The 60,948-nt window shown below is 32.5% G+C and overlaps 5 protein-coding genes across 6 annotated transcripts in view; 3 read left to right on the forward strand and 2 right to left on the reverse strand.

The window, feature by feature from the left end:
• The window catches only part of LOC134240411 (uncharacterized), a 5,735-nt gene extending 1,752 nt beyond the window's left edge, over positions 1-3,983 (reverse strand). The window contains exons 1-5 of the mRNA XM_062722503.1: positions 3,535-3,983; positions 2,144-3,227; positions 1,772-2,052; positions 357-554; positions 175-263 (exon numbers count right to left, since the gene is read on the reverse strand). Of these exons, the coding sequence (XP_062578487.1) occupies positions 175-263; positions 357-554; positions 1,772-2,052; positions 2,144-3,227; positions 3,535-3,706 (1,824 nt within the window). The 5' untranslated portion in view covers positions 3,707-3,983. The remainder of the gene's footprint in view (positions 1-174; positions 264-356; positions 555-1,771; positions 2,053-2,143; positions 3,228-3,534) is intronic.
• A 115-nt stretch (positions 3,984-4,098) lies between these two features.
• Positions 4,099-8,015, forward strand: LOC134240413 (uncharacterized). The gene is made up of 6 exons (XM_062722504.1): positions 4,099-4,268; positions 4,592-6,265; positions 6,406-6,494; positions 6,786-6,945; positions 7,149-7,354; positions 7,726-8,015. Exons 1-6 carry the CDS (start codon positions 4,109-4,111, stop codon positions 7,954-7,956), a joined length of 2,520 nt encoding a protein of 839 aa, XP_062578488.1. The 5' UTR covers positions 4,099-4,108; the 3' UTR covers positions 7,957-8,015.
• Positions 8,016-32,230: 24,215 nt separating this feature from the next.
• LOC134240414 (cis-aconitate decarboxylase-like) lies at positions 32,231-35,478 on the reverse strand. 2 transcript variants are annotated; one of them, XM_062722505.1, is made up of 4 exons: positions 35,363-35,478; positions 35,083-35,173; positions 33,453-33,945; positions 32,231-33,327 (listed from the first exon to the last, which is right to left on the reverse strand). In XM_062722505.1, the coding sequence occupies exons 1-4, from the start codon at positions 35,393-35,395 to the stop codon at positions 32,406-32,408; spliced, it is 1,539 nt and encodes a 512-aa protein (XP_062578489.1). In that variant the 5' UTR covers positions 35,396-35,478; the 3' UTR covers positions 32,231-32,405. The 2 variants fall into 2 exon arrangements, with proteins under 2 accessions (XP_062578489.1, XP_062578490.1); XM_062722506.1 differs by having other exon boundaries at positions 35,264-35,394.
• A 2,055-nt stretch (positions 35,479-37,533) lies between these two features.
• LOC134240415 (phytanoyl-CoA dioxygenase, peroxisomal-like) lies at positions 37,534-49,975 on the forward strand. The gene is made up of 5 exons (XM_062722507.1): positions 37,534-37,877; positions 38,168-38,384; positions 39,084-39,172; positions 39,265-39,639; positions 49,963-49,975. Exons 1-4 carry the CDS (start codon positions 37,757-37,759, stop codon positions 39,615-39,617), a joined length of 780 nt encoding a protein of 259 aa, XP_062578491.1. The 5' UTR covers positions 37,534-37,756; the 3' UTR covers positions 39,618-39,639; positions 49,963-49,975.
• A 174-nt stretch (positions 49,976-50,149) lies between these two features.
• LOC134240437 (neurensin-1-like) lies at positions 50,150-57,231 on the forward strand. The gene is made up of 2 exons (XM_062722528.1): positions 50,150-50,390; positions 56,280-57,231. Exon 2 carries the CDS (start codon positions 56,344-56,346, stop codon positions 57,067-57,069), a length of 726 nt encoding a protein of 241 aa, XP_062578512.1. The 5' UTR covers positions 50,150-50,390; positions 56,280-56,343; the 3' UTR covers positions 57,070-57,231.
• The last annotated feature ends 3,717 nt before the right edge of the window (positions 57,232-60,948 follow it).

Here is a 60,948-nt window from a genome sequence, read left to right on the forward strand (position 1 = left end):
ACAAAATTTTTTTCAAAAAAATATATATATTTCAGATCCAGCTTTCAATTTATATATATACTTTACAAAAAAGAAAAGAAAAAGAAATGGTGGTATGCGGACATTGGCAAGAAATCGTTATGTTAAATCACATATGACTTTATTTCTATGCAAACTGTTACCTTATTTATTTACCTTTAGCAATGGTTTGCCCTCAGGAAACAATCTTTTATTTGAAATCCCTTTTCCGAGGTACAAAATGAATCCATAAAGACCAGCCAAGCCTATGTAATGAAAAATAAGCAAATTAAATAAAACGTTTAGCGTTTCCCGTCATTTGAATAACATTCCTTGATGCCCGGAGACTGTCTACATACCAACTAAAACTGACGATACCAGTGGATAATATCGAGCTTCCGCATTGTAAACCTTTGTGATGATGGAAATAGAGTGAATCAGAAGGCAGACGACCAGCACTGTCCACGTCCTTGGCATGCTGAAGGTCACTACCAGGGAGAGGACACACAGGCCCACACTGGTGATCGCTACTGCACTTTCTCCACCAATCCCTGTAACTACAATTATTAATATCCGATGATATAAATAAGTTCATATGTAAGCATTAACTTCACAACATCTTGTTTGTCTTTTTGTGATAAAGGACAAGAGGCTCATGAACTACAAAGCTCACCTGTGTTCCGAAGACCTATTGTGTCCCTTACTCTTCCCTCCTGAGGTGTGTATGGAAGAAACATGAATCTTCACTACCTGACTATAATTGACAATGCTTCCATAAAAATAGCTTTGGTGTTCTTGAAGAGATTTTTCCAATACACACACCTTAGTATATATATATAATCTTTGTGACCCGTTACACCAATAGGATCTTGATTTGAACAAATTTAAATTTACACTATCTAAGAATTTTTCCATATCAATAAAAATGAGCATGGATTTGTTGTTGCAGGAAAAAAAAATTAAGGACAGATGATACAAACTTCTGTCAAAAATTTTGACAATTACAACTTGGTCATGTTTTAATGAATAAAATGATTAAGTTGCACAAAGTTGCGCAAAAATGGAGTTTGAAGTGAAAAATATTTGTATAGAATAATTAGGATGGTTTCAGAAGGGTAGAATTTTGAACATCACAGGAGGTTTACAATTTCTTTATATTCTAGATATTTATTATTTGCATCATTTGCAATGAAATTAGGTAAAAAAAATATATGCCAATCCAGGCATCCATTTTTTGTTTGTATCAGCTGTCCTTAAAGAGCTGCGGTGAGATTGTGCAGCCTGAGGAAACATAAAAAAGAATTTTCATAAATATTCCTTTGCAAAAGTTTAACTTCCTATTGTGGCACCCCAGGCTCATGATCTGAATAAATTTGAATCTGCACTACATGAGGAAGATGCTATATTACTATGACTAATCACATAAAAACACAAAAACAAAGACATGAAGAGACAAATTTCAATCAGAAAAGATTGTGTGAGTTAAGAAAGTTCACAAAAAATGAGACAACTGATTGTACAGAAAGAAGACTTCGGGATGGGGTATGCTAGGATAAATTGGGGTTGAATTCGGAGAATATGTTTAAAATGCTTTTAAAATACCACCAGTCGGCACTAGAAGTAAAGAGTCAGTTTGACATAATTTGTGGGGTATGTATGATAAGATGACATTTTGAAAATATGTTGAAGATGGTATTTTTTTTTAAATGTTACTTAAATATTCAATGTCAATTTGATGATTAAAAATGCAGAATTCAACAGTCTGTTTGCATACCTTGAAATATGTAAACTGACCAGGCCGACCAAATCACACTTCCAGTCAAACACACAAAGGTTCGCGAAAAACTTGCACTTGCATAGGAGTAACGAGCATTTACAGCATTTCCAACAACACCAGCACTCAGCAGAAACGACAATGATGCTCTCTGATTGGCTATTTCTAAAGGCGACAAGGCAATTGCTGCTACCATATTGCTGAGGAAAAATAGAGTGTCGATTATCTGAACTCTTTTTTCTTCATCCTCATCTTCTGTAGTATCATTCTCTTCTTCATCCCTGCAGATAATGCAGAGTTTATCAGGGCATATAAATAAATGAGTTGCATGGAAATCGTCATAAATACGATAAGTGACGTAAAGAATCTTACCTTTTTATTATCTTCTTGCAACAGAAGAATAAACGTTCTTCGGACACTAACTCTGATCCAACGAATAAAACAGGCTTCTCAGCGCAAGAATTAAGAAGAAACGCAGTGGAAATGTATACTGTGAATATCCATAACAAAAGGGCAGAAATCCCAAACGTGTAATACTGAATGGACTGAGGAATGTGTTCTACAGATAACACAGATGTTAAGGTTAGAAGACAATTATATATAAAAACAACAATTGGCTGGGTGGAAGAACACACTGTTATGAATACCAAAGCCAACACTGCTCCCCAAGAACCGTAATAATCTACAGTCGATGTCATCTGATTCGATGACAAAAGATAAAAGAAGCAAGACTTTGACGTCCAAAATATGAAGTGAAACATGAACTGAACACTGTTAAAGAAATCACCTCGAAGAAAAGAATAATAACTTGCCAGAAGCTGCAAGAGAGAGCCACAAACAATACCAATGATTGGGACCTCCATATTCTCGAAGTACCCAAGACCAAGAAAACATACCACAGTGGCTGGTAAGATACTTCCCATGTAGCCCATCCCCATTGGTTCAGCATATTTAGTGTTCTTTCGTTTTTCCTTGTTATTAGACCCTTTTACATTTCTTTTTATAAGCAATGGGTCTATAGGCGCATTTCCAAAGCCTGGTAAGATATATCTCTGACTTATACCCTTTGTTGTTATAACAAGCACTGCATAGATAGCCGTGAGAACGATTATAAGTTCAAATGCAACAGCAGTTTTCTTACCCCAATCGTAGAAAAGACCTACAGACTCAAATATAAGAGTTAACGTCATGGCAACTAAAACAGGGGGTATGATAAAATTAATAAACAAGGAACACACGAATAGTGACGAAGCGATAGTGCCATAAGCAACAAGAACAGGTAGTGCAGTTTTTGTAACATCACTACTGTTTTTCATAACAATATTTGCAAAGCCTTGGAATGTCCATAGTGTAGCGAAAACAGTGAGGGCTGTTCCTGTCAGGTGATCATTTCTACGGAAACTCAATATTCCGGATGTTAACTGAAGGAATCCACCAATCAGAATCAAATGGGCGCCTGAAACAGTTTTGAATTAGATGCATTTAACGGGAAATTTAACAATTACCGTAACTATACATGTATGAATCGTTAATATAAAAAATTAAATGAATTACTTGTTTTCTTATAATAATATTTAACGAGAAATTTGACAAATACTGTTTGTAAATGAATTCTTGATAAATGTTTGTAATAAATACATATCGATTTTAAAGAACAAATCTTCAGCTTTCCAAACATGGGATAAATAAACTCATCTTCAATATTTAAAAATAAATACTATGAGATAAGTTCAATACTGAGTATTTAAAAAAAGAAACTTCACCTGCAACGATCACAGCCAGCTCTGAAATATCTTCATTCCCTTGAATTATGTTTCCGACAGCAACAACATATGCTGAAACAATATTACATATTAATCCTAGAGCAACGGGCTCCGAGTAAAGCACGGCCGCAAAAGGCTCCGAACGACCGCTGCTCGCTGTCTTCAAATTCATGGAGATTATTTGGTGGACAAATTTAAAGCGAGTTAAGTCTACAGCCTGCCTTATACATTTGTTCTTTTTTCCGTCTTTTCTTCTTTGATACAGAGGGCCAAATCAAATGATAACACTAATAAACTTTAACATGTGGAAATACCTTCCCGTTTACCTTTTAAAGGGAAATGTGAAGTCGTTTCTAAATTAAGAATTCCATGGATCTTACTAACTAAGCGCTATGTTTAGTTGTCCAATGAATTAACTTTCTTGGACAAGGAAGAGCAAACCCGAATCCGATAGCAAGTGGGTTAAAATAAAATGTAAATCTCCGCCCCTAATAAAGATGAATAATACAATCTGCAATTATATAGAGCTCATGCACATTATTCTATAAACCCAACCTAATATAGAGATAGAATAATGTCTTCTGCTATTTCGAGTTCATTAATATCGCTCAGTATTCTTTTCGTTTTACAAACGGTTAATTTTCTAACATTTGAAACAGAAGGCTTATTCCTATTGACTCCACTTATTATAGGGACTGCCGAGTTGATACTTTCTGCTCTTGCGGCTTTGTGCGGTAAGTCTTTGCATTGTTTTCCATTATGTATAAATTGAAATTCAATATTACAATTTTTGAAATTTTGATAAAGTATTTGATTATGAATTTGGTCTCTTAACTTTTGGTCATATGACTAGGAATGCTATTTTTCCACACTAAATTAAAAAAGTGCTTTTTCAGTGGTTTTTGTTTGTTTGCTTGCTTATTTTTTCTTCCTGGAAGGATATGGACATTCTTTATTTTTGTTTCCATTTCTTTTTGGCAATAAAAATGATTTTAGAAAAAAAAATTATAGGATTTCTGAGTTGAAAACTGTTGCAAATAAAATGTTTTCTCTACAGTTTTCACAAGACCTTCAAGGAACACAGCAATCACAGCCACTGTTCTACTTATCGTGTGTACCACCTGGACTGCAGTTGGTCTCTCAAATATTTCAGAAGAGGTCACCCCAAAGTTATACGAAAGAAATGTTTCAGTCGAACCGTATTCACAGAGCGACGCATTACTTCCGGGTCATGGGGTTCATATACTTCTGTTTGCTATTTTCTCTGTTTGTTTGATTATACATAACCACAAGAAGGATCTAGTTGTTTTCATGTTTGCGTCGTCTTTGATATCAGTGTCTGTTATCATTAACACGTGGACAAACTTTAAAGGTCAAAGTTTATTGTTCCTCTGGTTAGCCTTCCTGACTGCCTACGTCAGTGTTAGGACTGCATTAGAACATTTTGCTGGGGATATACAAACGAACCCCTCAGATAATAAAACTGACTTTGACGATAAAAAAGTTATCAGATATGCTTTAAATGTTCTTTCACTTTCCCCATGGGTCTTTTATAGTACTACAATAATAGATGATACTGCCATTAGTTTTATTTGGCCATTAGCATCCGGGTTCTTTCTCCTTCTTCATGGAATAAATGGGGTAAGAAGAGGTAGCATTATCGTATCCATGTATTCTATTGTTGATGGTCTGTTCTGGGTTTCTCTAGGTGGGTCTATGTATATGGCAGTTATAAAAGGTTATTCGGAAATTCTTTTTCTGGCCATTTCTATCCCACTGACTATAATTCTTCTTACGATAGGTGCTGTATCCTTACACTTAGAAATTTTGCTATCGTTAGAATATGTGTTTCTTTCGGGTTTTGTGTTAAGTTTAACCTTTAATCACGATGTTTCGTTAACAGTTTTTACTTGGATTTGTTTTGTTCTTTATATGTACGGGTATATCGCGGTTTTGATGAAGTCCTTCTCGTTTAAAATTCAGTTTCCTGTTGGACAAAACCGATTTTCTAAACTATGGCAAAATTTTTGTAAGCAAAAAATTTTCGCTGAAAATAAAGTGGATGTAGTGAATTCCAAAAACGTGTTTGAGTCTGACTCAATGCTTGGTTTTTCTAAATATGCTTCTTTGGAAAATGTAGGCTATTTCTCCAATATTATCAGCATACTTTCTTTTGTCTGGGCTCCACGTGACACACTATTGCTTTCTCTGCCTTGGCAATTAATTTTTGGAGGTTTCATTCAATTCGTTGTAGGCTTTGTTGGTTTTTCTAGAGGAAAGACTTTCGAAAGTTCAGTTTTTCTCACTTTTGCCTCGTTTTGGTCCGTCTGGGGAAGTTTAATGTCATTGGACCTTATAGGAACCGAGTCAGGGATATCTTTTGGGGTTGGAGTAAGCGGTTTTCTATTGGTAGGTGTATTGTTTATGGGCATGTCAATAACTGTCAGTAAAACTTGGATTGGTATATCTTCATGTTTTGCTCTCTTTATGTTAACAACTCTTCTGCAAGTGCTTGGGGTATCTGATGGATTCATTTACCAGAGGACGGCTGCAGTTTTGTTTTCTCTGTTCCTTTTTTACGCTTTCTTATCATCGACCTTTAATTTGTCCTTTGGGAGAGAAGTATTACCTCTTGGAAAACCTCTTCTACAAATCAGTAAAGTAACAAAGTATAATGACCAGATTCTGTGGGCATCATCAAGAAGAGCGAGAGGTGTAAAAGAAATAGCAGGTAATCTCTCTCTCTCTCTCTCTCTCTCTCTCTCTCTCTCTCTCTCTCAATAATTTGACTACTGAGTATTTATCCAATAAGAAAAAGATATTCTTGTATAGTGCTCACGTTAACCCTTGGATATTGTTCCCTCTCTATAGACAAACTGAAGGCTGGTGGTATATGTGGAATTCCTACAGATACAGTGTACATTCTAGTTGCTTGCTGTCATCAACCTAAAGCTGTTGAGGTACTACTTTTGTTCACATACAGAAATAATGAAGTTTTATTTTGCTTTAAAGTATTAAAAAATGGTGCATGCTATGAAACTTGAGCTGAAGATGATGAAATTGGGAATATTTGACATCAAAATTACGTAAGAGAAACTCGTCACAGACATATTTGAAATTCATTGAGTTAGTACAATGGTGATTGTCACTATTATCTATTTTACAGTCACTCTTAATGTAAAATGGGTTAGATATTTCAGATGTCTGAAGTAGATTTAAAACTTGCAGCAAAATCATGACCTTTTTTGCAGAGAGCATACAAGACGAAAAAACAGGCGGAAGATAGACCGATGTCAGTATGGATATCCAACTTCAAACAAATAGAGGCTGCTCGCCACGAATTCAGCTCACTTCTATGGGACTTCCTACATGAAATATGGCCATCAAATGTGTCCGTCGTTGTTAAGAGAGGTTAACTCATTTCTTCCATGTTTTCTAAATAATTTGGGGAAAATTATTTTAATCTTTTTAAAAGAAATGTGGTAAAATATTTTGACACAAATAATTCTGAAGAGAATTATTAAGCTTGCAAAAAAAAAAGGCATAGCTAAGATCAATTGTATATATGTTATTTATCATTATATCACGGCATGAAAACGGTTCTTTTTCCCCAGGAGAATGGGTAAAATCTTTGGGTCTTGGAGAATCGGAAAAGTACGTTGGTCGTCCAGATAGCATCGCTCTCCGAATTCCAGATAGTACTATAACCTGTCATCTTATTGACCAGTGTGGACCGGTAACTGTGACGTCAGCAAACCCGACAGGGGAGGGAGATACCACGCACCACCTCCAGGTTTTGGCAAAACTTGGAGTTAAAATGGTAATAAATAAATCATACAGGAATCAACTGTGGGATAAATATGTTAATCTTTATTTAATTAAGACATGACTCTTCATTTTATTGAAATATATAGATATATATAAAAAGATATTTTTACATTTCATACATTGTATTGTATTCCTAATTTTCATTGTAGATTTTATTTTACCCCAAATCTTACATGAGATTTTAAAACGGCAACTGTAAATATTCATTATGATAATAAACCATTTTTATTTGAGGGTGGTTGATTGAAAATGCCAATCAACGGTTCCTGTCAGAGAGGCTTCAGTATCAAAATATTATTTCTATCTCTGGAACTACAAAGCGTAATTAAAGCTACTTTATAATTAAACCATGTACTGTTGCAGTGTGACGGCATCTTGTGTGACGGTCCTTCTAGAGAAAACGCAATTTCAACGGTGGTGGACTGCCGTGACATAGATAATTGGAAACTCGGCTTCTTTAGAATTGGCCTCACGCCAAAATCTACAGTTTTAGGAATCCTAGACAAACTTACGGAAAAACATGCTACGAAGAATGGAGAAAATCATATGAACGGCACTGTAAACACTGCTTTCGAAATAGAATCAAACAATTAAAATAATGTTGAATGTACTTATATGTTTTTAAAAACTGAGTAATAAAAAATGGAAGATTATGATGGATTGTTTTTATTTGAATGATAATCTGTATCTAAAGATGAAATTCATCATGTATATATGTACAAGTGGGATGGAAGCTCTTCTTTAGAACATTGATTATCTTTAGAATAATACAAATTTATTTCATACTACGTATAGTATAGTTTAATTTTTTTTTTGCATTTTGACTTCACTTACAAAAATGTATCTAAAGAGAAGTTACCAAAAAAAAAAATTACAAAAATAAACAAGATGTGTTTGTGAAACACTATGCGCCCGGCAGCAACAAAGTTCGAAAAAAGCTATTTTTAGCATATAGGTCACAGTCAAGGTCCCAAGGTCATTGACCTTGGTGTCATTTGAAAGAGCTTAATTAGTGGAGTATGCATACTAAATATGACGTCTCTATCTTTCATGGTTCAAAAGTTATGGCGAAGGTTAAAGTTTGGGGACAAACAAACAGACAGACAGACAGGACAAAAACAATATACGCCTCGGACCTATCGATCCTGGCGCATAAATATAACAATCAAACAACAATTAGAACCAATTGCTCCATGATGTTGCATTTTATTTCAATAAAAGTACACGCACACATTTATATAGGAGACATCAAATGTTTCTACTTTTGTGAATTTGGATTCGTTCTAATTTAAGATTTATGAGCACACCTTTACCCAAAAAACCCCAGGATTTGTTTCTATTACCTTGTAAATTTCACTGATTCAATCTATATAATCATGTTATGTTTAATAAATATTTAAGAATAAATATAAAATTATTGTGAAACCTGTTGACAATTTATTGAGAACTTTTTTTTGGTGTGTATTCATTATATATTCAAATAAATTTCACAACTAAAGTAAATATCCAATTTAATTGAAACGAACTGCTCTGAAGAAATCATTTCAGTGCAGCCTTTATTCTTTCTGAAGAAATGGTGTGTCATTTTGTAACAACGATAGAGGAAAAGAAAGCTCAAAAAGTTTCATTCAAACATAAAATTCTACCACTTTAGTGAAAATCCTTGCACCAAAGAGTAAAGTTTAAAAGTTCTCTCTAATTATATGTATTTGGTTCTAAATTCAGGATTATACACTCAGGATAATAATATATTCAGGATTATTATTTCCTTGAACAGAAATTTAATTGATTCATTTTAAAAATAAACATAGGTAATCGAAGATATAAAAGCTCACCTCCGCGAATGATATCTGTACGTTTGGTTTAGGTAAATTTATTATATTATTACTTGGAAACTTGGATCTGCTCAAAAACTGTAAACTGTTCAATAATCTATATAATTGCCCGAGGCAAGTATGGAATTGTCATTCTCAGATGCATCATACCCGAAAATTACTAGCAATCGTAACAAGTCACATGATAAGTGCCATCGGATTTCCAACAGATAGTTAAAAAAATTATTTCCAAAGACTATAGAGATTTTGTGAATAAAGAACCCCATCATCTATTTAATGTCAACTATTTAATGTCAATTATTTTAAGCAAATTATTTATGTATACGACCAAGATTTAAACTGTCATTTGTGTAAATTTTGCTACGGTCCTTTTTTAATTTTCATTCAAAAAGAATATCCTTGGATCTGCTCAATTATCAATAATATTATATAAAATTTGTGACATGACCCGGCGAGTTTTCCTTTGAAGTCAAGCATACTGTAACTGCGATACAGAACACTTATTGTGGGCGTTTCTTATGCAAATGAGCAGAAAACTGTATCTGCAAAAATCAACGATGTACGGTTTATTTTTAGCGATGACGGAAAGCTGTATCCGTATACAGACATGCCAATCGTTCAATTCGCCATAGAACTGTTCGTAATTACTCAAAAATTGAGGTGAATTAAAAATAAAATTCTACAACGTAAAGGTATTAATGTCGGATTCAAAAATTTTAGGAAGGAGGGAGTGGGGCAGTTCACAAATTATTACTTTGAACCCCCCCCCTAAAAAAAAAACTAAAAAAAAAAACGGAAAATCGTATTCCGTGGGGGTAGATTTATAATCAGCCAACACCTATGTGCGTCATTTCGTTACTTGTTGATGAATTAAAAACCGTATGTATACAAGTTTACAAAAAAAAACGAAAAAGAAAAAAAAACTCAAAGGTGGGATGGGGCATCAGTGAGTGTTGTATCCCCGTTTGGTTACTCTACATTTTAATGAAAACGTGAAATAAAATACCCCCCCCCCCCCCTTTCCTTTATCTGCTTATTTCAATTTTGTGTATGACGACCGGTGGAGGACATTGTCGGACATTTCTCTGAATCTACTATCTCGAAGCATTTGTCCCACATAATATATCAAAATGTTTTGCATTAAATCGTAGCTTAAACTGAAAAAAAATGTCATCAAAAAATCAGCAAGAGCTGCATAGAGAAAAAAAAAACCCTGCGCAATCAAATCTAAATAAAAATTTTTGGAAAACAAATTAATTTATGCATCTCTACCTGCACGTCTATCTCGCTAGGCATTTCAGTTGAGAATGCTTAAAATGGGATACTAAATCAACTTTCTGCAAAATCATCTGATTGGTTGGGAGGTATACACCCAAATACGCATGTAAATTATTGAGGTCCTTAGAAAGGTCATGTCACAAGTCATTTAGAATACTCGTTTCTTACGAGATACAGGGCGGGGCCCGGCTCGAGCTATCGCTCTCGCCTCAAAAAAAACTCGTACTCTAAATAATACATAAGAAAAAAAATAGTGATTTATTTGGTCTACCTTGTACCCGAGACAAGAAATTAAACTGCCCCGACCAAAAAACAAGATTTAAATTGTCATTTGTCTAAATTTTGCTACGGTCCTTTTTTAATTTTTATTCAAAAAGAATATCCTTGGATCTGCTCAATTATCAATAATATTACATAAAATATTTTTTTTAAAAAGATAGTGATTTATTCGGTCTACCTTGTACCTGAGACGTAAATCTCAAGGAAGTCCGATTTTAAAGGGACATTTAAACCACAGAACGGTGAACTTTTACAATCAGTGTACACGACTAATTAAAATACAATAAACTTTTAATTTAGACATTCTTTTATTGAAAACATTAAATATGCTTGATGAAAATCAAAAGCATTTAGAAACATGACCAGAAATTTGAAAAACGATTAAAGAAAAATGCTGTTACACCTGAACGACTTTCAAACCTCTATACGAACAGATGTCTCACATGTTCAAGTTTATCTTGATTGTATCTTCTAAAAAGGAGCAAGAAAAGACGAATTTTTTTTTAAATCTCAAAATTCTATTTATAATGTTACATAATAATTAAATTGAGTTTTTAGCAATACTTCAAAACTGCTTCATTTTAAACATGAGCACTTAATTCTTATTTTTCAGGATAAGCACGCTTAATCACAACCTGGCTGGTTGTTTATTCCCAAACAAACGTTTAATATAAACAGTATTATCAGGAGTTCCGTGAATCCTGTGATGTGATACACGTACACTCCTGCTGGAATTTTGACAATGAGGAAGAACTATATTGTATTGGAATTATCTATTGCAAGTATGCCGACTAGCTAGTGGCGTGGTATGATGTTTGTCTATCAATTCATTATTTTACAATTATAAGGTTCCCAATTTAAAATGATTTAGACTTGAGAGAGGATAACAGTTTTTCTTTTTCCGCCCCTAATTTATCGTTTTTATTACTTCAAATTCACTTCAAAATTTATTTCAATCAGTGATTCCAAGATGTTCTATTCTGTTTAAATAAATTCCCCTCCCTCTCTCTCTCTCTCTCTCTCTCTCTCTCTCTCTCTCTCTCTCTCTCTCTCTCTCTCTCTCTCATATTTTTAACAAATACGATAAAATAATTTTTTTCTGTTGTGCTTTTGTAATTAAGCAGTGAATCATTATTTTTTTTAAATATATGGTCTTACAACTGCGTGTTTTAAAAATTTGTTTGCACACACTGTTGTGTGGAACGCCATGGCTGCCTTATGTTAGCTGACTTTATTATATGCTGTGGGTTTGTAATTATATGCTGTGGGTTCGTAATTATATGCTGTGGGTCTTTAATTATATGCTGTGGTTCTATAATTATATGCTGTGGGTTTATAATTATATGCTGTGGCTCTATTATTATATGCTGTGGGTCTATTATTATATGCTGTGGGTCTATTATTATATGCGGTGGGTTTATAATTATATGCTGTGGTTCTATAATTATATGCTGTGGGTCTATTATTATATGCTGTGGGTTTGTAATTATATGCTGTGGGTCTTTTATTATTTGCTGTGGTTCTATAATTATATGCTGTGGATCCATTATTATATGCTGTGGGTTTATAATTATATGCTGTGGGTCTATTATTATATGCTGTGGATCTATTATTATATGCTGTGGTTTCGTTATTATATGCTGTGGGTTCATTATTATATGCTGTGGATTCATAATTATATGCTTTGGATCTATTATTATATGCTGTGGGTTCATTATTATATTCTGTGGTTTCATTATTATATGCTGTGGTTTCATAATTATATGCTGTGAGTTCATAATTATATGCTGTGGTTCTTTTATTATATGCTGTGGTTTCATTATTATATGCTGTAGGTTCATAATTATGTGCTGTGGGTGTATTATCATATAATCTCTCGGTTTATTAGAAACTAGCTTTTCGAATCAGGACTTCTCGTTTTTGGAGGTTATACTTGCTCAAAATTGGCGGTAACTGCAACAGGCCTAACCGTAATAGGAACAAGTTTATTTTTTTTAAAAAAGATAGGCGAGCTAGCGCCGAAAGGAAGGTTCATGGTTAACTAATTTATTTTGCCGAAGTCTTTAATGTTTAATGAGTATGGAGTCTGATTGTTAGAGGTATAATCTTAAAATTCTATTAGTGTGGAAGTATCAATCGCTTATTGTGTCTTGCCAATTCAATAAATTTTGAAAAGAAAAAAAAAAGATTTTTTATGAGGTTGACGGCATTATCCAGGAAGGTGGTAGAACTCGCAAGCTAGATGTCTAGAATCTTTGCATTACGTACATAACCTAAGTTTTTTCTTGTGTAGTTTACATTAAAGTGTAAGTTACACTGTAAATAAACCAACTTCAGAATCAACCAGAAAAGACCCGTTCTACTTAATGACACAATGAAATTGTTATCGGACAGTCTATCTATGGTCGTTTTCACAGACAGCTAGACCGTGTGAAGTTTTCCCAGAATGCCCGACCGTGAAGCCGATCGCTAGCAAAAAACCTCCCTTGTCTTTGTTTAGAGCAATGAGCTAGTGACTCGGACTTTTCCGTCAGAAAAAAGGGAAAATTTGAAGTATTACAATTATGCAGTTATCTTTAGAGTGTAAACTACACAATAAATAAACAAACTTATTTAATGATACAACGAAATTGTTATCGTACGGTCTACCTATGGTAGTTTTCACAATTTTCCCAGAATGCACGACGAGCATGCGTATTCAAGGAATTTGGACTAACGTAGTTGCTAGCGCTCGAGAGCGCTAGCAATGAGAGTACCAAATCCTCGGATGAGCAGATGGCTTTATTTGTGGCACCACAAATAAAGCAATGTGCTCATTCGAGGATTTGGTACTCTCATTCCTATTACGGTAAGCTCTGTTGCAGTTGCCGCCATTTTGAGCAAGTAAACTCCAAAAACGAGAAGTCCGGATTCGAAAAGCTAGTTTCTAATAAACCGACAGAATATATAATAATACACCCATAGCATATAATTATGAACCCACAGCATATAATAATGAAACCACAGCATATAATAACGAAACCACAGCATATAATAATAGACCCACAGCATATAATTATAAACCCACAGCATATAATAATACATCCACAGCATATAATAATACATCCACAGCATATAATAATAGAGCCACAGCATATAATTATAAACCCACAGCATATAATTATAAACCCACAGCATATAATTAAAGACCCACAGCATATAATTACGAACTCACAGCATATAATTACAAACCCACAGCATATAATAAAGTCAGCTAACATAAGGCAGCCATGGCGTTCCATACTGTTGCAGTTTTGAGACTATATCTTTCAAAAAATAATGATTCATTACTTATATTTACATTTTTAATTCATATTGCCTTTCATAGCAAACGTGATTTATGTTTCAAAATTCCTGTATTATCGATCGGGTAAATTCAAGTTTATTGAGGAGACAATGCAACAGCCTCTGTTCGAAAGGGAACCTGATATTTGAATCGTGCTTCTGGTGGGCGTTGCACTTTCACGGCGTCCAAAGTTCGTTACGTCAAATTAAAACGTAATCTTTATCCTTTTGACCCCATGTTCATGTTATGGTCTTTTGAATGCTGTAAATGTCCATACTTTACATGCAAAAAAAAAAAAAACATTTAATGTTAATATATATGTTAATACAGTGTAAATGAACCTTCAAACGAAACAAATTGACATACTATAGGATGGTTAAAATTTGCAAAAAAAATATAGATATATAAGAATTACAAACTATAGATATATAGAATAGCATAAACTTTGAAATTTGTTAATTTGTAATTCGAAAATTCATTGCGTCTAATAAACAAAATTTAAAAAAAATCGTAATTTTGAACAATTTACGATTTTTTTAATAGTGCATTCTGTTCTCATAAGACTAATATGAATATTTATTTGTATAGCGAGCAAAACAGAAAAAATACTTGTTTCTTTTAAAATATTACAGTTAAGGGTGCTTTACAGAAAGAGTTACATATTTGGAATGTTTGAACTTTGGCTCAGTCCAACAATTAAGCTTCGTGAGAGAATCGAATATACTCTACATAAATGTTGTTCTTATGTTTTAAATTGGAAATCCCCATTTCTGAGTCCGTTTCACGTGATGATAAGATTCCAAATATAAAACTAAGTACCTTTGTTTGAGTGCAAAAGTAAATATCATGTACATGTACGAAACTAAACATTTCTCTAACTTCCTAGTCGGTTGCCAGTACAGAAAATATTCTCTATCTTGACTGGAATTTGTGGTTAGTTACAGTACCTGATAAATATTTTCATCAGTATATTAAAATGTGTTTGCTCTTCCTAATTCAGGATGTGAAAATTGTTTTCTGTACCTTTTATAGTATCAGTCGAAAATGACATTTCAGGTCTTCTTTCAGTGTCTTGTACTTAATTGTATAATCATAATTATATCTTATTGATTCTAAATATATTTAAAGTAGTGTTCTCAGATTTTGGGTTAGAAACAATCCCCCATGTCATTAAGTAAGCTACATTATTGGAAGAACTAAGTACCGGTAATAACTGACTTTTCGCATATCTAACTTAAAATAACTTCCATTAAAAAATCTAAAAGATTGAAAAGATTAAAAGTTGAAACTTTCATATTTTATAAATATATTTGTATATCGTTGATTAACAGATAAAAAGTACCATTTGATAACAAAAATTAAATTAAAGAAAATTATCGAGAAAAAAAAATCTATATCACAACTATTCAACCCGTCATCAATTCTTAAACCATCAGTTGCATGGAATATTAATTGATGAAAAGGTTTATATCACTAAAACATGAGATTATTTTTAAATACGTTGTTTCATAAAGCTTGCAATAGCGTCATTGCCTATATACTAATAAATATAGCACTTCAACACTGGTTTATTGATATTTGTGAACATTCATGTCTTAGTTTGTATTAAAAAAACTAAATATACCAAAATAAAGCTTGCAGTATCGTCATTACCTAAATAAATAAAGACATAAATCTCTTCAGAACTGATTTTTAAATATTTGCGATTATTCATGTCTCAGTTTACATAAAAAAATAAACTAAATATTGCAAAAGAAAGTGAAAGAGAAAGGTTATTCCCCCATAAGACATTTGAACTTTATAAATAATGAACTTAAATAAATAAAATATAGTAGTTTTGTTTAATTCATTTGTTTAAGCATTACATTTCTATATCTAAAAATAGATACTGATTGCTGAAAAATATTAACCATCATTTTCAAGAATTTATTGTTTATTCGAAAAAAAAAAACTTATATAATCCTGAGTTTTCTCAACCAAATTATAATCTGTCTCTGCATGCAAGAGAAACCGTCTTTACAATTAAGCTCTTTAAATTAGAGAGTTTGCTGGACTTTTTTTCGACATTTGACTAATAAGTTTAATATTTTTCCTGCTACCAGACGTTTTAATAAAACTCTTCACGTCTACATCTTTTATACTTAGGGTTAGTACCAGTGCCCACAAGGTCTCTGCATCGAGCCCTGAATTTCTCTCCATTTTTCAGTGTAACCAAAAAGACTGCATTCATAGTGTCAAAGCACGCCATATTATCACTTGGATTAGTAACGGTCTTTTTCAGCAGCAGTAAAGTTTACAATTTTTTTATGTTCAATATTAAAAGATTTAAGAGGCAGTTCACCGAAAAACCAGGCAATGGATGGCGCATCGCATATCATGGATTTTAATTATTTTTTGCATGTAGAGTTATTAAAGCAAGTGATTACACATGACAACATCAAAATCTTTTTAGTGCTCCTCTAGTCCCATTTTTGGTAAATGCTTAATTTTAAGTGCAAAATGGTCAACATGAGGGTTAAATACTACGTTTTTATTTTGTTTTATATGTCACAGTTACTCAAAAGCTGGATGTGTCGATAATTATTTTTTATAGCATAGACTCTTATCTTTTATTTTATTAATGAATAAGACTCCAATTTATATTTCTTTAGAAAAAATTATATGGTCCAAAGTTGAGTTGAGCAAGTGTTTTTGAATTCAGTATTCATTACGTTATAAAACCAAATACATTACCAGGACAGATTTTTTTCTTATGTTACTATGAATACAAAGTACAAACTTTTGAGTCACTCAATAAAATCAGCGGGAACAGGTATATTGAAAGAAATAAAAGGAATCAAATTTACCTATTAATTTATTTTTTTTACCAAATGAAACCGATCCCGACCGGAGTTATATAAAGAAGAAAATGCTATAATTGTAATGTTAAATTTGGATCTTTTGTTGTAATATGATTAAAAAATTACTTGATTTATTTTTTTACATGTTATATAGGTGGCACGTGCCTTTAGTTTGATAAATTTATTGCATTATTTTCGATCGGGATCGGTTTTATTTCAATCGGGGTCGGTTTTTACGTTAAATTTAAAACTATTTTCTAAATTTGGCCCTTCATTTTAATTTATCTGAAAAATATGCTTGTCCTCTATTTCTTTTCAGTCAGTTTACTGTTTTTAAATGAGTGTAACCATAGATTTAAATGTATAAGATTACATGTAAAACATCTGTTTGATTTCTTGATACCCAGTATTTAAAAATAAGTATTCAATTGTACATGCATGCATGCAACAGCTGAGAGCAAACAGCGTTCTAGCTTCCTTTTTTTTTATTTCCAAGTAAAATTTCTTTTTTATTTTCTCTGGAATTAAAGAGTTAAATTCTATCAGTGGCGACATTAAACTTGCCTAAATACAGAAAATATTTTTCTTGCAGATGTACTGTCTCGACTTTATCGAAGTTTTTTTTTACCTGTCATCTGTAAAGCCTTTTCCCCTATATTTTCCTCTTTTACAAAATTCATTTATATCTAAATAAGAAAATAAGTTCTTTCATCTATAGTATCATTATTTAAGAGCCGATAAATGGCAAGCAAAAAAGCGGGGGGGGGGGGGGGGGGGGCTCGTCATGACATCATTATTTTTAAAAATTGATTTCATGAACGTGAAAGCATTTTAGAATTGGCAACATGGTCAAATGTTTAAACTCCATATTAAATGTGAGTTTGTGATTGTTTCAATCGCCAAATAAAAAATAAATAAATAAAATTAAAAAATGAAATGTTTCACTAAACCATCTTCTGTTTTTAGTGCCAAATTATAGTGGGGAGTTCAGCAGTAATTTAACTAGATAAATATATTTTTACAACTTATTTTTCGTTTTTATGCGCCCGAATTGATAGATCCGGGGCGTATATTGTTTTTGTCCTGTCTGTCTGTTTGTTTGTTTGTCTGATTGTCTGCAAACTTTAACCTTCGCCATATTTTTTGAACCATAGAAGATAGAGACTGCATATTTAGTATGCATATTTCACTAATTAACCTCTTTCAAACGACACCAAGGTCAATGACCTTGTGACCTTGACTGTGACCTTCATGCTAAAAATAGCTTTTTATCTGCAAACTTTTAACCTTCGCCATAACTTTTAAACCATGAAAGATAGAAACTTCATATTTGGTATGCATACTCGACAAATTAAGTTCTTTCAAATGACACCAAGGTCAATGACCTTGTGACCTAGACTGTGACCTGTATGCTAAAAATAGTTTTTTGTACGTTAGCCATAACTTTCGAACCATAGAAGGTAGAGACTGCATATTTAGTATGCATACTCCAATAATCAATCTTCAAATGACACCAAGATCAATTATCTTGTGACCTTGACTGTAACCTTTATGCTAAAAATTGTTTTTTCGTACCTTTGCCATAACTTTTGAACCACATGAGATAGAGACTTCATATTTGGTATCCATACTTTGCTAATCAATTTCTTTCAAATGACACCAAGGTCAATGACCCTGACTGTGACATATATGCTAAAAATAGCTTCTTCTTTTTTAGAATTTTGCTGCCGCTGGGCGCATAGTGTTTCACAAACACATCTTGTTTTTTTCTCATTTTTAATCGAACCGAGGATTGTTTATTTTGATTTGACTGCATGGATAAATATAATTAAGTTTTTACAAATATCATGAAGTGAACATTTCAACTTCGTTGAATTAAATGTTACGTAAATCTAAAACATTCATCATTGATTCTCAACTTTATAAGAAATGCTCATTATAAACTCTTTTTTACGCATATCCTAGTAAATTCCTTTTTAAAAAATTAGTTTTCAGACATGTATAAAATTACTCATCAAAACGGACTTGTTTTAATACATCTAGATGAGACGCCGCCCATGTATATCTTAATACATTTTGATATTAAAAAAGTATTATTAAACATTTAGACTAATGCACTCTGAAGAGTAATTAATTAAACAGAAAAAGAGAAATCTTTTTTTTCAATCTTTTTCTTTACACTTTTACGAAAAGAATTTACAAACTTCTCTGGAAAACTTGTAACTACCGGTATTTCATTGTGAGGCAATATTTTCCAGGTATATGACGTCACTGATACATCAATGGAAACATGAGTTCAACCTGAATAATAGAGCCGTTTTTTATCTAAATATTACGTTTGGAAGCGAAAATGAATTATATTTTGGAAATTAATGAGTTATTTTTTGTTTAATAATTTTCTTTAGTGTATCGATTCTAAATATTTCACTAGGATTCCGATAAAAAGATGTTTAGCAGGTGTTTACCGATGCCACGGGAGATAACTCTTGCATCGCAAAATTTCATAAAAACGTCTATATATTTTGCCAGAAAACTACTATCAAAAGTGTTTTTCCCACCGATTTTATTTTTTAAACAAAAAGATAAAATATTTCTAGATTTAGTTAAGTGTGAATTATAGTCCTGCTAAAATGTATTAGAAATTACAGTTCTTTGTTTCTGACCTACATTCAATGGTTTATATAGGGGAATTCAAAAACACAAAACACAATGATATTTTACTGAATAAACAATTTTCAAACAAATCTTCAATAACATTATTCCTTTTGGACTACATTGACATTGTTTTTAATAAAATATCAAATATTCCTCACATTTGATGTGCCGCCTATTAATACAATACTGCCTGGTTTTTCGATGGACTGCCTCTTAAATACTGTCATCAATTAGAGGCGAGCAGGCAGTGAATTGAAATGAATGTCTAGCTTCGTGTTCTGTGATTGGAATAGGTCTGTTAATGTATTTTGATGGGGGAGGGGGGTCTTTATATTTAAAATAATATAACCGGTAGAAATGCACAAGTCGGTACTTCGTTTAATAATTTATTAACGATCCAAACTTGGTGTTTCTATTCGATCTGTGTGTCGGCGTGGACAATGCAGGGTCCAGTTTCCAACTGACGATCGTGTATGAAACAGCCAATTTATAACAATGATGAAATAAACAATTAAAATGAAGAGTTACTCTAAACAGATGGACATAATTGACATAATTAAATTAATTAAATAATAATTAACAAGTTCACTCAGGCACAGGTGGCATCAAATGTCTTGCGGTCACGGTCTTTAATTATGGTTTACTTAGCACTATCTGCTCATTTCACACGGTCACAGTACCCCGTCGCCCCCCGAAACACGTCCTCGTGTTTCGAAGTTTGTCTACTGTTGGTGGGAGCTCTTCTGGCAATATTTGAATTTCTTGAATGCTGGTTTCGACCTCCACGGGGCGGACCACTGTAAATTGCTCTTCTATAGGCAAGAAATGGTTCAGCATACTTGTTTTGCTTGAGCAGGGAAAAAATCTGTGATTTTTGGATTTGGCTTGAAAACTCAAAGTCAGATATAGCTTTTATAGCTTTCTTCGACTCCTCAAGCTCAGTTGACGCAGCTACAAGTTTTTCCTGAAGTTCTCTGATAGTCTTTTCTTTCTCCGATAGTCGAACTTGAGACGTTTTCCGCTCGCACATCCATTTGTTTTTATAAAGACGAACATTCGATTTGTAGAGAGCCGCCTGTTCCCGGAACTTTTTAGCTTGTGTTTCCAAAGTTTCAGCATGAATTTCAACGACACTTACTGAAGAGAAAGGCATTTCACTTAAAGATTCTTTTTCTTTGTGGGTTGTCCGAAATTTTATTATTCTTTCTCTGTCTCTGGTTTGCTTCCTTTTTGATTTCCTTCGCACTGTACATGTTTTGTCAGTCTGTGTTTCGACTGAGCGCGTCGGTAATGAAGAGACGGCACAGATGGTACGGGAAGTCCGTGTTTTACACATCCTAGCATAGTGTCCTCTTCTTCCACACTTAAAACATGATGACGTCAGTGCGTTGCAGACGGTCCAGCCGTGTCTTAATCCGCAGCGTCCACATTGTTGCAAGGTGAAGCGCGGTTGGACTGGTCGCATCCAAGCAGGAACAAATGGAAATAAGTCCATGATTAGGGGAATTCTGGTATGAAGTCGCTTAGCTTTGAGAGAGTACTTGGATCTAACTACTACAAAGTATATGCAGTAGACCTGGGTAAATTACCCTTAGGATTCTCCACCAAATATAACCGGTAGAAATGCACAAGTCGGTACTTCGTTTAATAATTTATTAACGATCCAAACTTGGTGTTTCTATTCGATCTGTGTGTCGGCGTGGACAATGCAGGGTCCAGTTTCCAACTGACGATCGTGTATGAAACAGCCAATTTATAACAATGATGAAATAAACAATTAAAATGAAGAGTTACTCTAAACAGATGGACATAATTGACATAATTAAATTAATTAAATAATAATTAACAAGTTCACTCAGGCACAGGTGGCATCAAATGTCTTGCGGTCACGGTCTTTAATTATGGTTTACTTAGCACTATCTGCTCATTTCACACGGTCACAATACCCTGCATCTAATTTTCCATAATTCTCTCTTATTTGCTCTCGGGCTTGAAGTGAGGCATCAATCGCCAAATGTATCTCAAGATGACAAGTGCAAATTTTGATGGCTGTATCTTGATCGTGAAGAATAAGATTTTCAAACATATGTACTTCTTGTAAAAAGGAACATGGATCGTAGTCTGGGAAAAAAGATCCAAATCACGATTCCATGTCAAGAATTCAAGAATATTTTTGTTTCTTTTAAGTCTTTATCTGATAGAAGGGTTGCCTCCAACCCACTAAGGATTTACTCTCCAGTGTTAAACGTTTAGTGAGCTTTCTAGCATTAGCCATAAGTGCTCCAGCAAATTGCAGGAGAATGGAGACATTTCTTTGAACCTAATCTAGATGTCTGGATGAGGCAGCAGAGAGTTTGCACTTAGGAGAAGGTCGGCAAAATAGAACTACTGGGGTAGTTGTAGGATTCTAGGTGTCTACAATTGAATCCGCTGATGTAGGCCGCCATTGAAGGCGAAGCTCCTCTGTTTTTGTTTCTGTTCATCCTGTAACCTCTACAAAGAAAAGCTCACTTGAGCCTTCGGCTCAGGTGAGCTAAAAATGCTGCGGATCTGTGGTGAGCACAGTCGTGTAGCTGATCAGGCCGACTCCGAGAATGTCCAATATCATTCTTTTACTTTTTTTATGGAAAAATTAAAGACATCTTGGGCAACGTGATTAAAGAACACTAAAAGCATTTTGAAAAACATGACTCGTCGTTCGTAGTTCCAGAAGTTCGAAAAAAAGTAGATCATAATTTGCTGTTAAACATGAAAGAGTCTCAATTTTTACTCAGATAGAAGATGTAGCTTGCAAGACTGTATTTTTCGAGCATTTTTGGAGCGTGGTTGTACACGTGTAATTTTCAAAGTTAGCAAGAAAAGAAGGTTGGAAAGATTTATCCTATTTATTTTAGCTATGTTGCTTTAAAAATACTTCAAATTAATTTATTTCTTATTTGAACACTTTATTTTAGAATAGGCACACTTAATAACAATGCGGTTATTTACTAGTATTTCACGACGAACTTTTAATTTATACAATATTATCAGGAGTTCAGTGAATCACATAATGCGACATACTTCAGGTCTCAGAATTTTGACAATGAGGAAAATCTTTGTTCTGGAATTATTGCAAGTATCTCGGTTAGCTTGAGGCGTGATATTTGTTGTCTATCAATTCATAACCTAGTTTTGGGATGTTCCTTTAAATTGCTAAAAATAGTGATAAATTTAAAATGTTTAAATTAAATAGATTAAATAAGGAGTAACAGTTTATTTGTAATTTATTATTTTTATTGCCTTAATGTAACTAGGAAGGAATTAATATAATACAGTTATTTTTTATTATCATTCTATTTGGTTTAAATAAAAGATCCCGTACACACACCCTCACACACACTCACAAATATTTTATACCAATCTAATAGAAAGCATATGTTTCGTTTTTCATTTTTGTGAATGTAGTCATCATCAAGATTAACGTTTGCCTGTATAGATTATTAGTATAAAAATATAAATATTTAGTTTAGCTCCATCTTTTTCCCTATTCTGTTGACATGTAATTTGACGATTCATTGTAGTATTCATCTAAGTAAGGAATGTCAAATAAACAATAAAGAATTCGAAAGAAAACTTCAACAATTAACGATTGAAAAAAGTTGCATTCTGTTCTCATGAAACTGGTATGAATATCTATCAATATTTATAGTTGCAAATGTTTTCCATTATGTAACAGGAACCAAAGCAAACAATACTTATTTCTTTTAAAACATTTTACAATAGGAGTTACATAATTGGAATGTCTAATATTAGGCTCAGTTATATCATTCAGGTATGTAGGCGAATCGTCTGTTTTCTCGGTGATTTTAATCGGAAATCCCCTTTTCTGAGTCAGTTTTGCCTGTAGAAAGATTCCAAGAAAGAAACTAGGTACCTTTGTATGAGTGCAAAAGTAAATATTATGAACGAAACTTCAGTATTCCTATCACTTCCTAGTCGGTGCCATTATAGAAAATGTCCCCTATTTTGACTAGAATTTGTGGTTAGTTACAGTCCTGATAAATTTTCATATCAGAACATTCAAATGTGTATGTGTGCCCTTCCCAATTAAGGATGTGACATTGTTTTTCATATCTATCTATAAGAAATAAGATCCCAGTCTTGTTTCAGTAATTTTGCGCTGAATGGTGAAGTAACAGATTTTGTTAATTTTACATAGATTTTAAGTAAAAGTCTGTTCTCAGGTCATAAAAGGGAAAGCATTTTTTAGAGATAAATAACTGTCCACATGATGTACTTGTCTGGCCTAACCAACAGACAGAAGAGTTTAAATTAATATTATTGGCTGGAATATAGGATTTGATTTCCTTATGTGAAATGAGAGCCAACGACTCTCAATTCTGAAAAGGAAAATTTATTGCATATCGAAATTTTGAGATGAAGGCCAAAGCTTTAGTTTTTGCATAGATCTAGATTCTGCTTCATAGGACTATAAAAGTAAGGCCGACGTATAAGAGACTGCATAGTTTTGTCCATCGGGTCCAAGAAATTGCTGAAAGATCTGGTTTCCAAAGACAGCATATAGATATTGTCGATGAGCATCTTTTTAATATCAACTTGTACATAAATTCAAAACAATATTAGTTCAGTAACTTTAATTTGTAGATGACCTAAAATTTACGACTTCAATTTTTATTGAGGAAGAAGTTGTCTATGATGTAAATATAAAGCGCTCTTTGATCTATCGTAAGACGTTAGAAATCGTTATATGAAAAAAGATCACTATCAATATCAAACCTTTACCAAAACCAATTCTTTGACATTCGGTTTTATGAAATAATCTCTATTTACTAGTAATTTAAAAATTATGAAGTAGTGAAAATAGTGAAACATGAAAATATGTGTGAATAATTCGTTTTACAAAGGTTGTAATACCTTTATTCCTTATATGAATAAAGACACCATTCCCTGAATTATGAATATCCACGTTCGTTCATGTCTTATTTCATAAAGAAAAAATAATAATCCAAAATACCAGTAATAAGAACAGAAAGGTTACTGTAAGCTTACTTGGCACCATGTCAGATGCTAATCAGTTTACATTGTTTCCATCCCGTTTAAATCCTGTTAATTAAGTTTTATCAGGACTACTCATGACATCCATCCTGTACATATAAAAGGGGGGGGGGGGCATCCTCCGCCCGTCGCATGTGTTTAAACACTTTTGATATTGTACTTCAGATCTTTGTAAATCATAACCTAGTTCCATTTCTCTTTTCAAATATTTCATTTAATGAAGACTTCAATGAAATGTGACAAAACACCCAGTACATCTATGAGTATAAGTCCTAGTTGTAGTGTAGACAACGCCCAATTCGTAGGTATAATAAGTTATAATGAATTTTACATCACTGGCCTAATAAAATATAGTGTATTGCGGTGCCCGTGCAGTGGCGAAATTATACGCTACTTTGTACTAAAGTTTACATTATTTTCTCATACCTAAGTCGTTTCTAACAGTTCTATAGTAATACAGTAAAATTTGGTTATAAAAGTCACCGGGACCTATGAAATTACTTCGTTATATCCGTAATTCGATGTATCCATATAAGGAATTAGTTTTTATAAAGCTGGGGATCCAAAATAACTTCGCTATAAACGTGAATTCGCAAACCGTGTTCGTGACACTAAACGTTTTCAAAAGTTTTTGCAATATACCGCATATAGTTCTTTATAAAGCTGGGGATCCAAAATAATTTCGCTATAAACGTGAATTCGCAAACCGTGTTCGTACTAAACGAGTTTTGCTGTAAAGCCTATACAGTCAGCGATGTTGATGACGTGTTATGATGATTGTTATGAAACTGACGTTCGCTAATCATATATATAATCTTCTATAATGGTCACCTGATCAAAATAAACCAATGAATAATTGTCCTTTCTGGAGCCCCTCAGAACTACTTTACATACATTTTGTGTAATACAAAGAAAATAATGTCGCTAAAAATGTAATTTCTACATGTACGGTAGGAGATATAAATTCTATTTGATATACATAATAAAATAAGTTCAACAAAGAATCTGTAATAAAACGGACACACACCTTCCACGGCGTAGTAATACCAGACAATAATGCGCACACATAAGTCTTACGCTACACATTCAAGTTCCAAAACATTTCCTCAAATAAAACATAATTAAATAACAATTCTGCAATAAAATAAGATTTAAGTATCAATTATAAGCATTCAAGGACACTGACAGTGTTATATCGATCTTATCAATTGTAAAACGACATGTTATTGTCACATGACTATTTTCTTCGTAAGAAAGATGGCAGGCGCCCATTTTCATCACATGTGATAATGCTGGAAAAAGTAATTGAATTACAGTCGTAATATGGTAGATAATAATAAAAAAACTAACATATAACATCTTAGTATCACCGTCCCTTACTGTCTGTTCAACAACATCTTACTAGATCGTCTAGTAATACAATAACAACATTTATGTTTCCTCATGCTGCACAATCTCACCGCAGCTCTGTTTTTGCTGAGATATAATCAAATAAAATCAACACCATTTTTGAGATGAAATATGTCATTTATTAAAATGACGAAATAAGAAAAAATATATACAACACATGATAGGGGATCAGATCAAAAGGTAATCGCACAAATACATATTAATATACTGATCCCCTAAATTTACAGATAAACAATATTTGCAAAAAATATAAAAACAGTAGGTATACAGCAAAAAGATGGCACTACAAAAATAAATATGCCACCAAATGTGATTGACGAACATAGTTTGGCAAGCTCATTGTGCCATCCATAATAAAAAAAAACTAACATATAACATCTTAGTATCACCGTCCCTTACTGTCTGTTCAACAACATCTTACTAGATCGTCTAGTAATACAATAACAACATTTAGACCCATTCTTACGATGTTAGCTCCGCCTCTAATGCATACATAATGTTCAATCAAGGGCAGGTAAGTGTAATTTCTCTGAATTTGGAAAAAGGTAAGGGTAAAAAACTTAGAATTAGTTAATTTTATCGTAGTCTGAAATTAGTTTTAACATTTTATACTGGTGCCAAAATGACAGTCCTCAGTAGTAAATATACAAAAGTGAAATTAGATAAGGATTTAAAAGCTACAGAAGCGACCAAAAAAGACCCAAAACACAGCGTTAAGTGCAGTCATCCTTTCACTCCATCTTTCAGTGTAACCAAAACGTCTATATACATGGTATCAAAGCACGGCATATTGTCACTTGGATTAATAATGGTCGTTTAGATTTTTTCTTTCCTGTCCAATAATTGGAAATTTAAATGTGGCGGGGAAAACATGGCCATCAATTAAAGCCGAACAGACAGTGAATTGAAATGAATGTTTCGCTTCGTGTTCAGTTATCGGAACATGTTTAATATATATTTGATTTGGGAGCAAAGGTTTCTATAAATTTAACAAAACCTGCATCTAATTCTCAATAATACTCATTCTGTTCTTTGCTTTTGGACTTGAAGTGAGGCATCAATCGTGAAGAATTAGCTTTTCAGATATCTGCACTTCTTGCAAAAGAGAACATGTTCTGTGAAGAAAGCTCCAAATCCCGATTCCATGTCAAAAATATTTATGTTTTCCAGTCTTTATCAGATAGAATGGCTGCCTTCAACCCGGTTCAAGCTGACTCTCAAGCATTAAGTGATTTAGTAAGCATTCCAGCATTAGCCACAAGTGCTCCAGCAAATGAAGCGGCAATTGCAAGAGAATGGAGACAAATCTTTGGACCTAGTCCAAGAGGTTTGCATGAGGCAGCAGAGAGTTTCTAATTTGGAGAAGGTCGGCAAAATAGAACTTCTGGGGTTGTTGTAGAGTTCTATGTCCGCTGATGTGGGCCGCCATTGAAGGTGAAGCTCCTCTGTTCTTGTTTCTGTTGATCCTGTTACTTCTACAAAAATGCTGCAGATCTGTGGAGAACACAGTCGTGGAGTCGATCAGACCGACCCTAAGAATGTCAAATATTATTCTTTTACATCGAGAATTTTTGTGGAAAAATTAGAGACATATTGGGCTGTCAAAGATGATAAAGAAATCCCTCGAAGACTTTGAACTCGAACTTATATTATCAGATACAAAATAATTTTAGTTTTAAAAAATTACAAAGAGTTAATTCACGATTAAGGTTTCATCAAAGGTCAACATGTCCAAAAATATATTTTACAATAGCTTCCAAACTATGTGGTTTGTTAAGGTAAAACTTTTACAGTTTATAAATATAGCATTCCTTAACAGGCAGAAAGTATCACTAAAACAAATATTTAAAAATATATATTTTTTGAGAAAAAATTTATTTAAAAATTTGCATATTTTCAAAGAAATACACATGCTTAATTCTGTACTTTTTGTGAAAACTATCATTGCAGAAATAATATATGTTGATCAATGAAAGGCAAGTTGGACATGAATGGTCTCTGAAAGGCTGTTATTGAAAGCATGGCGTGTGTAAAGACAAGATTCCTATTCCATCATTTGCAATGTACTTTCGGTTTCACATCTTAACATTTGGACAGAAAAAAGAGGGAAAACAACTCTCCAGAGGCTATCAAAGTCCAACTCGCCCTTCATTTATAAACATATATTGTTTCTGTAATTGCCTTTTGCTAAAAGTACGGATTTAAAAAAATGCAATAATATTAATGAAAGCTGTCTATTTCTAAATAAACTGAAAACTGTGTAATTTTGCTAAGAGTCTCTTATAAATTTATGCGAAAAGAATATCCATGGCTTTGCACAATTATCAGTATAAAACTGACAGCGATCAGGTCCACCTTGTTTCAGAGACTTAAATTTCGAGCATTCCAACACAAGGAAGTTTCCCTATATTTGCGGGGTATCAGTTTCAAATTGAATAAAAACGTTCAAAAGCTAAAGGAACATTTAAACCGCAGAAGAATGAAGAAACGAGAAACATGTTTTTACTGTCAGATAGAGCACGTGACTTTAAAGTTTTTTTTAAACCAACCTTTAATTTTAGAAATTCTTGCATATAAACCATTCAAATGATTAAAGAACACTTAAAGTATTTTTGGGAAAAAAATTACTCGTCATTGGTATTTCCAGAAGTTTGAAAAAAGTAAATCATTAAAAGAAATTGTTCTTAAACATGAAGGGTTCAATTTTTTACCCAGATAGAAGATGTAGCTTGTTAAACTAATTGTCTTTTGCAAGCTTTTTTAGAGCGTGGTTGATTGTAATTTTCAAAGTTAGCAACAAATGAAGCATGAGAAAAATGATCCTATTTATATCAGCTATGTTGAGTTTTAACAATATTTCAAAATTATTTTTTATATGAACACATTTTTAAGAATAAGCACACTTAATAAAATTTGGCTGTTTGTTCCACGACGAACATTTAATTCATATTATCAGGAGTTTCATAAATGACATATTTTATATTATCAGGACCTTTATGAATCACATAATGTGATACACTCCCGGTCTCAGAATTTAGACAATGAGGAAGATCATTGCAAATGTCTCGGTTAGCTAGTGGCGTGATGTTTGTCTATCAGTTGATAATTTTGTCTTTTGGAGTTCCTTCATTTTGTAAATGATAATTTTAATATGTTTAAATAAAAGAAACTAAAGAGGGGTTAAAAGTTTTTTTTGTAATTTATTATTTTTATCGCTTCAACGTACTAGGAAGCAATTGATACAGATACTTTATGACAAATTATTCCATTTCGTTTAAACAAAAGATCCTGTACACACGCCCATCTCTCTAACACACACTCACATATATTTTAAACCAGTATGAAAGTGTATGTATAGTTTTTCCTTTTTGTGAACGAAGTTATAATTAAGATTACTGTTTATGTGTATATATGTACAGTGTTCATTCAACCAAACAACCAAGCCTTTTTCCGTAAGCTTTGATAAATTTTGCTAAAACAAACTATTAAGACATGTCATGTACTATTAATGTACTATAGATTATTAGTATAAAAATATAAATATTTAGTTAAGCTGAATTTTATTAATTTTGTTGACATGTAACTTGACAATTCATTATATAATTCATCGAAATAAGGAATATGACAAATAAACAAAATAAAGAATTCGAAATAAAAACTTCAACAATTAATTTTTTTAAAGGTTGCATTCTGTTCTCATTAATCTGGTATGAATATTTATTTATATTTACAGCTACAAATATTTTCCATTATAAAACAGGACTCAAAGCAAAAATACATCTCTCTTTTAAAATATAACATTTAAGGATAATTCACAAAGAAGAGTTACATAATTGATATGTTTAAACTTAGTTTCAGTTTCATAATTCGGCTTTGTGGGCGAATCGACGATATTCTTCTGTTGCCTCAGTGTTTTTAATCGGAAACCCCCTTCTCTGAGTCAGTTTTGAAAGATTCCATGAAAGGAACTAGGTACCTTTGTGTGAGTGCAAAAGTAAATGTCATGAATGAAACATAAACATTTCTCCAACTTCCTAGTCGGGTGGCAGTACAAAAAATGTCCGTTATCTTGACTGGAATTTGTGTTTAGTTACAGTCCTGATAAAAGTTCATATCAGTACATACAAATGTGTGTGCCCTTCCCAATTTAGGATGTGATTTTTTTTTCTGAATCTATCTATAAAAAAATGGGATCCCATGTCTTCTTTCATTAATTTTTCACTTTGTGGTGAATTAACATATTTTGTTGATTCTACAAATATTTTAAGTAAATTTCAGTATTTTGTAGACTTAAGTAAGTGTCCATAAGGTGTACCCGTATGCCCTAGCCAACAATGTAGGATTTGATTTCCTAATGATTAATTGAAGCCAAAAACTCTCAATTATGAAAAGCATTTGCAAAATATATTGGTTGTATATCGTTATTTTGAGATGATGGCCAAAGCAAGAGTGTTCGCATAGATCTACAATCTGCTTCATATGAATATAAAATCAGGTCGGCGTATAAGGGAGCATAATTTTTTCCATCGGATCCAACAAATTGCTGAAAGATCTGGTTTTCAAAGACTGCATAGATACTGTCAACGGGGATTCGGATTGATCTTAAAATTACAGAGAGATCTCTCATTTTAGAGATATATCTCTTATAAAATAGAGATATCTCCCAACTTAAAGAGATATCTCTTATTTTTAAAAGATATCTCTCTGAGAAAGAGATATCTCTTAAACTTAGAGAGATGTCTCTTATTCTTATAGAGGTATTTCTTTTTATAAGAGAGATATGTCTTCCACTTGAAGAGATATCTCTTTCTCCTTGAGAGATATCTCTTTCGTGAAAAGAGATATTTATGAACGTTAAAAAGAAATCTCTTTCCCCTCTTTTACCTAGAGAGATATCCCTTTTACTTTTGGAGATATCTTTCCAATTTAAAGAGATATCGCTTAAAGTAAAAGAGATATCTCTCTTGGTTTATCTTAAGAGATATCTCTCAAAGTGAAAGAGATATCTCTAGAGCAAAAAGTGATATCTCTTTATTTCAAAGAGATATCTCTCTTCATTATTTTTTTATTTAAATTCCATTTGAAATGACTTCTCCCTTTACCGGAAGTAAGCTTTTAATTAACGGAAGTACATTAAAGTATTTTTAAATTTCGACGTATTCGTGATATTCTACATTATTATAGCTTTACTAAACATGAAAAGTAATTCAGTGTTGTTTACCGTAGATTTCAAATGAGTAATAGTTGATTATTTCATAAGGTGAGAAAATTCGGTCCATTGCATTTGAGATTTTATGCTTACTTTCGTTTTCCTGAATATTAAACTTTTATCAACGAAGTTGCCATTATTATTCATTGTTTCAAACAAAGGATTTATAGCATTTTTGTCCACATAGTACATATATTATTCTGGATATTGCATGCTCAGTCTTTTTACTTCTTACAGCGAAATTTTTCCAGAGACTTTACTTCCTGTTTCGCTTTCGTTTTGAAAGGAAGAATTAAATTTTTTTTTTATGGATGACTGGAAAAGAGATATCTCTTTCATGAAAAAAAGATATCTCTTTTTTGAAAATCTAAAGAGATATCTATCTAACTAAGAAAGATATGTATTTTAACCTTGTTAAAGAGATATCTCTGTAACTTTAACAGAGATCTCTTTCGCTTAAAGAGATATCTCTCCAGCTTATAAAGATATCTCTCTATGTAAAAGAGATATCTCTCTAAGTTATAAAGATATCTCTATTGGTCAAAGAGATATCTCTATAAGCTAAAGAGATATCTCTCTATGCTGGAGAAATATTTCTTTTATTGAAAGAAAATTTTTATTTCACGAATAAATAGAAAAAGGGCTTGCCATAGGGATATCTAACATCTTTTTTATATCATCTTGTAAATAAAATCAAAGTTTCTCAATTCGGTGTAATGGATTAATGTAAAAGATTATGATAATGATATGATAATATGTAACGTAAAAGATTATGATAATGAAAGATATCTGTAAATAATTCGTTTTACAACGCTTGCAATACCTCCATTCCTTACATGAAGAAAGACACCACTCCAAGAATTATGAATATCTGCGTTCGTTCATGTCTTAATTCATAAAAAAAATTTACTATTCCAAAATAGTATGAACAGAAAGGTTACTTCCATAGGACATGCATACCTTATAAATAACAAAAGTAAAATAGTTTTGTTTAATTTATTGCTTTAAATATCATACAAATCAAAATTCAAAGAATTAATAGTGATTGCTGAAAAAGTAGTAATAATCTTTCTATTACATATGTGAAACCATCTTAAATTTTTCAGTAAAAGTTTTCACAACCAAATTATAATTTGTTTCTGCAAGAGAAACCGTTTTTACAAGCTCAGTAAATGGGAGAGTTCGTTGGACTTCTTCTTTGCCGACATTTGACTAACAAGTTTTATAATTTTTTCCTGTTGAGACATAGGAAGCAGACTAGAATTTTCCATAAACTTTTTGTTCACGTCAACGTCTTTCATGGGATTTCTCCAGTGTCCATAAGGTTCGCTGCACCGGGCACTAAATTTCTCGCCATTTTTTAGTGTAACCAAAACGTCTACATACATGGTGTCAAAGCACGGCATATTGTCACTTGGATTAATAATGGTCGTTTTCCGCAGTAAAGTATACAGATTTTTTCTTTCCTGTTCGATATTTTGAAATTTGAATGTGGCGGAGGAAACATGGCCATCAATTAGAGCCGAGCAGGCAGTGAATTGAAATGAATGTCTCGCTTCGTGTTCTGTTATGGGAACAGGTCTGTTAATGTATTTTGATTTGGGAGCAAAGATTTCCACAGATTTAACAAAACCTGCATCTAATTCTCCATAATATTCTGTTATTTGCTTTCGGACTTGAAGTGAGGCATCAATCGCCCAATGCATCCCGAGATGACAAGGGTAACTTTTGATGGCTATATCTTGATCGTGAAGAATAAGCTTCTCAGACATCTGCACTTCTTGTAAAAGGGAAACTGGGTCGTAGTCTGGGAAGAAAGCTCCAAATCCCGATTCCATGTCAAGAATATTTTTGTTTCCCTCAAAGTCCTTATCGGCTAGAAGGGCGGCCTCCAACCCACTCCGGGCTGATTTTCCAGCGTGGAGTGGTTTAGTAAGCGTTCCAGCATTTGCCATAGGTGCTCCAGCGAATGAAGCGGCGATTGCAAGAGAATGGAGACATTTCTTTGGACCCAATCCAAGAAGATTGGCTGAGGCAGCAGCGCTTCCCATAACGCCAACAATGGCTGGTGGATGTAGCCTGAAATAATTACGAAGACTAAATAAAACCTTCATTAGTGAATGGTGCTTTATCGGGATACGGTTCTGCTAGTGAACGGAAAAATTTGATATCAAAACAAAAAGAAAAGAACTTAATATATTTACCTATTTGGAATATTTTTGGATTGTGAAGAACATCTTAGTAAAACGCCTTGGATTTGAACCCCGCAGTTGAAAGCAACTAAAATATCTTCCAATGACGGTTTGTATTTTTCAGGAAGAAAGTCGGCCAAGGCAAGCAAGGTCGGCAAAATAGGACTACTTGGGTGGGTAGCGGGGTGCCAAGTATCGTCGAAATCCATCGAATGACAGTTCGATCCGTTGATGTAGGCTGCCATCGCTGGTGAAGCTCTTCTGTTGTTTGTGCCCCATATCAGCGCTGGTTCACTTGTGCTGATCCTGTCTGTAACTTCTACAAAATGCTGCAGATCTGCGGAGAACACAGTCGTGGATCCGATCAGGCCGACCCCAAGAATGTCCAGTATCATTCTTTTACTTCGAGATTTAACACGGTCAGAAAGATATTTTGTTGAAAAATTAGAGACATGTTGGGCTGTCCAAGATGACAGAGAAGTTTCTGGAGCACTTTGAACTTGTACTGTCAGAAATAAAATAACTTTAATTAAAAAAGTTAAAAGGGTGAATTCACAATTAAGTTACGTTTGCTTACCTTACATTTATTGTCAGCTCCAAACAAGAACATAATACTAACGACAGTCGACTATTTCCAGGTGTAAACTGACATTTGTCTTAATTTTGCCATGGGTCTTTTTAAAAAAAAAAAATTCGAAGGAATATTAATGGAGCTGCTAAATTATTTTTGAAATAAAAAAAACTATATAGATTCAGTCTATCTTGTACAAGAGACTTAATTTCGTGCCTTAGACACAAGACAGTTTTACGACATATTTGCGGGGTATCAGTATTAAGAAAAATCAAGAAGTTTAAAGGGACATATAAAGTGTGGAATGGGTAAACAAGTAAAACTTTCACAGTCAGAGTACATGACAGAAGTAACACCTAAATATATGGCAAATAAACTTTTAAAATTGAGAAATGATTACAAAGAAACCACTAAGCATGCTTTAAGAAAACTAATATATATTGACATATAATTAGTACCTCCAGAAATTTGGGAGACAATACATCATGATAGGAAAAGGATGTTACATGGACAAAAGTCAAACTTTACCTCGCCAGTGTAAGGAGGAGATTTACATGGTATGTTTGACAGACGATAATTAGATTGAAAGACAATATGATTATACACTGTATATGCATAATTTCCGTGTATATTTAAATTGTGTCCGTGTATATCAGATTCTTTATTTTCATGTGACAGAAATTATGTACTTTAGTATCAAGTGCTATTTCTTGGCGCTGTTCCTTGATAAAGGAAAAGACAAAAATCAGCACAATCACGGATGCTACGAAGTAAAACAAAATTCTCTGTAAGTTATTTTTTATTTAAAAATGTTAACTTCTTATTGTGAAATGTAGACCAAAACTTAAGAATTAATACGAGTATGACTGGTTTATTTTTGTTTATCTGCATTTAGTTGTGATTTTTAACGAAGGATCCCCTTTGCAAATAAATATTTAAAAGAAGCTTTTTTCAACTTTTTTTAATTAAACAAATTATCGATTTTGACTTAAAGTAGTTAAAGTTTTTTTTATCAAAATTTTGTATAGAAATCCATTTGAATTTGAGAAGACAAGATGGAAACAATCTTACTTTGTGCTTCGGCTCCTTGATGCACAGCTCTTCTGAGTACCTTGAAACCAAAGCACGGTTGTCGTACCAATTTTCCAATATGCGTTGAGCTCTATTTTAAAATCAATTCAATATCAACATTTCAATTAAGGTACGATACTGGAGATTTAGCAATAAGTATGAATGAAACCGTTTTACATACCGTCATCTTGGATGTGGTTCACACGATTAATCGAAAGTTAGTTTGTCGGTGGTTTTTATATAAAAACTGACATGTGACAGATTTCCGAAATCGACTTACCTCCAGGATATTTATAGCAAACAAGGAAGACATTTGCTCACTTCCATACTCTTACCCCCGACCACTTACCAAGCATGTGATCGTTTGGCTTCACTTAATCGTAAATTTTTATTTACAATGAAGTCAAAACATAACTCATCAATTCCTTTCCGTAAATACTTATATCAAAATTTTTGCGAGAAAGGACATTCAATAAAAAATCTGCTCACTTTAATTGAATTTTATTAGAGACGCCCCCCAATCTGAAACTGTTATAACCTTTTTCATACAAAATTCTTAATTCTTCTTATGACGACAAAATGTTTTACTTTAAAAATTTCTATCCTTCGCTTGTCATACAAAATAAATAGAAATTTAAATCTGCAGATTGGTTTGAATAACATTATAAACTAATAGCTCTTTATCTCTTTCATTAGTTGCAGAAAAAAAAAATTCGTAACTTTGAAATACACTCTAGTAGATAGGTTTATTGGGAGATAATGCCTGAATAAAGTCAAATTGTTTTACACATTTTTCAAAAGATATTTCTCAAATATTGTCTTAAAACCTCTTTCAAAAAGATTGATTTCCTAATTTGATATATGTGAGACATGACAAGACTTTTTTAAAGCTATTTATAGAAGAGTTGTATCGGTCTTAATGACTGATCCCCTGTTATGGAGGCAAACTGGAAACCCCAGCCCGCCATCCAGGAAATCCCCTTTCCAAATTAATGTTTAAAAAATTTTAACCTTGTGACTTGGATGACCTAAGGATGGGATAACCTGAAACCCCCAGTACTATTTGAATGCATTTTGCTACTTCTTTTACCCAATGAGCTCCATTACCTTTTTGAAGTTAGTTAAATTATGATATAATTCTGAGAATGTACATTTTTAAATGGTAAGAATCTATTGGATGAATTATAAGCGGAAGTGTAAAGGTACAAATATAGAAGAAAATTGAAAAATCGGGCTGAAATAATATTCATGAACAAGTGTTTGTTGATTTAAAAATAATTCATTTGTTGACATTGGTTCGTTGATCAGAGTTATCAGTCTCGAGAAGTGTAATAAGATAGTGATGAGATCTAAGTTATCTCCAAACCATAGTAGCTTGAGAATAACAAAACAGGGATCTTGTGGGTCCAGAAGGTATACTCATTCAGATTTGAATCAAGGAAAAAAGATAGAACTTAGAAGATAAGGCAAATGTATCGTGGAACCTAGAGATGGCAAAATGTTAACCCATGTCATGAATGTTAGTGATCAAGAACTAAAAATGTAAGAGGTAACTTCTGGAACTACAGCCGATCCGAGGCCAAGTGTAAGGGTACTACAGACCAAGAATACTAATTTAGATCAGCTACAAACATAAGCATTACGTATATTTAAAACATTTATGCGACCAAGATTCTGACCCCCAAAACAACAGAAAATAGCATTAAAATACATATAAGTTCATGTGTACTTTAGAGCATACACTGAACAAGCTTAGAATAATAGTGCATTGCAAAAAAATCACGCACAGTGGTGCACGACCAACAAAGTAGACAAATTAGGCAGCAAGGGTCGAATGCAAACTTCTAATTGCAAGAGATGTTGAACCATCAGCTAGAGTTTTGACTTTATCAATTGTACTCGTGACTTAGAATATGGATGTATTCGATGGTACATTGACTACGGTAAGCTTAATATGGCATTGTTGAAAGAATTCAACCTTTTTACCAAGAATGGGCTACTACGCTTTAGACTCCTGGAGGAAACAAATATGGTTGGATAGTGATTATTGGCAGGAAATAATGGGTCCTGAAGAGAAAAAAAGGACGGTACTAGTTTTAATTACTATAAATAGCTTCTACTATTTATAGTAACGATCTACTATCTACCATTTTAGAAAATACTTAGGACATACCATTTGGCGCATCAATAGACTTCGGAAGAAATCATTGTTGTAACGTATATAACATTTCAAGGCTGTAATGTAGTGAAGCAAGGAAGAATCACACGAGAACAGCAAGAAGAAACTTTGTAAGTATTTTGTTGGCGAACCTAAGGATAGTAATAGAATGTTTGGGCCCTTTATTTGGACGTAGAAGGGTAACAAATATGTTTCGCTATGTAAATGCAATCAACATAACTATTTCAACTTTGAACAGTTACCAATTTTCATTCAGACTTCAGGATATTTTAAATCTTTGGGTTTTCCCTTTAGATTTAGAAACAGTAATTTATCTTCTTCCTGGATGATATGGACTAACCACTCGTATTCATAGAAAATTCTGAAGTCATTCCCATGACTATGACAACGAAAACATTTGATATCGGGATCTACAGTATATAAAGAGGTTTCTCTAAATGAGGAAAAGTGCAGGATTCGTCTCGTAACCATACTAACTATTTCAGATAATTCACTATGTCTGTTGATTACCTCTCGCAATACAATCGGGATGGCTTCATTCCCTGTGTCGGCGTTCTTGATAAATTTGAGACTCAGCGACTCCAAGAAAATTTTGATGAGTTAGAAAGGGAGGCAGGTAACCCGATTTCTTCTGTCAAATTTGTCATTGTTATTTTTTATTTTAGAAAAACATTAGAGATAATTGAAGTGACAAAAAAGTTTATTCATGTCTTTTGAAAGGGTATGATACAATTTACCAATCATGTTAAAACACAAGTAGTGATCATTCTCTCAATGCATGTCATCAAAGAGTTATTTTATATTCACTTATAATAATAAAATTTTGTTTCAAGAATGATTTTTAAAAATTATACCTTATTTACTGATATATATATTTTTTATTATATGGACACTGCTCTATTTTAGGAAAGAAGGCATCTCAATATTCATTTCACAACATCCACGTTAAGCACCAGTGGGTGCTACAAGTCGCCACACACCCAAATCTACTGAAACCGATAAGAGAAATCCTAGGACCAAATATTATCCTGCTGGATTCCAGATTTATCTGTAAATATCCCGACACAGAGATGTGTTCTGACGGCCAAGATTCTGCATTTGTGGCCTGGCATCAAGATATGAAGTAAGTAATACTATAGAAGTATAGATACAATTACGGTATATAGTTCTGGTCGCCTGAATGGCCCAATGGTTAGAGCATTAGTTCTAGAGTCGCAGAATAAGGAGTTGATCCTAACGATTGCGGGTTCGAATCCCATTGAGGGACTGAATATCGGTCCGTCAGATGGGACGGTGTATAAAACGATTTCCTGTGTCGCAGTAAGTGGTGATACGAAAAAAGTCCCTTACTGACAAAAGACTCTGAATTTCGAGTATAGGTTGAATTACTGTCCTTTACCGGCAAATGGCGGTTTTAAAATATGAGCGAAAAAGTCTCGAAAGGACATTAAACAATCAAAATATAAAGGTTTGACGATGTATATTGTTATATTCCTGGATGCTTCGGAAAGCTTGGCCGCACCAGATCACAAATATAGATAAATGAACCTTGTGAACTAAAGTGACATTAGCATTAAGCACGCCTTGAAGCAATAGAAACACAAATTGTTTCAGCTAGATTGAAATATATATATATATATATATATATATATATATATATATATATATATATATATATATATATATATATATATATATATATATATATATATATACCTTTTCGACACTAGCAATTTAAGCTGCTTTATCTAGTATATATGAGTTAACTATTTAAGATGATCAATCAACACATCACCACGAAAGTGTTTTATCTTCTTTATAGATATTGGGGAATTGAGGGTAGAGTTGTTACAGCTTGGCTAGCCGTGGACGATGCCGATGTTGAAAATGGATGCATGATAGTCATCCCAGGTAATATCATTTCATTTGCAATGAATGTCAACTTATATTTCATATTCTATACCGAAACACTAACATGATAATAATGTTATCTTTCTAACTAGGAACTCACCAGAATGGTCTGGTAGAACATGAGGATTGCACCGTTGGAGGAAATTTGCTGAGTTCAAACCAGTCGATTCCTATCCAGTTGGTTGATGTGAAATTAGCTCAGCCATGTCCTGTCAAAGCAGGACAAATGTCTATCCATGATGGGCTGCTTATTCATGGAAGTGAGCCGAATACGTCATCAAGACGACGATGTGGTTTCGTCATAAGGTACGTGGCTACCAGCGCCCGACCAATCCAAGACCCACAAAGACCACGGACCTTTCCGAGCACGGTTCTAGTTTCCGGAATTAATGACCACAAGAATCTTGAAGACAATAAACCCGACTGGTTTCAATGTACCCTCTGAACATTTAAACCTCTCTTTTGGTGTTTTATCTTGGAAGCTATACTTGTCATTTACAAATTATAACTTTTTAATCAATTGTACATAAAAATGCGATTTTTGATTATGATAATGGAGAGCATTTGTTGATTTTTTACTAGTTGTGATTCTCATTATTACATTGTCCATCAAGTCAAATTCCTGTTCAGCTTTTTTGGAAGTAACAAGGAAAGTAGCAAGTAAATAATAAGTGCTCACATTTTATATGTTGGGAGGGTATTTTGATAAGTCATTTAATTAAAGTAATATTCATTGTTTGAAAGTAGTAACACCATAATGATAGCGAGCATAAAGCATAATATTACGTGGTTGTTTGTTTCGGACAGCTTTGAAATCAATTTCAATAATTTGTTGTATATTAATTGTAAAGGGTTGTCAAGATATGTACATGTATGTGTTTATTTATTACTGTTATCATTTTTATATATTGCGTTGAGCTTTATAATATTATATACGAAAATTAGTAAATTTTTTGTATCCTTTTAAATGGCAGAAGTTAAATCCCGATCTATGAAATTTTTTTGTGATTTCTTTTGCAAAGCCAGTCATATATATATATATATATATATATATATATATATATATATATATATATTTTATATATTTATATATATACATGTAAATTAACATTTTCGTGTTTATTTTATTTACTAGTAAATCATTCAAGCTCAGTTCATTCTTTTTAAAAAATCAGCCTTTGAAAATTTTATAATCCTTTAGTTATATTATTTTACAGATTCCTGGACTTATTTACTGTTCATAGGATATTCTTTTGAGTGCCAAATGTTTTCAGTCACATTTCCTTTTGATAAGGAATCCTTAGTTGTGCATTTTTAATACTGTAATATATCAGTAATTAAAAAACAATAGTAATTTTATTATTAAAATTCAGAGATACTCTGAAAATGAATATTATTTATTTGATATACACTGTATTAATAATGATATTGTTAAAGATTATATTTTAAAAGTAAAACAGTGTGAGTTTTTTTTTGTTGATCTAAGCTGTTTTCACCATTAACCAACTGTAAATGAAATATTTTCAAGACGCCAGTGTTCTTTTTTCATTCGGTATTTGGCAACCAGTCCGAGACCAATCTTAGAGTACAAGATATTTTCCCTAGCACTGTTGTTGTTTCTAGAAAATATGACATAAGATAGCAAACTTGACGGTTTTCAAATAACCCATTGATCATTGAACCCTCTCGTTCAAGAGTTGGAAGTTGTAATTGTCATTTTATACTATTTATTATTTGTACAAAATCCTTATTTTATGTCATTTCTGTGTTTTGACTTTCTTACAACTAGATTTTAAAATATAGGCTTATGACCTGATAACTTTTCAAAGGATCTACTCAAGACAAATTTTATCTATACATGTATATTGCATTGTTATTCATGTCAAATTTCCATTTAGCTTTCGGGAAGCAAAAACACATCTACACGTACTTATATATAAGTGCTTACATGTTGTATTTAGAGAGAGGTAACCCCAGTTAGTCATTTTATTAAAGCTCCCGGTGTTATAACTAGCATACAGCATATAAAGTATTTGGTTGTTAATTTTTAATATTATTGATATATTTCAGTATTAACTTATAGTTTGTTTTTATGGATTGGTTGTTTTGGGGATATGTTAAGTACATATATTTATTGATTTGTTTTCCTAATCCGTATTATTTTTCACAAAGATTCACATCGTGCTTTTAACTTGACTACTACATGCGTCATTGCAGACCATTTGATCATTTATTTTCAAAAATAGTGTTGATCCCAACCAAGGTACTAATAAATTATAAACAATCAGAGTCCGATTTTCAATTATATGTAATATCGGCGATCTAGTCAAGCAACATGTCATTCAGATCAACCATCCAGTCATAACATAAAGCATGTAGTGTGTGATTATTATCATTTCCTAGATGATAATAAATCAAATATTTTTCTATATAATGGTAGCAAAGCCAAACTTAGGAGATTAATTATCAGGAATCAATCTGATAAGCATTATATCTAAACAGAAAGAAAATCATTGTTTGTTTAATACTAGTATTTACAAAGCTTAACTCCTACATTTTTCAAAAAATCCTCATCAATATTTCTTTTAATGTCCAACTCAGCTTGAAAATGATTTTATAGTGTATCTCTTGTAATAAATAATCGTAAAATCATTCTATTGTATTTTTAAATTTCTATAGAATTATATATATTGAATATAATTTCATAGTGTATTTCTTGTTAATAAATAATCGAAAAATCATTTGATTGTATTTCTAAATTTCTATAGATTTATTTAAGAATTTATTGAAGATTTCCCAAATGTCTTTCTTAATTAAAGTTCAGAGATATTGTGAATAGAAAATATTTAATTTGATATATGTTTAAAGAAAAATAAGATGTCTTTGTTGATAATAAAATATTTCATTAATGACTGTGTAAGATAAAATTCTATATTTTTAATCTTGTTTATTTTTAAGTATTTCCCTTATTATTTGGTTTATAAGTAAGTAAATATTGATAATTTTTTTTAAACCATACTATTCAAAGTGCTTAAAGTAAAGTATATACTTACAGTGATATTGAAATATAAAGGCCAATTTGAAAATTTTAAATACTATATTCAAAATTTTCGAAAGGGTGGGGGAAAAGGATAGACACAGGCATTTGGGTTACTATTTATCACAAAAGAGTTCATAAAAGCTCAAGCTTTATCTTGGTCATATGAGTCATTCAGAACATTTCAATATTGAGGTTCATTTATGAAAGTACAGAAAAAATTCTGTACATGGTTAATGCGATATCTAACTTCTAGACAATATATAAACCTTCTCGAAAGATTATGTAAAATCTATCATAAATTTCATTTAAAGTTAATACAAGTGATATGTAATTATTTAACAAAATATACCCTATTCAAATAATTAATGATAGCGGTTTAAGTGGATTTTTCCAACTCTGACAAGATTGAAGTATTTCAGTCGTATTTTATTTTTTATATTTGACGATTCAAATACTAGACTATTGTAATCAACTTTGTCATACAGTTAAGCTAAATGGATAACCGTGTTTTGCTTACGGAATAAGCAGGAAATGAAGAAAATGGTGATAAAGAAAGCATTGCTACAATTTTTATTCATTGATATTTTTTTAATTTATTTCATTTCATTATTCCAGTTTACAAAAATGTAAAAACGCAACTCCTTGTCGATAAAAACGGAAGTCAGAAATTTTCAAATCTTGTGACTGGTCATCATTAAAATAACTATCTAAAATGAGGTAAATTATCGACAAGCAAGTTGATGAAACAAGAATATCAGCAGTCTCGTTTAAAGTCATAATTTCGTAAGTTCTAAGAACGATTCAATTACCTTGTCAGCAAATACAATTTATTTTTGAGTAAAATGCTGACTGACGTTTTTCATACTAATTGTTAGTCCATTATTTATACACTGAATTGACGACGGATTTTTTCCGTTATTTCCTGATCATGACAAGGAGCACACGACGGGTGTGACCGGTAAGCAGGGTTTGCTCACTCCTCCATGGCACCTGATCCCACCTCTGATGTTTCGGAGGTCCGTGTTTGCTCTGCTCCTATTTTGTATTGTTTTATGAACTTTGATGTTGAATACTTTTTGTTATCTCCATATACCTCTTGTTAAAGATCACTGATTCTATCTACAAGTACTCTTGAGTTCGTAATAAAAGGATGCTGGATTCCCTCATTCAAACATTTATGTAGTCTTTAGAGACCAACTTTTCAAACGAATTGCTGGAATTCCAATGGGCACTAATTGTGGTCCTTTATTAGCTGAGCTTCTCTTATATTCCTGTGAATCAGGAAAAAAAATTCTACATGAGAAGAAGAAAACACTTGCTGTAACCTTCAATTTGACATTTCGTGATATTTATATGTAGATTCGACATATCCCAATGGATATGAAATTAAAGACACCATATATTCTGCCACATCTGTTTTATACTTGGAAGTGTTTCTGAGTATAGATGATAATTAATAACAAATGAATTGTATGTACGATAAAAGAAATGTCATATTTCAGCATTTCCATCGTCAACTTCCCTTATTTATGTAGACTAAGTAATACCCCGCTATCATCTGCATATGGTGTTTACATTTCCCAACTTATTCGATACTCAAGAGCATGTTTCGAAAACGATCGGGTTTTAAACCAAGGCAGATTACTTACTGAAAAAACTGATGTCATAGGGATTTCAACAACTTCGTTTAAAGTTAGCATTTCCAAAATTCTATAGTCGCTATAATGAATTTGTTCAAAATATATATATAATCATTGGGGTATTTTGGCGTACTTGTTTCATACCATTTGTGAGGCCTTTGTTTTTCATTGATTTTGACCACGGAATGTTCTGTCTACCCGTTGTTCAATACACAGAGCTAACAGTGGATGTAAACAAGGGATGTTTAGTACTCCTGGCCATCCGATCTAACTCATGGTTCGTGTTTATGCACTTTTCACTGATTTGTATTGTTTAAAAAAATTCTTATTCAATCAGCGTTCGTCATCTTTACCCTTTTCATTTTTACCATAGTAAAGACGTTTTATGATAAAAAAAAAATGACGCTAAGATTTAGTTTTTACTCAAATAATTTAATTTCTTATAACGTAAACACTCTGCTTTAAGATTACAGAAAATTAAGCGATTTTAATTAATAGAAATGATAATGAAGTAAGTATGTGAATTAATATCTATGACTAAAAAGAGCCAAATATTAAAAAAAAACTAACTAAATTTAGTATAAGTGGACCCAGTTCAGACCAGGAAATTTTATGAGTAGGTTACATTTTCACAAATCAATGAGGGGATAAACTGAAGTGTCCTCATGACAATGGCAATCGAATACACATTGACTCAGGAATATTTATGTTGCAATGTCAACATCGTTAACACTGGCCATAGCTTTGAAACTGTTACAGAAAGAAAGTGTACATGTACTTGATCTGACCACTAAAACGGTCTGGAATAAAACAACCTTATTACATTGTTATCTTCGATAACACTACTTGGTTATATGGTATATTTTTTTTTTTAAATGATGATTTTCATATGTGCATCCTTCAATAATTACAATTATGACATTTTAATAAATCTACTAAGAGGCTAAATTAAGTACAGTGTAATAATAAATACTCTTTTGAAAGTGTTGGGTTTTTTTTTAATATCTATATTAAAGCTTGAACAAATATAAATAATTTGTATTATATACAGATAGGAGGTTTTCATATTTTTATTGATACTGATCGATAATATTTGATTGTGAATCTTTATTTTTCATTATTAGCTTATTTATTATCATGTATAATTATTTTTATTCTATATCTTTATCATCACCTATTATACAAGAAGAAAGTGTGCAAATGTTTTGCCTGTTGCCCAGCCCTCACTGAATTATTCAATATAACACGTTTAAAGTAATTATTATTATAACAATTTTTATGTGTGTAATCTTTTGCAGTTTGCTTGATGAACATATTTATTTGTTGTTTTTCCCCGCAATATTAACTTGAATCAATTTATTAAAAAATATATAAATATGGTGTTCTCTATAAAGTGTTTTAAAAGCATATAAACAATATTTCATTTTCTCGGTTTGGAAATTTAACCTTTAGAGTATGGAAGTGTCATATTCATGTAAGGTTACTTATATTATTTTTTAGAAAAACACCTGGAATGGTGTGCCCCTTTTATTTAAAACTCTGATGAAATCTGATCGATTTTGAATTGGATTTGACGAGATGTTTACATAATTTGAAAATGTTTGCTTATCTAGGTGGATTTTACATTCTTTCATAATCGTAAGAACTTTCATAGACACTCCCCTTTTTACACCAAGTGTCATGTCACTTTCTATATTTGATTTTCTTTCTTGTTTGTAATAAACGTTAAAAGATTTAAGTGCATATATTCTTGAAGGTAAATCCGGGAGATTGATTTAGGATATTGACTTCTAGGTATTTAGATTCATTACTGACTCATATAAATGTGTGTGTATTAAATTTTTGTTTCATTTAAATGAATGGGAAGAAATTGAAGATGTTCAGTTCTAGAATATGTACAAAGAAAGTTACTTTGTAAGTTTTAGTTGGTCAAGTAAATTTCTGGCCTATACAGCATAAAAAAATGAGAAACCTCAGAAACACAGCAAAATTTAATGTCAAATCAGGAGCAATATTGTAATATCCTATACCTTACGTTTAGAATATATTTTAGAAAAAAACATTTCCACCATCAAAAAATCATTGAATAAAGTTAAGGTTGCAAAGGATAATACACCATGTTACGTACAAAAACAAAAATGATGAAAAAATGATAATAAATTGACAGAAATTGACAGCAAAATCAAATTAATAAAAATTATACAGCTGTAAATTCACATGCTCATATATGATTACTTTTGACTCAATGGATTCGCCTGTTTTTGGTTGTTTACAATTTTTTTTAATTTTGTGTGTTTGGGGGAGGATGGGTTTCAAATAACTTTTTTATTACTAATCAGTATCTAGTTAATTGCAAAAACCGGTAATTGTACAAAAAAAGTCCCTATCTTTACTCCTCACCAATATATTAACTGTTTTGAAGAAAAAATTTTAGAAATACAATGTGCTATACTATAATATTACGATTAATTTATTATATTCAAAAAAGTAGCGTTGATCAAATGTATATTCACAAAAATTCTAAAGAAAATAAAAATTTGAAAAAATAATCTTGTTTTATTTACAAACAAGGTGATGAAACAAGAATATCAGCAGTCATTGTTTCATTGTATCGGTCATTCTATCGACTATAGAACTTACGAAATGATGACTTTAAACGAGAGTCCTGATATTCTTGTTTCATCAACCTGTTTGTCAATAATTAACCTTGTTTAAGAAATTGTCCATACATAGATCATGCGCGTATCGAATCAACTGAAATATATAAACTCCGTATACAGGTGATGAAGGTATATTGCTGCATAAGTAAGGGAAGTTGACGATAGAAAAATTAAAGTCATATCACGTTTATCATAGAGCTTGGTTGTTAGATAATCATTAACATCTTTTTCAAGTAAAATATCCAAATATGAAACAGATTTGTCAGACTTTGTGGTGTCTTTTCTCTCAAGCTCACCAGGTTATATCGTATCGACATAAGAATAGAAATTATCATTGTTAATTGACAATACGTCGTCGATATATATAAATGTCGAGTTGAAAGCCACAACTATTGTTTCCTTCTATTCAGTTCCTTTGATCAATATACCACACTTTGGAGTCAATTTTTTTTCAATAAATATGGAACAAAAGCAATGTTATAGCATCAAAAATTCAAACTTCCAAGATTGGAAAGCGAATACATGCATGTAATTCTGCATTTTTTAAAAACTGGAAGGAGAGCATTTGCACTGTCCCTGTGTCGTTAATAGGTCTCAATATCTACGTTGTACATGGTTTTTTTCTCTCTAAATTTATATCTTTAAGAGAAAGGCAACAAGTGTACAAAATCACAGTTTCAAATGCTTTACTTCATAAAAGTTACCGTGTCACCATTGACACACTTGAGACATTGAAGGAAAGATAACTTGTACATGTCAATAAATCTTCATTTCTATTCTTCATTAGAAAGATAGGGACACATATATAGAGCAAAAGGGCTTAAAATATCATCCTTGTAAATCAGTGGAATGATAGGGGCGCTTTAACCTCAGTTGTAATATATACAGTATTTTCTCTCTCTCGACAATTTTGACGTATATAGGATACATCTATATACAGATTTTAAAACCCTCATTACCTATTTAGCCTTTTCTTTAACTTACATATATATGGCATTTTTATTTATTTTCCCCCATAAAACAGCTGCTGATGAAAAGTGAAAATGAAAACCAATAATCATGCAGAAAGACCTAATGGAACAATACAAACTGTGAGCAGAGCAAACACAGACAACTGAAAACGTCAAGTCAGAAGTAGAATCATGTGCCATGAAAGAGTAAATATCCCTACTATGACTGCTCTTTATCCTTGAAGTGAAATTAATGTTCCTGTGCACCATATAACGTACATGTAAATCATTTTATTGAAGAAATAAAAGAAAATAAAGAAAAAGTATACAAAAAATCAGCTACATACGCTCAGAAATGTTTACATTTGCCTCAATGGATTCACCTGTGCTTAGCGCATTACAGTTTTCATTTTACCATTTTTAACAGCATCCAATTAATTGCAGAGACCAGTATTTGTTCATATAAGTCCTGATTCTTGCTCCTCACCAAAACATTAACTGTTGTGAAGAATAAAATTTAGAGGTACTTTGCAACCACATATTCAAAAGGTGGTGTTAATCAAATGTAGATTTTAAAAAAAACTATAAAGAAATATAAAAATTTGAAATAGAAAAGAAAACTTTTAGAAATTAAAAGCGTTAAAAGATATTACTTTTCAACGCCTTTTACAACAAATATACGATGAATTTAATAGCTTTTTGACATCGTTTACAACTATTTTTTTAATACAAAAAAAAATTCAGCTCTTTAATTAATCAAAATAATTGGTTGTATTTGAAGAGTTGGGAGTCAGGTATATGTTGTTGCTATTATTTTCATGGAAAAAAACAATAGTGCTATCAGTTCTTTTTTTTTTAATTCTTCGGAGTTTTTGAAAATTAAATTTAATTTACACCCCTTCTAGGATATGTTTTAACACAGTAGGCCTTGATGCTTTCCTTCACAGTAGTTTAATTTTTTATGAAGGGTAAATGAAGGAGCTGGGTTGAACATTAAATATATCTCTGTTAGGATTTTATGAAGTTTTGGAATCTAGAATGAGAAAAATAAATCAAACTCACTTCCGTTGACTAGAATGTTAAAAATTTTATAAAGTTTAAGCTACATGTGTTACACAGTTTTAGAAAAATATTAATAAATTCACAACATGATTAATAAACTGCAAGGAAGTTTGTGATGTACAAATTCTGTACACACTGTTAATATAAGTAAAATTTCAATAAGATGATAAAATAAAGTTGTTATAATAGTAATGAGACTACAAAGACTATCATCTTACAAGCTCTAGAAGCTTGAGTTATGGCATAATTTTTCTTTTTCTTATATCTCTTTCGCTTTACTGATAACAAAATAGATAGTTCGAATTTTTCCATTTTTAAACTATCTAATGCGATTTCAATAATAAAGTCTATAGATAACAAACAGCAATCAAGCTCAAAATGCCATTGAAACTATTTACAAATAGAGAACAGAGCATCAAGGACCCTTTAGAAAATCAGAAATGGGATCAGGTACCATAGAGGAGTAAGCATCTTCTGCTGACACCCAGCATGTGATCGGGTAAATGGAAAACAAAGTTGACAATCCAGAGTGTAAATCATTGTTATTTAAGGAATGAATTTAATAGCTACCTTGGGGCAGTTTACGCTTTATAAACCGCGAAGCGGTTTATAAAAAAGCGTAAACTGTTAATCCAGTTTATACCGTATAAAATGGGTAGCTATTTTCTCTCCTTATAATTTAATTTTCATCACATTTGATGTAAAAAAAAAAAAAAAAAGATGATTGTTCTAACAAAATGACTTCAATTTGTACAAAATTTGAATATAACATCAGGCGGATTGATACGTTTTTGACGAAAGTCATTATGACGTAGGCAACCCATTTTATACGATATAAAGTAAATTTTTTATCCAATCAAATACAGCGTTACAACCAGAATTAAATTATTGGCCAATTAATAACTATGAAAAACGTCATTCAGCATTCGACTTAATGATATATTGATATATTTATAATGTCCTACTGATTGAGCATCTTAAAGTTTGAGTTCTGATAAACCCATTTGATAATACTTGTTAGACTCTAAGGATGGAGGAGGTGTAAACTCCATTTATGTATTGGTCTAGCTAGATTTTGAGGTCGAAGAAAATGAAATATAATGTATGTGTTTAAAAGCAGAGAAATTGATGCAACCATTCAGTAATCAAATTGGAATAATATTTGCAAGTTATTAGATCCATAGTGTATTTTATGCCATTTGCAGAATCATAAATGATTCATATTTTTTTTAAGACTGACACAGAGTGCACATGCAGTATAGTATACTTTTGTATAGTATTTCTTATTCTTTGATGCCAGGCTTAATAACAAAATAAAACAAACGAAAATAATAATCCACTTAAAAATCTATCGAGACATAGCGTGATCAACGAATTTTCGCATTCCTGATTGCTAATAGCAATTTTCTCCCTCCGGAAAACAGTTGTGTCATTTAAGTTTGGAAGCGTTAATAACAGCCTCTCTTGCTGAAACTGAATGTCAACAATGCATTGTCCATCATTAGAGAATGGAAATCGATGACCGAAGCAAACTTTTCAAATCAATCACTGGCCTCGCAACATCCAAGGATTCGTTTCAAATTCCAGTAGTACAACACGCAAATTTCTCCCTCTGCACACTTTATACTGCGTAAAATAGTCAAATATTCACAAAATATCCAGAATTTATATATAATTAAGATTTTACAATTTTTTTATCCATTGGGTGCTGGTAACCATGATTACTGTTAGAAGTATTGATCTCATGCCTGGCTTTGACATGCGCCGTCTGTGATCTCGGCCTACGCTCGGGCTAAATCTCAGCTAAAGAGAGAGATGTTTGTTTAATGGTGGACCAAATTTTCTCTATATTCTGAAAACATTTATGTAAGTATTAAGAATCGTTTCTATGGTATATTAAGATTTTCTCCAACCGATTTATCTGTGTTTGTTGACAGAGGAATATGATACTTGCACTAAGTATTTATTCTCAATGTATAAACGACTGCAGAGTAATGCCCTCACAGTTATAACTTCTATTTCTATAGAACTCTGATGTAAAGAGAAAATACTTTGATTGTTTAAAAATCTAATTTAAGTCAATGTAAGTTGGAAACAAAATATGGAAACTCTATAAAACTTAGAATTCAACATTTTTTTTTATTTATTTTACTTTTTGTTTTTTAGTTTTTATTTAATTTCGTTTGATTCCTAAATTTAGTTGATCAATTCCTCTACATTTAAAACAGTATGCTCAGGAATTAATATTCAGCATAGAAGCCTCATTGTAAACCCTCTATTTGATCTTGTCAAGCTTTTAACATCGCTCTGTTGCTGTGATCGACATGAACTACGTTAACTCGTGTAACTGGAATTGTCTGCAAGCTTTTAACCAATTAACCCTTGCCTTTGAAAACTAAGGGATTTTATTTGTACTTTTCTGAAATAGAGAAGTGAAAGATAAAAGTTTCTTTTACACAAAAAGGGGGAAATTTTGGTAATAGTTGAAATATCATATTTTGCTATATCATGCAATGAAAAATATATATATTAACATATACATAATGTTTTGTCCTTCTATTTTACGAAAATCGGGCCAAACCAGTAACATGCATGAAGACAATTTTTCAACTCTTTTCAAAGATAGGTATTCAAAGGTTGATAAATCATCCAAGAATGATGTAAGCAAATTTTGTAAAATGTGTCATTGACCATTCCCCTATTACTTCTGAAACTATTTCCCTGTCCCTGTACAATTAAGTTAGAGGAGTAAAGCCTGGAGTGAAGATATATATAAAAGTACCTTTCGCACTGACTTACATAAAGGAGAAAGATTCTGTGAGAGAAAGATTTGATTGAGAACCAAAGCGCTGAAGACAATCCACAATTTGACTTTCTCAGTTGTTTGTTACATACATAGCATTGTATTTAGAATGAATAGATCCAGTCAAATGAATTTAAAAAGAAAAAAAATACACCAAAAATCAAATCGTTGGTTCAACTTTTTTTTTCATTTTGTAGAACTAATGGGCATTTACGGGTGAGATGTGTTGAGGTTAGAACTCGTAGGAAGTCTCGAACACTCGACAACTAATGCAATCGCAAATTGCAACTGCATGTACGTGTCTTTCCGACTAGCGGAAAAAAAGGTGTTTTTCCAACCGCTGATGGAAGACCCGAGATGATGAGATTGTAACTCTTGTTGAGTGCGCGAGACTTCCGAGTAGATATTATGATGTAAATTTTGTATTCACTGCCACCCAGTAAGCTTGGGGGAAATGGGAGCAACCCCTGCATACTGTATGCCTCTATCAAGAAGAAAAATGGTAATACACAACCATTCCCCACGATATTTTTTTATATCATTGACAGCTGTTTTTTCAATAAGAACGGAACTCGTAAATTTACTTACCTTGCCATTGGTCAATTGCAAAAATATTTTGGTAAAAACGTTCTGATTGTACACACAAGTACTCCGAAGTCGACATCAAAAGATTGCTTGAGTTTCTGATTCACAATTTCTATGTGGTTTTTGGAGACAAGGTCTTCCCATAGGTACCAATGACGCCCCGTTATTAGCAGACCTATTTTTGTATTCATATGAAGCAGAATTTGTCCTCTTATACGTATAAAGACGAAAACACTTGTCCTGGCCTTCAACCCGACATTTAGATATATCGACGACGAATTGTCAATAAATAGAATATATTTCTTATATAATACAGGATTTTTGCATCCCTGATATGAACACAGGCCTTGTATTACACATCCTGTATCACACCCTTTATTTCACCCTTTATCACACCCTTTATTACACCTTCTCCAATATCAGCCCGAGGGCCGAAGGCCAGAGGGCTGATATTGGTCGAGGGTTGATATGGGGTGTGATGCAGATTTTGCCATGTATTATTCTCTATTTATTACAATGGTAATTTCCATTATCATGTCGATACGATATATCCCGGTGAGCTTGAGATTAAAGATACTGGTACCACAGAGTCTGACACATCTTCATGTTTCATTTTTTTTTTTTTGGATATTTTACTTGAAAAAGGCTTTAATGGTAATCTTACAACCAAACTCTACGATAAATATGACTTCAACTTTTCAATCATCAACTTCCCTTACTTCTGCAGTAATATACCTTCATCACATGCATACACGGAATTTATCTCAGTTGATTCGATACGCAAGAGCATGTTCTACGTCTGAACAATTTCTAAAACGAGGTTAATTTTTGACAAACAAGTTGATGAAACAAGAATATGAGCAGTCTCGTTTAAAGTCATCATTTCGTAAGTTTTATGATCGATACAATGACCATGTCAGCAAATACAATTTATCACTGAGTCAAATGCTGGCTGACGTTTTTCATACTAAATGTTAGTCCATCATTCATGCACTGAATTGACGACGGATTTTTCCGGAGTTCACAGTGGGTGTGACCGGTCGGCAGGGGATGCTCACTCCTCCATCGCACCTGAGCCCACCTCTGATGTTTTGGAGGTCCGTGTTTGCTCTGCTCCTATTTAGTATTGTTTTATGAACTTTTGATCTTGAATACTGCATGTTCGTTATCTCCATATTTTTCATTACAATGTCCTTTCCTTTGCTCTTTTTGACAAAAGTAACCCTTCACCTTTCTTTGATTCGTGCTGACTGAAATAGATTTATTTATCATTATAATTCTATACTGATGAATAATGTATGTAATATGATGTGATAAGAATATTAAAGCCATGCAACCTTGGATGATGTTTCTATCTAAGAGAGTTATTTCTTTCTATTTTCAACCAATCAAACCAATAAAGGTGTATCTGTAGCAATGTCGCTCTAGTGCAACTAGACACCTTGCGTTCTTGCCTAAGTCATGTTCTTTATGTTCTATATAGTCGGTTGTAAAAATCTTTTTTTGATTCAAAAGCTAGCATTATTTCAGAGTCACATTTTCAAATTCAAAATGAATTATTATTTTTCATAAATTTGACTTTTAGCTCGCTTAATATTTGTGATAAAAAATGGTGTCATTAAATATGGATTTAATTATACTTTTTGATTTTGAATCTATTACGGTCATTGTGCTGTTCAGTCTTTCATTTTTTTATGGTCACTGTTAAAAAATACCGAATAGTATATCTAATATAACCAAGGTATTAAACATTTGAATTTCGGTATCTCTAATATCGATATCTGGAATCTCATGGATATATTGAAATGATTTGGATGTCCCCATATACATGTATTCCTTAGTATTTTATTCTTGATATCTCGTATCATCGGATATCCTGAAGCTTCTCGGTCCATTAGAGTTTGAGATAACAATGTTTGACTGTAAATAAATTGACATGACACTAGATAGTCGGAGACTTAGCTGTGTATACCTATATATTGACATGACAGTTAAATGATGGAACTGCTTCATGTGTCAAAGACTGAACAATTAATCAATAAAAATGTCAACATTAATTAATTTGCCATCGTCATCAATTTGAGATAAACCACTGTGAGATTCATGCATCAGAGACCGTGATATAGAATTATTGAACTGCATGGAAAACGTGGGAACCTTTCTCGGGTCAATATAATGTTCTCTCTTAATTGGAAATCAGGAATTTTATATTCCAATTGATTTTTATTGATTAAAGAATCGATGGTATTTCAAGGTATAGAACAGTTACCTTGCCGTGATTTTGTTAATCTGGGTGATTCCTATCGTTCTCTTTCTTTAACGAACCAATATATCGATATTTTTTTTTGTTTCTAAAGCCCAAAAACGCAAATCAAATATTAGTGTTGGTTGAAATTGAATTGTCTCGATCATTGTTTATCTAGGATCAACAATTTTTGCAGATCTTTAAATTTGCAAAGAACATTTTCATTCTGAGTTAAATTCGATGGTAAAAATGCGCATTTCCGATAAATTATAAATTAACTATCAAGGACGAAGAGATTTTTTTTTTGGAAAATTTTTGCTAATTTTAAAAAATTAGTATTTATTGCATATTATTAAAATTTGGGGGAAAAAATCATGCCTAGGAGTATCATTCTTAAAGAACAATCTAAGTGCTGATGGTGTAAAAGACTTGGAAAAATAAATCTAGAACAATGCACAAGAAATATACACTTTTTCAATGGGTGACGCTGTAGCTTTTTAAGTTCCGTAGCTATCTTAACCAACTACATTTTTTTTAACAGGGGATGCTTACTTCTCCTAGGCCCTCTGATCCACCTCTAAAATTTACAGGGGTTCATGTGTTATGCCCTCTTAACATATTTGTATTGTTTATAAATTTTTTGGATGGTTCACTGTTTTTCACCTTTTACATTTCGTTATTATTATTTATTTATTATGTTGAAATAAAATGTGAGAAGAAATTACTAACGAGATAGAAGTTCTTTGTACATGAATCTGTGGTAATCTCTTCCGCGCCTTTGAGTTTCATCAGAATATTAACGTGACCAATATAGTTCTTATCCCAGCTGGCTCTGAGGCCTCGAATAGTTTTTATTAAATCTCTGGGTTAATACGTGATATTGAATACCAAGGCCTACACGGTTTGTACTTGTGAAAATTTCAGAATCATTACTAATTTCTAATTATTGACCCAAGCATCAACTCTAAGGTTCAACAACTGGATATAAATAATTCTGTGAAGAGGCGAAGAGACTATGCAAGCAATGACGTCAATAAGGAAATTTTTCATCATTATTACCATTAATTTTCTAAATGTCATTTTGGTGTAAAATCTGAATGATACTATGTTTTGTTCATCTCTGTACACAGCTACTGGCTGCTCAGAAATTCAAAAATAACCATTTTCCACTAATTTTTTTCGCCGCTCTCGTCATGACAAAAAGCTTTATCTTCCAGATTCCCAGCAGAAACCCTCAAATCAATGGCTTAATTTGTATTTTGATTGCTTCCATGTCGTTTTATTATCAATAACAAAATCAAAACAGCTTTTTCGGTAACATTTCCATAATATCACCAAAATACAAAAGAAAAACTCAGTTGTTGTCTGTTCTTCGGCGACTTTTACTCAGAATGTAGAGATTCTAAATAAACGGATAATCAAGGATCGTGCTATATATGCAGTACGTACATGTTAAAAGTTGAAAGGTGGGTGTATATGCAACCCCCACCCACCCCACCCCAAAAGTATGCTTTTTGAATTCTGCAAAGTCAACTGGTCAAAAGATGGCCCTTTTCATTTAAACGTGTAAAGGGCGCAACAGAATTTATGTTGATGAACATGAAAAACTTTTGAGTACTTAATGTCATGTGGAAAAACAATCTTTTTAATTACCAAAGATTATAATAAATACGCGTTACATTGACCTCATTTATTAGAAATTCCTTCCTATACTTTTATATTATAGTATCCTATGTATATCAATAGTGAAAAGGTACCTGAGAAAAACTGACGTGGTTGTTTAAGAAGTTGGAGGTTTTATATGATAGATTTTAATTCTCAAATCAAAATTCGGTCTCTCAAATCAGAGACGCTCCCATTACTGAAATCAATAGTTGTAGGTATGATATACCAGGGTATTTTACATTTGCCGATATCCATGGTCTTTCAAACAAAAATTATGATAAAATCCCATCACCTTCATAATGCTATTCTATTCCAATATTTCCAACAACAAAAAAGATCTGTAGCTATTTAACATCCAATAATCAATGGAATTATGGTGAAATGTAGGAGGAGGAAATTGATAGTCTTGTGTTAACCACTGTTTGAAATGTAATCTTGTTTTTCCTGTCTTTTCTAGGTCAGTTCCTACGTAAACATAATGTGAGGACCTTTCTTCTTCCTCGGAGACTTTTAGTGGCGTCATGTCCAAGGAGAAAACGGGTCTATGTCAAGACAGCCCTATCTCCCCAAAATACGCCGAGGAAAAACATGATACCGTCTCCACACCCAAAGAAAAGAAAGGAAAAGCGTTTTTCAGTGACGATGTTCTGGGAGAGAAAAAGAGAAGCTGTCCTTACTATTTCGGAGTGAAGTCGTACCTCCATAACTTCTACGACTCGGCGACGTACAAGGACCCAAGCATTTACGAGGAAGACGATGACAACCGTTATCTTCTGAATCCGCATGCGCGACGCCGACGTTGTCGTCCAATATGGTTAAAAGTCTGTATATGGATTGGCGTTAATCTTCTGGTGTTAGGGGTTCTTGCAATTTTGGCGGGATATTTCATTCCGACTAAACCCATTATCAGGAAAGGAGAGAGTGGGGATAATGTGGGTTACGTGGATGAAGATGCCGTGAAATTTAACACTACCCTGGATTTGCTTAAGCTTGCAGGTCTGGTCTTGTTCTGTGTTGGGGGTATTCTTCTAGCTGTGGCTCTGATGTTCCCCACTTTTATGTCCAATATGTGTTCCGATGAGATCGGCGAAGAGGCAATCAGAATCCAAATGGGAGAGGAAAAGCCGCCATTAAGTCCCATTGAGATGACCATTCCTGCTACCTCTAAAGTCAAAAGTGTTCAACCGCCTGGAAGTTCTAAACAGAAAATTCACTTTAAGGAAGATTCGGTGAATTTTAGAGATTGATCAATAAGTGTGTTCCATGAATTCCCATTGGTTGTCAAAATTATATCTCAGAGGGGAGCATTAAGAGATAATTACAGACAAAGATCAGCGTATTGTGTATATGTTCCAAGAAATGCAAAGCATACTTACTCGATGAATTAAACATTGCAGTAAGAATTAAAATAGTTTCTTGTATGTTCAGAAGCTCAAATTAAGAAGATTAATTAGAAGATAAAAAATCCCCATCACTCATACATGTCATAGGATACTTTCATATTTAATCATCGTGTGTGACATAATTAATCACACGTTTAGATCTTTCAAAAGAAAAGAATTCGGTACTTTGTTCGCATAAAATATATTTCCTTGTCTTGAGTTTCTGACACGGGTGCTTGTACATCATTTGTGGTACTTTGCTTCAGTTGATTTGTTGATCATGACTGAATGTGGGGCAAGAGGTCATGACGTCACCAAATCACTGGATGCAATGATACCTACATGTAATGTGCTACTTTCACTCTGACCATTACAAAAAAAAATGGCAGTAAATTAAACAACAATCCTTCAGTTTGAAAATTTAGTCAATTATCAATTAAAGGTGCATGGACACAGATTTGAAGTTTAATATTTTTTGTATAATATTACGACTTATATATTTTAATAGCATTTCACACAAAAATATATTAAAAATCTTATTTCATCTCAAAGTTATTAAAACTTCAAATTTTTAGACGGGTTTGATTTACACATCCTTGCGCTTTCAAAAATTTTAATTTTATTCTTAACACTTATGAAAAGTGGCAATCTTGTTGTTAATAAATGAAAATATTAAAACTATAATCCAGAAAATTCAGAGTAGAAATGTTCGAAAGCAAAACATACACACAGTATATTGTCAGTCCGTGCAGTTGTGGTGAGCAAACTTTAACAATTGAACGCACCCGGTGAATCGTAAACATAAACAATAATTAACAGAGCTCGTGCCCTGTTTACAAAAACTGTGTACGTTTCACGGGTGTGATCAATTTGCTAAACTCTGTACACAACACGTAGCGCGGAATGACGATACTTTGAAGGGGTTTTGCTTTCTAACATTTCTACTCTAAATATAATTATTTTTTCTGGATGAAGGTTTTAATATTTTTCATTAATGCATAACAAGATTGCCACTTTTCCGTAGTATTATTATTAAGATTAAAAGTAAAATTTGTGAGAGTGCTAGGATGTGTAAATCAACCCCCCCCCCAAAAAAAAAAAATTAAGTTTCAATAACTTTAAGATGACATAAAATTTTTAATGTATTTATGTGTGAAATGCTATTAAAATATATAAATAGTGATATTATACAGAAAATATTAACTTCAAATCTGTGCCCATGCACCATTATAAGTGTGGTATTTATTTTCATTTCTACGTACGTTAATTGACCTCGAAATGCAATAGATCACATAGTCTAGCTGACACACCTGTTTCACATTTGGATATTTTGCTAGAAAGGGACATTAAAGGCAACCTATAACAACCAAACCTAATTAATGACAAACATGATGACTTCAACTTTTCTGTTGTCAACTCTCCTTATCTATGAAGCAAATAACATTATGACATTAACGAGTTCATGTCTCCCAGTTGATTATATACACGAGAACATGAAAAATTTCTTTGCTATTGGCAAATAAGTTGCTGAAACAAGACTATCAGCTGCCTTGAAGAGAATCAATGAATTTATTTGCTGATTTTAAGATCCATACATTATCAAATACAGCCTATTGTAAAATCGAATGTTGGGTGACGTTTTTCATGCTTATTCTATATATAGAATTTTGAATATAAATTTTTCTCATCATGTAAGAGAAATCCATTTCCTACTTCACATGTCTCTCAAGTTCGAATTCCGATAATGAGTTCTGTACGTATGTCATTCTCCTTTGTATGATATAGGCATATCCTCTAAACAGCACGATAGAGTTCTTGTCCAGTATAAGTTTAAAAAGCTATGGTCCAATTTATCTAAAGATTTCAGAACAAGTACCTTGCAAGCCTTCTAGTGCTTATTATTAAGCATTAGAATTTCCTTCTCGCTGGCATTCTTTTCCTCTCACTTCAAAATGTCTTGCCTCAAAATTTACTAATATTCATATTCAGGTAGCAAGAGAAGATGCAACATTATTCCTATAATTTACCTTAAAAATTTGGTAAAAAAAAAAACTCGACTTTTTGGTAAATTATAGAGTTATTTTCACTTATCGCCCCCAGTGTGAAACTGTAAATTCTGAAACCTTGTATTGCACGTCTACAGGACACTCCCAACCATATTCCAAAAAATAAATGGTTTACTGCAAATATCTGAGACGAGATTTGGGACACAAGCTTTTGTAAAAAATATAATTATAACCCCAAATGCACCCAGGGAAAAATCGAAATTCCAAATCCTTACTGCACATCTATACAGGGCAATTAAAAAAAATCAAATATATATTCTTTTTTAATTATAAAATAAAACTTAGCTGCACATCTACAAGACACTCCAAATTACATTCTGGTGCAATATACATTGGACTATAGCAAATATTTTATTTTTAAAAAAGTTTTGCTGACAAACGACATTTTTTACATCAATTGCCCCAACGGGTATAAAAAAAATTAATTCTGAAACCTTATTGCATATTCACTGGGCACTCCCGGTGCCAAAAATGTAGAAGGAGTTTGGGGGAAAAGATTTTTCGAATAACCTTTATTTTTGACCCGCATTTAGCCCCGAAGGTGAAGATGAAAATTTCTTTTCTTTTTCGCACATGCTCAAATACTAGTAGTCCGAAACATCTGACATTTTCCAGGCTTTTTTTTTTTTTTACGGTTTTGATATTTTTAAATCGAAATCGAGAAAAAGCCTGAAAAACGTCAGATATTTCGAACTAATGCTCAAAGTACCATGCACTTATCACATTCCAAAAGATGCGCTGGCTACTGCTCAAAATGAAAGGGTAGATTGAGGAAGAAGAAAGCAAGGCAGAAAAGAGAGACAAGCTAGGATGCTACATGTATCCAGATAATAGCCAATAGTTTATTTACAATCAAGGGTCCCCAGAGAGAAAAATACATTAGTAGAGAAAGGCAGTAATCTTTTTTTTCCTTTTTTTTTTTGAAAGTGCAAGTATTAAAAATATCTTAAAGGCAGCATGTGCAAATAAAATCGCATATATCATATTACTTATTCTAGTTCATAAATTGTATTTTATAGATCAAAGACAGAATATTACTATGTCTCTGTACGTATATTGCGCTTAGAGCATTAACTTATTGGTAATATAATGCTTTTTTACGGTTATTGTATTAATAAGTGTATAAATAAAACAATATGTCAGTTGTATGATAGGTCAAAATATATCAGGGATGGATCAAAAGCGTGTGGGCACAAAGCTCTGTATCAAATATTGCACGCACATTATGCCACACAGGGGCGTTTACCCGAGATGAATGCTGGCAGTGTAATTTTGCCGAATAATTGATTTGATTCCAAATATTAACCTTGACGAAGAACAGTAATATAAACTTTCTTTTAAACCAGAAGTCTCTGTCGAGAATGTAGCTCTATTGGTTTGTTTGTATTTATAACAAAGGAGAAAAGATAGCAGATGGTTTGAAGCTTTACAACTGCAATAAATAGAACTACGATGATACCTGATCTAGGTTTTGAAAAATTTGCAATCATGCAGTCTAAAAATGTAGGAACGGCCTTTAAAAGAATTTTACAGAAAATTTTGTTTTAACTAAAACAATACCATGGCATTGAAATCGATTGAAAAATTGTGTATAATAGTCTATTTATGTGGCAAGTTATTTTTCAGACCAAAACTGAAATATTGTTTACAGACGGACGGACAGACAGACGACGAACAC

This window comes from Saccostrea cucullata, unplaced genomic scaffold (assembly GCF_032062105.1).
Source record: "Saccostrea cucullata isolate Sc308-1 unplaced genomic scaffold, CSIRO_AGI_Scuc_v1 ctg246, whole genome shotgun sequence".
Lineage (NCBI taxonomy): Eukaryota > Metazoa > Mollusca > Bivalvia > Ostreida > Ostreidae > Saccostrea > Saccostrea cuccullata.

Excerpts from the sequence above, each read along its gene's own strand:
- LOC134240415 (XM_062722507.1), top strand. The coding sequence starts at position 37,757 with ATGTCTGTTGATTACCTCTCGCAATACAATCGGGATGGCTTCATTCCC. Across the intron at positions 37,878-38,167 it reads TGAGTTAGAAAGGGAGGCAG|GAAAGAAGGCATCTCAATAT; the intron begins GTAACCCGATTT and ends GCTCTATTTTAG. Across the intron at positions 39,173-39,264 it reads ATGCATGATAGTCATCCCAG|GAACTCACCAGAATGGTCTG; the intron begins GTAATATCATTT and ends CTTTCTAACTAG.
- LOC134240414 (XM_062722505.1), bottom strand. The coding sequence starts at position 35,395 with ATGTCTTCCTTGTTTGCTATAAATATCCTGGAG. Across the intron at positions 35,174-35,362 it reads TTGCTATAAATATCCTGGAG|AGCTCAACGCATATTGGAAA; the intron begins GTAAGTCGATTT and ends ATTTTAAAATAG. Across the intron at positions 33,328-33,452 it reads TCCAAAAATATTCCAAATAG|GCTACATCCACCAGCCATTG; the intron begins GTAAATATATTA and ends TAATTATTTCAG.
- LOC134240437 (XM_062722528.1), top strand. The coding sequence starts at position 56,344 with ATGTCCAAGGAGAAAACGGGTCTATGTCAAGACAGCCCTATCTCCCCA.
- LOC134240413 (XM_062722504.1), top strand. The coding sequence starts at position 4,109 with ATGTCTTCTGCTATTTCGAGTTCATTAATATCGCTCAGTATTCTTTTC. Across the intron at positions 6,266-6,405 it reads AGGTGTAAAAGAAATAGCAG|ACAAACTGAAGGCTGGTGGT; the intron begins GTAATCTCTCTC and ends CCCTCTCTATAG. Across the intron at positions 6,495-6,785 it reads ATCAACCTAAAGCTGTTGAG|AGAGCATACAAGACGAAAAA; the intron begins GTACTACTTTTG and ends CCTTTTTTGCAG.